This window comes from Notolepis coatsorum (genome assembly GCF_963971535.1).
Source record: "Notolepis coatsorum genome assembly, chromosome: 11".
NCBI lineage: Eukaryota > Metazoa > Chordata > Actinopteri > Aulopiformes > Paralepididae > Notolepis > Notolepis coatsorum.
This window is the reverse complement of record NC_140175.1, coordinates 6,594,130-6,666,218: the sequence shown is the minus strand read 5'-3', so window position 1 is coordinate 6,666,218 and position 72,089 is coordinate 6,594,130. Positions and strand designations below refer to the sequence as shown.

At 42.8% G+C, this 72,089-nt stretch overlaps 1 protein-coding gene and 1 long non-coding RNA gene across 2 annotated transcripts; both read right to left on the bottom strand.

Moving 5' to 3' along the window:
* Nucleotides 1-27,475: 27,475 nt before the first annotated feature.
* On the bottom strand, nt 27,476-40,381 carry LOC311236491 (uncharacterized protein; the record flags this gene model as incomplete). Its single annotated transcript, XM_084324169.1, has 4 exons — nt 39,124-40,381; nt 35,069-35,291; nt 27,694-27,787; nt 27,476-27,557 (listed from the first exon to the last, which is right to left on the bottom strand). Exons 1-4 carry the CDS (start codon nt 40,318-40,320, stop codon nt 27,476-27,478), a joined length of 1,596 nt encoding a protein of 531 aa, XP_084180295.1. The 5' UTR covers nt 40,321-40,381.
* Nucleotides 40,382-66,509: 26,128 nt separating this feature from the next.
* On the bottom strand, nt 66,510-70,179 carry LOC311236804. The gene is made up of 3 exons (XR_014620251.1): nt 69,859-70,179; nt 68,570-68,662; nt 66,510-66,622 (listed from the first exon to the last, which is right to left on the bottom strand). It is a non-coding gene; the product is annotated as an uncharacterized lncRNA (long non-coding RNA).
* Nucleotides 70,180-72,089: the final 1,910 nt, after the last annotated feature.

Below are 72,089 nucleotides of genomic sequence, written 5' to 3'. Positions count from 1 at the left end.
CTCGGAAGACTGTGAAGGAGTCCGAGGGAGAGACGCTGTGGTCCGGAGTCGCTGGTTTCAACCATGTCTCCGTAAAGCACAAGACGTTGCAGTCTCTCACTTCTCGTTCTCGTTGGAATCTGACCCGCACCCTTAAATCGTTTATCCTGGTCTCCAGCGAACGTGTATTTGACAGGAAGATGGATGGGATCGCCGGTCGGTAAGCAGATATTTTTAGCCTTAATCTGACTCCACTTCTCCTACCTCTATGCTTTCTCTTTGTCCTACCGCCGCCTTTGTCCCGCTTGATCTCCGATGGCCAATCTTGGCATAAAGTGTCTCTAAACTCCTCTTTAAGTCCGGAGTTTAGGTCAATAAGTGACTGGCGGTCGTATGACGTCCCCGCCAGTGTGGTTTCCATAAAAAACGTAGTAAAAATAAACATAATGACTAAAAATAAGCACTAAAAATAAGCACAATCGTTGCGGAGCTAAACCAACGGCGACTAACCTGGGCATTATATGTATCTACTATGTATGTATGTAAATAAAAACAAATAAAAAAAAGAAACGTAAGTCTTCAGGGGTAGGGCCCGACAAGCCTAGTGCTTCTCCCTAGCCCTTTTCGGACAATTGGACAATGCTGCAAAAGCAGCTGGTAAAACTTTGGTGTTTTATGGATATGAACTCTTAATTGGTGTACTTCTCTCTTCTCCAGGCACAATTGCTGCATAAAAGCAGAGATATAAATGAGTCAAGGCCTCACTGCTGTGACCAGTGTGGAAAGCGCTTCATCAAAAAGGCAGCTTTTCTAATACACCAGCGTATTCATACAGAGAAGCCCTACCACTGTGACCAGTGTGGGAAGAGCGTCAAGACCGCTGGAGAATTAAAGAGTCACCAGCGTATTCATACAGGAGAGAAGCCCTACCACTGTGACCAGTGTGGAACGCGCTTCCGTAACTCTGGAGACTTAAAGAGACACCAGCGCATTCATACAGGAGAGAAGCCCTACCACTGTGACCAGTGTGGAACGCGCTTCCGTAACTCTGGAGTCTTAAAGATTCACCAGCGCATTCATACAGGAGAGAAGCCCTACCACTGTGGCCAGTGTGAGAAGAGCTTCAGTACCTTTACACAATCAAAGATTCACCAGCGCATTCATACAGGAGAGAAGCCCTACCACTGTGGCCAGTGTGAGAAGAGCTTCAGTCAATCTGGATACTTAAAGACTCACCAGCGCATTCATACAGGAGAGAAGCCCTACCACTGTGACCAGTGTGAGAAGAGCTTCAGTACCTTTACACAATTAAAGATTCACCAGCGCATTCATACAGGAGAGAAGCCCTACCACTGTGGCCAGTGTGAGAAGAGCTTCAGTCAATCTGGATACTTAAAGACTCACCAGCGCATTCATACAGGAGAGAAGCCCTACCACTGTGACCAGTGTGGGAAGAGCGTCAAGTCCTCTGCAGAATTAAAGAGTCACCAGCACATTCATACAGGAGAGAAGCCCTACCACTGTGACCAGTGTGGAACGCGCTTCCGTAACTCTGGAGACTTAAAGATTCACCAGCGCATTCATACAGGAGAGAAGCCCTACCACTGTGACCTGTGTGAGAAGAGCTTCAGTCAATCTGGATACTTAAAGATTCACCAGCGGCGCATTCATACAGGAGAGAAGCCCTACCACTGTGACCTGTGTGAGAAGAGCTTCAGTCAATCTGGAGACTTAAAGATTCACCAGCGCATTCATACAGGAGAGAAGCCCTACCACTGTGACCAGTGTGAGAAGAGCTTCAGTCAATTTGGAAACTTACAGATTCACCAGCGCATTCATACAGGAGAGAAGCCCTACCACTGTGACCAGTGTGGGAAGAGCGTCAAGTCCTCTGGGGAATTAAAGAGTCACCAGCGCATTCATACAGGAGAGAAGCCCTACCACTGTGACCAGTGTGGGAAGAGCGTCAAGTCCTCTGGAGAATTAAAGCGTCACCAGCGCATTCATACAGGAGAGAAGCCCTAGCACTCTGACCAGTGTGAGAAGAACTTCAGTACCTCTGGAGAATTAAAGAGTCCAATCCGATCCAAAATGGCGGATATCCATTATAAGAATGGAACTCTACTTACAGTAAATTTCATTCTCAGTTCTTGCTGCACGCCTGGTGATACTAAATCCAGATTGAACTTTGCCACTGGAAAGAGATTTGGGCCAATCCATAGATGTGCGAATTGGCTATAATATGGTCATTTATAGGCCTGATATTCTATAATAATATTTCAAATTGCCTGTGTCCGGATGGCAGAATTCAGTACTGTATCTACAAAACCTTCTGTTTAATCATCTTCCTTTTATTCATTTCCCTAGATTTATTTGTACAGGTTATCTCAAGAAGGTGCTGAACGAGCTCAGTGGCCATTTTTCATGTCTGGTCATTTTTAGCATGGTGTTATTCACTGTCAAAGATGCTAAGAAAAATCATAATTTATATTGTCCTTTGTTGCATCACAATTTACTCAAGCCTAGTAACAGACACAATATACCTGAATACATTCCCTGAGATCCATAGATGTCCCTAGATATTAAAAATAAAAAGATAAATAAAATATGTCTAACCCTAACTAACCTTACTGTCATATCACGCAACACTTTGATGAACATTGTTACTCAGCTGATAGAGCTGTACCCTTCCTGATGACTTGTCGTACAGAACTTGTAAGTTGCTTTGGATAAAAGCGTCAGCTAAATGTAAATGTATGTATTTAACGTTAAAATATTTCTTCTTTTCTATACCTGACATCGCTGCAAATGAGGGCAATCTTAACTTTTTTCTAGTTAAAATAAAGGTGTGAAATTAAATGAATTAGGATCAATGGTATTCAATACAGTGAAATAAGCAACCAACAGTGCAAAAAAAAATTTTACATTGTGAAACTAAATCCAAAATGTTTATTTCTCATGAATGATTCATTTTGGATGACGAGCAAACAGTTCACATTTCTGATTACTGTGCAGGTTGTCGGGAGTCCAGTGCATGTGTGAAAGGGGCTTCAGTGTGTTTTGGGGGGACAAGCATTCTACAGATCTTTTCCCCTCAATGTACTGTGTATGTGTGTGTTCATGCGTGTATGTGTGTGTATATGTGTGCATGCATTTATGTGTGCATGCGTGTATCTAGTAATTCATGCATGAAAATAATCTCTTAGTTACATCAAGATTGTGCCATGAAGGCAGTGTTATGTTTATATGTGATGTATTTACAATGATTACATGTCTCTGCATTTATAGATTAATGGTGCAGTGGAATATATTGGAGCACATAATCCTCTCAAAGTAACTCTGAAGTAATATGTTTATGCATGTTTATGCATCTACAGGACATGATGAATAAGCTGAATGTTTATGCATCTACAGGACATGATGAATAAGCTGAATGTCGAATGCAAAAACTATGGAATGTCGCTAAACACAAAGAAAACTAAAGTAATGATCATTGAAAAAACACCAGGAACTGTTTGTAAAATACAGGTGGATGGAGAAAAACTTGAACAAGTGAAGGAGTACATGTACCTTGGAAGCTGGATCAGTGAAGGTGGAAGAGCTAACATGGACATTAAGAGAAGAACCGGAATTGCAAAGGGCGCATTCTGGAACCATAAAGAATTATTGAGAAGAAACATAAGTTGGAAAACGAAGACCAGGGCCCTCATTCATCAATGTGTTCTACGCACAGATCTGTGCTTACCCTGTGCGTACGATCATTTCTAAGCAGAGTGGGATTCATCAATTTCGATTTGAACTTGACTCCGTGCTTACATCTACGCACAGGTCAGACCAGGCGTACCTGGCGCCCAGTGGCAGAATATCGTTACTACGCATAAGCACTCCTCAGTCCTGCATTAGTTTCAAGGCGGAAATAAGCTTCCGTGCATTAGTGTTCAACTTCTGTATGACCCGTAATTCATTATAGTTCATTGTAAAATAGCGACAGTAGTGTAATTATAACGGGCTCACACGCGAACAAGAGGTTGGCCTGCTTGTTTGGCACGGGGGGGCAGACGCAAAACACCAACCTCCAAACGCGATTAGATATTGTTTCAAATAAAAAGCAAATTATTTTGTGTGTCATGTTTCCAAATAAGATTGGTCACGAAATGCTTTCTACTTCAATTTGTTGGTTAGAATAGATGACCTCCGTTGAAACTTCACTGAGACTAACAGTCTATTTGTGAGCTCCCGCACAGATGTGATGATAATAATAATAATAACAATAATAATAATAGCTTCATTTTATATAGCGCCTTTCAAGAGACCCAAGGTCGCTTTACATAGATAGGGGGGGGGAATAACAAAGTAACAAACATAGTGGACAGACACACAACATATATATATATGATGATGGAATTCATTCAAGATCCTCTCCACCCTCGGGTCTTTGCCACCGCGGCACGGTCCATCGTGATATTGGAGATGGATCGACCAATAGACTGTTACTGTAGCTGTCAAAGCTCCATCACAAATGCAGTTATGTGAATAGAAAGGGATTCCACTCAGTCAATGTTGCGATGCGCATTTGCCTGATACATGTTATTGCTGGATGCCGGGAGGAAGGCGATGCTGAATGTTTTCAATTCATTAAATAAAACGGATACTTTTTGCAAGGGTTTACTGACTGTCATACAAATGATCAACCAACTACATACTGTAACTTTTCAGTGCACGTTCTTATTTACATTGTGACAACAGCCTTGTGAGTTCCCGCAGTGACCCGCACACAGACATGATGGAATTCAAGTTCATGTTTGTATTGATCACATATAGGCAGGCTACACATGGCGTATCTGCTACATCATACATGGCAGTAAGATTCATTGTTCTTGTATAGCTCTCGTATTATTGTTTATGTAGGCTACCCAATACTGACATCAAAATGGATTGTAGTATGCCTCTAGAAATCATATGCAGTAGGTAGAAAATTCACGGGAGATCCATCGCGATTTGGAATCAAATTGAGGAGAACTTTAATCCCTGGGTATTAATCAAACAACACGGGAAAAGGCAGTCATATTCCAGCGCGGTCTTTATTAGCTGACAACAAAATAGATGCCTCTAAAAATCATATAGCCAATCGAACACAACTAATAAAGGCATTCATATTACAGCACGGTTATAATGACACACAACCAACGCCAAACAGTGGTCAACGAACGGTCTTTATTAGTATTTTGAGCTGTCCAGGCAGAATTGCAGCAATGGTCTTAGGGAGCCGTTGATATCTGACATCACCGTTTACAAATCCGCCTTTTATTTATCCCATAATACGCGATAGTGTCTTCTTGGTTCGACAGCAGTGAATTCTCCGTGGAGTTTCTCAGAGTTCCGCTCGGGTCAGTCCATTATTTCACATCCCATTGGGGGGTGTTTCCTCACTTTCATGACCATATATGGATAATCATGCACGAGCATTGACGGTAGAACAAAGTTCTACGGAGGAGCGTAGAGCCTGTGTACGCACCGTGTGATGAATCCCGACTTCCCTGTGCGTACACTAGTTCTACATTCCGTGCTTACGTGTGGAAATAGAACATATTCTACGTCCACGTTGATGAATGAGGGCCCAGGATTTTGGAAACTTATGTTATGTCAGTCTTTTCATACGGAGCAGAAGCATGGACGCTGAATGAAGAGGCAAAGAGGATGATAGACTCTTTTGAAATGTGGACGCTGAGGAAGATAACATGGAAGGATAAGATCAAGAATGAGGAGGTACTGAGAAGAGCGGATATGCAAGGAGGACAGCTGCTGGAGAGGTTGAAAAAGAGAAAGATGGAGTTGTGCGGGCATGTTCTGAGAGGATCCAGCTGGGAGATGTTCAAGAAGGTGGTGATGGGGGAGGTGGATGGAAAGAGAGGAAGTGGAAGACCAAGAAGAGGCTGGGTAGACAACGTCTGTGATTGGAGCGGAGTGAGAGGCGGAGTCACGGAGTTGGAGAGAAGAAGTGGGGACAGAATGGGTTGGAGAGTGATAGGCAACCTTCGGAACGATAAAGCCACCTAATGATGATGATGATTCAAGATATATCTCTTTTAATTGGTCTCTATGTTACCATACAGTGAATCTATTATATTACAATATATTTTTCACGTTTTGTTTAGACATTAAACAATATATAAATGTTTATACATTTTATTCTCATCATTGAGCAGTCCTTGAATATATGGGTACTAATCTTGTAGTTCCACTTAGATGGAAAGACATGCAGGACACAACTGCCATAGACAATATTGTGTTATGTGATTGAATGGAAGAAACGTCTTGATTTAAAACAATACAGCACTTTGGCAGAACATTTTCAATCTTTAGCAATCAAATGTACTGCAGTTCAGAAAGAGTCAACCATCAATATTGTCCGCTCTGGGAGTGGAGACCACTAGTCACCACCACTAGCTTGTGTTTCAGAAACCCTGTTTAAATATGCTGATACTAACGCATATACATGTGAAAAAGTAGAGCCAGGTACTAATATTGAATTGTCTGCCCAGGTAAACGAGAAGCCATTCTTCCTGTTTTCAATGATCAATATTAAGATCTGGGGGAAAGTCCAATGCCATGTATACGGATATCCAGGAGAGGTTATATTCCAGGTTGAGTTAACTCCTATCAAGCGGAGCATGTAACGCCTTACTTTTATAATAAACCTTGGACCTAAATGTTAACAAAGTATATTAAACTGGACTTTGAAGAAGTCTTTATTCATTGCACACATTGACATGCAGGGGACCAATCCAAGTGCTCCTGTCCGTCTTTGTCAAGGACGCGACAGCGATCTGTTCTGCATGTTTTTCCATTGGGTTTATCTTATCGGGAGGGGAAACCCTTGCGAGCGAGGTGAGAACATGCAAACTGGGTACCTGGCAACGCGGCAACCTGCTCCCCAAGCGGGAATCGAACCCTGGACCTTCTAGCTGTGAGGCAACAGTATTAACCACTACTACACAATGCCGCGATGGAACAAATATTCACCTGATGGTTTTCACTTTGAATTGGAGGTAAACAGATGGACAGGTCTTTACTGAATGTGTCATTAGGAAGTGGAAGGATTTCAGGTCATCAGGTCTGAGACTTGAGTAACGATAATCAATAGTTTAACATCAAATTACTCGATAGGTGCTTAACACATTGACCGCCAATCACGTTGTACAACGGGTTTCAAGGTCATGCTAATTCCGCCATTCCACGGCGTACGACGTTATTGAGATCATATTTCATTTTTTCGCCATGGTATTCATAATTCCCTCACCCAGCCTCGGCTGATACAGTGGGAGCCTGCACAACTCTGCAACGCTTCAATACTGCCGCCTGGTGGTGATCGGGCGAGTTACAACCGGAAATGGATCTCTGGTGATCTCCGTGCACCGGGGAAATGCGTCCGGCACTCACATATTGTTGCGGGACTCTAGACACACATCCATGTATATGGATCCCTGCCATAACTCAATAATCGATATGATTTGGGCGTTTATTATTATTATACAAACCGGAAATGGATCTAGTCGATCCACGTCAAATAAGTGGGATCTTTTTCCTCCAGTCTCATCGGCGAACGGTAAGAGGATGGTTTTCAGCGTGATTGTTTATTATTATTAATGCAAACTGCTCTGATCAATATATCACCCATACTACATAAAGCATTTTCTGACGATCACGGAATTATAAACGACCCCCCCCCCCCCGTTCATCCGCGCATGATGAGTCATAACGTTTAGGATCATGTACAGTTGAAATTTTTAATATAGCGTGTATCGGCAACAAACGGCAGTTGATAATCTATATATGCGTTTATGCCTATAACACACGTTCTAGGAATTACTGCAGAAAACGTTAAAAGCATATTTATATTCTAGACGGTATTTTCGTATGAATCTATGAATGAAAAAGTATAACGTTCCTACATCCTGAACGATAGATAATCGATGTTGAATGGGCCATAGTAATGTCAATTTAGCAATACAATTTAAAAAGTTATAGCCCTGCAAAGAAGGTGAACATCTCCATAGGCTTAGAGTGGTGGCAGAGAGTGGTATGAGACGGGCAAACTCTGTGGCAGTTAATGTGTTAATCATGATTATTATGCCCTCTAAAGTAATTGCTTAACATAGAAATATACAATCAATAAAATAAATGCAACACAATAATTGAAATAATAAAACAACAATAAATAACTAGTGGTAAGGAATTAGATCAAATGAGCATGGTGAGACAGACTAAAGCACCACAGTAAAAAGAGTAAAATTAAATGTATTATTATTATCATTTCAAATGAGCAACTGCTTGAACGGCTGATCTAATCCCAGCAACTGGTTGGGTTGATCTAATCCCAGCAACTGCAAATAGTCACCTAAAAGGTGAAAATCTTCTTTGTGATATCAACAACTTCCACATGCCCATCACCCAGCATCAGGAGACTAAATGCACCCATGGGGCCGGCAAGCCCAGTATATGTTTACATGTATTTAAACATGTTAGGGATGGGGTTATGAGAGTGGTTAAGGTTACTAGGTTAGGGCAGTGGTTCCCAAAGTCGGGGTCGCGACCCAAAGGTGGGCCGCGAGCAGCCACGGGTGGGCCGCGAGATGATTAAAAAATAATAAAAAAATAAATAAAAAAATTAAATAAAAATATTTATTTTTATTTTTAATTTTTTTAATTTTTAATTTTTTTTGTCAGGCCACTGAACTTAGAAGCAGGCCAGGACAGTGTTTCTAGTTGTATTCTAAAATTCTATTCTATTGTATTCTAAAATGTGACTATATGGTTTTATATTAACTTAATAAATAAACAAAAACGAAAAATCTACTTATTTCAACGAACATTTCAAACTAAATAACAGATTATGCACATAAAACGCTGAAAACAACCGAAGCAACAATAGGATTTTAATGAGGCTATGATTATTATCATTATTATTTTGCAACAAGTTAGCCCTCTCATAAATAGCACATATAAATGAATAACTAACTTGAACTAACTTAATAGGGTTGAAGTGATATTTGGCTTAAAAAATCGGTCGCCTGGCAAAAAAAAAAAAAAAAAAAGCCCGACGATGTGCATTGGGCCGCGGCTCTCTGACGCCTTATTTTCTGGGCCCTGGCCTGAAAAGTTTGGGAACCCCTGGGTTAGGGTACACTGTGTAGGAGGTCATGCAGCAGGTGATGGCTATTCACCAGCTGACAGGCAGAGGGCGCACATGATTAATTTACAGTACAGGGTGTCCCAGGTGGGAGGAAGTTTCCCTTTCTGTACCATTACATTACATAGGCCCAAGGGTAAAGAAAAACAACCCGGTCTATCTCAGGTTGTAAAACATGGGCATCCCTGATAAAAATCACAATTATAAAAATAGTGCAGCTATATAATTATATGTAGGGTAAAATAAGAGCAAAATGGATAACACTTCAGATATATCGCTAACATGTCGCCTAATAATCTATTATCCTCCTAATATATCACATTATGGTCATTTCTACTACTCAGCATTTTGGAGACAGGGTAAGGGAGAATTCTGCTATAGGATCTGATTCCAGACCAGAAGGGGTATGTGGCTCCAGAGAGTGGGGGCGCTTGAAGCCTTTCTCCAACGCGTTCGTGTTTCCGCGTCTCTGATTGGCCAGGTCATGTGACATGTACGCCCAATCGTGGGACCGCAAGTTTTTACATTGGTTAAGCTTAGGCGCTCTTTCGAAGTTGGTTAAGGTTAGAGTTTGTCTTAGAGCATGGCGATAGAACGCCTGCCCTGATTCCAAACTCTAACCTTAACCAACTTCGAAAGAGTCGCCTAAGCTTAACCAGTGATAAACTAGGCGTTAGGTAGTTTGCAGGCTGTTCGACCCGGAAATAGGCGCAGAACTTGCCGTCCCACGATTGGCGCACATGTCACATGACCTGGCCAATCAGAGCGCAAAACGGGAACCCGGAAACACGGACGCGTTGGAGAAAAGCTACACGCAGTGGGGGCACCACTCTGCATTTCACATCTAGATTCTAGACCATCTCTCATCTCATCTCTCATCAGTAACAAAAAGTCAAAACAGGTCAACACTGACATCCAGTGTTGCGTTGCTGATTTCAAAGCTGGTTGCACGATGTTTTAATGACGCCACGTGCCTGCGCTCCCGCTCATGCCCATAAATGTTCCCTCGCATAATCACAGACTAAAGACAATGCCTAATTGCCTATACGAATGGAATGTAACACATTTCATTTACAAGTTTTGTGTGAATGTATCTCAGAACGTATTTGAACACACCTGACGATCGGCGCTATTGTTATGCAAAGTAGTCAGGTGGGTACTTAACAAGTTGGCGCATCAGTCGAGTGCAGCACATTCCTGTGTGCACGTGTGTGCGCGTGCTTCTGCTCACAGAGCCGGTTGCACGGCGTGCAACCCCGTCCCATGAGCAATGCACCCCTGCTGACATCGTACATTTCTCACCACTAGAGGGCACAATCGCACACACTTTTCTTTTGTTATTGTACAGACTTTGAATCCAGTGAAAAAAAGTTAGATATAGAGACATTAAATATAGCCTCGTAAAGTCACATTTAAATAAATAAAAATGAGTCAATCAAGTGTTGCAGCGTCTGATGCAGAGTACAAAACACTGACATAGTTCTTGATGCAGAGTACAAAACACTGACATAGTTCTTGATGCAGAGGACAAAACACTGACATAGTTATTGATGCAGAGTACAAAACACTGACATAGTTCTTGATGCAGAATACAAAACACTGACAGATTTCTTGATGCAGAGGACAAAACACTGACAGATTTCTTGCAAACGTTTTTAGAATGGATGATCACACCCACAGAAAATCCTATTTCCTTAACCCTCTGTTAGGATTAGGGGAAGAACGGAACCCAATATGCAGAACGATGGAGGAGCCCCAGAACTACAGAATGACAGGATAACGGAGACGGTGGTGCAGAATGACAAGAGAACGGAGATGGTGGTTGCTCTTCACAAAAAGGTGGTGTTCTATTTATTTTAGAACCGAGGGAGCAAGGTTAAACTACAAATAACAAAAAGAACATAAACGGCGCAGCAGTGCTGGCACTAGTGAAACAGCGAACTTGAGAATAAGGAAAATAAACCGGAACAACAAAACTTACTTAGAATGAAAACACAGTGCAACATGACGTGGACAGGAACGGGGGGAAACTGGAGGTATGTCGCCACACAGAACAGAGGAAGGACACACACTTAAATACTAGACTAATTACAATTGACAACACCTGGCATGGCCAGTCCAAAAACATAGAAACAATTAAACACCAACTAGACACAAAAGCAATTCACAACAACAACCAAGGCAATATCACAAACAACAACCAGACAGGGGGATGACAATTAAACAAGGAAAGGAAAAGCCCAGGACAACATACATGAAGAAATTAACTCAACTATTTTAAAGAAACACAAAATGGTGGCTTGCATCATCTGGCCCATCTGATGGTGACCACTAGAGGGAGGTAGGAGACCACTGTTTCCATTGTGGTCAATGTTCACTTTGTGAGCAAAGTTCTCATTGTCCTCCCTGGAACCGTTACACCCTCATGTTGTGTTAGGAATTGGCACCACTGACCGTTGTTAGCGGGTCAATGTTGACCCGGGGTCTAAGGGCCCGGGTCCACCTGCCTCATATTTCTGGGCGCAAGCGTCTTTTTTCAATGTATTCCAATGGGGAGGGAGCGTATGCGGCCGATTGTGGCCGCATACAGGTAATGCGCTGCAGTCAGCTTCTTTTTTCAGCGCCTTTCAGCTTTTTTATGCGGCCGCACACAGCCTAGAGAGTTGAAACTTTCTGAACTTTCCAGAGCGGTGCGCCGAGCGCATATTCAGACAACCAATCACAGCAGTGGCGCTATCTGTAGGGCTCACGACACAATAGGTGTGTTCGAGATTGATTTTGGCTCGCCTCGAAAATAGACGAGAGTAGCCGCGTGCAGCCGGGGGAGGAGTCAGAACGTCGGACACTTCAAATTTCACGAGAGTGTAGCACTTGTGTCACCTACTTGTAACAGCTGTTCGCCACAGGCACAGTTCTAGGTACGAAACGAGGAGAGGAGCAATATACACAATATAAGAATAGTGGACCAGAGACAGAGTTATAACAATAACCGGTTTATTAATTAAATGCGCGCTAGCTAGACATACAGACATACAGACGTAAACGGTAGCAGTGGTTTGAAGTATCCTTTTTTGGTTCTTTCAATAACCTCCTTTAAGGAGGGTTAGTTCGATATCAAGTCCTAGATTGATTAGATCAACACATTAGGTTTGGTTCAGACGTCTCTGAGGTTATCTCTAGCTAAAAAAAGATTGGATATTAGACGTATCCTTTTATCATCAGTAAACTCTATTTCAGTTTATCATTTCACCAGGTAAATGTCTACATATTCATTTAAACCTTTAAATGTGCAGGGAACGCAAATACCTTAATAGGTGAAATGCTCCTTTAAACTCTTCCTTGGAAGGTGTAACACAATAAAAGTACCAATTGGAATATTCTAGGTTATGGGAATGCAAATACCTTTTAGGTGAAATTACCCTTTAAACCTTCTTTCTTTACAGAAGAACCATCAGTGATTCAACTATAATCAATGTCATCAATATTCTAGGTTATGGGAATGCAAATACCTTTTAGGTGAAATTACCCTTTAAACCTTCTTTCTTTACATGAGAACCATCAGTGGTTCGAGTAGCTTATCAGTGGTTCTCATAGCTTATCAGTGGCTCTAGTAGCTTACTGGGTGTAATTACCCTTTAAGTCTCCCTTCTTATAGGAGAAATATCAGTACCCATATATCAAATTAAATCAAATCAAATACAAAATACAATATCAAAATAACAAAAGGTGAACGGGGTCGAAGCCCTTGGAATGTCCTTGTGCTCTCGTTCAATCAGTTCAATCCGTGGAAGTTCCTATAATTCAAGTTCAATCAGTTCCATCCTACCGGACCGTTGAGGCAACAGGGGTTGAGCAACAGGAGTATTCAATTCAGGCTGGCATTAGCCTTGAGCTATATCAGGGGTTCAGTGGGTTGGCTCGCCATCTTGTATCATCCAGCACACCGCCTCGTCCCCTCGTGGGCACACGTGGTGATGGGTGGTCTGGAACTGCTCCCAGGGTAGAACGGAGTGCTGGGGTTACCTAAAAACCTGGCCTGCTTGTGAGCAGGCATTCAGAAAATAAAAGCTATTTACCATCTTTATCAAATCTTTTCATTGCTCTCAGAATGAATAATCAACCAGGCTGCTTTTAGTTATGCTAAGCTAAAGCAGGCTATCTTATCACTGCACGTGGGATCATATGGCACATGCTAATTTAGGCTAAAGTGCGCTAGCATGTGGAACATTCCTCACGTTCATATAAAACTCTCAAAACATTCAAAACGTATATAGACCATGTTCTTATCGTACAGAACATCAATACAATTATAAGTACTTCTGAAATGGTTCCTTCCCAGTTTCCATTTAACCAAATTGAGCTTGGGCAGTTCATGTATGACTCAGAATGAAACTACGTTTAACGTTATTAGCATGTAGCATGAAGCTAACCATTCTGTACACTCGACAATTGAATAGCACACAATATTGATTTAACTCACCAAAACCGCAGGCTACAGTTACTTTACTGCAACGCGTCTTCGGTTTTGCAACTGGGGGAATCTTTTATAACTGTTTGATAACTGTTTTTATCATACTATTATCTCGTTATCCAGCAACATTATCAGCTCTGTTCAAGTGTGGCTTATCCATGGAATGAGTGTCTGCATCTGCGCAGTAGCACGAGACTCTGTAACGTTGAGACATTGTAAGGCAAGGCGTGCGCCGTAAAGCAAAACGTGGCTGTCGCAACATCTATCTCACTCACGTCATGACGTGGATTAAAGGGCAATGTTGTAATTCAAAAGACTTGGTACCCAATAATATCACATATGTTCTTATATACTATACTTTAACTGCTTATGTTCTTATCCAATGGCATTAACTATTTATGTTCTTATAACTTAAATAGGTATGCATCTGAAACCTGGGTTACAAGAGCCTCTCGTCTAGTCTCGCATGGCAGATACGCGTCTCCACCTACCCGGAGCTGTATGATATGTCCGATAAAAATGATCATAACAAAGACAGGAAAGCCCGTTTGTGGGACCAGATTGGCAGGACCCTGAATGTTGCTGGTGAGTTATTTGTTTATATCATCCACTGTACAAAATGATATCGTCGTTATATTGTTAGCATAGTTATCATTAGCTAGCGATGTCAATCTGATACCTTTTACATAATCTCATTATTTAATAATAATAATTGTCTGCTATCTGATTATAGGTGATCGTTGCCATCAAAGTGGAAGTACTTGAGGGACAAATATAGGAAAGATAGAAAGGCTGACAAAGAGAAGAAGAGTGGAGCAGAAGCTGGAGAAAGAAAAAGATGGAAATATTTGAGCATTCTCATTTTTTTAGAGCCACACATGCAAGACAGGGAGACCAGCAGCAATTTCAGGGAAATGGAGAGCCGGCAGACTGTGGACTCCTTGCTCGCCTCCATGTCTCCATCATATATGTCAGAGGTAATAATTGACTTTAGGGCCTGATCACTTCAGTGCAAGCAGGGAGTAGGAGATGAAGGTTGTTGTGGAATATTCCAATGAGCCAAACAGTGAAGCTGTAGGAATTCAGATCGAGTCAATTTGTATAAAAATATAGAACATAGTTTATTTCTGTTTCCATGCCCACAGAAAAGTGCTCAGTTCATCATCAGAGACACACCAGCGTCTGACCAGAATGTCATATCTCCTCAACCTTGGCTGTTGTTTATAAGAGTTATATATTAACTAGTGTAAAAAGCTGTACAGAGATTTAACACAGATGGACATAGATAACATTTCCAGTCACAAGGTTTTTATTGTTAAACATTCTCAGAATGTGTGTGAGATACCACTGATGTAATCAGGTTTGTTTACATAATGGCAAACTATATATATATATATATATATATATAGCTTTGGCATTTTGTGGAAAACTGGAAAAAGTGGAAACTTAATTGAACTATTCTAGTCATTTATCTCCAAAACTGAAATATTCTGTCGTCTGTCACCCAGACGACCCAAGGTTTGAGCAGTGAGGAGGAGGAGGGTCCCGGTCCATCCACAACACTGCCCCGCTCTGCACCTCCACCACCTGCTGCACAGAGTGAGGTCCCTGGCACCTCCATCATTCGTCGGGGACATAACCGCAGGGCTCCTTTTCCACCACCACCACCTGCAGCCCCCCTGACTACCTACAAGCAGAAACTGATGGGGGTAATCAGGAAAGTCCCAGTCCCGGTCAACGGCAATGACAATTTTTTATTGAGCCTGCTGCCAGCTTTGGACACACTTGCCGGTGAAAAGAATTCACTTGTCAGAATGAAGATCCAGCAGGTTTTGCATGAGGCTCAGTTTCCAGTTTAGTTTTAGGTTTTCTTTGTTTTATTGTAATCAGTTCAATTGTTTTTAGGTTTACTTGTTTTTAATGATTTAATTTAATTGTAATCAGTTCAATTGTTTTTAGGTTTGCTTGTTTTTAATGATTTAATTTAATTGTAATCAGTTCAATTGTTTTTAGGTTTGCTTGTTTTTAATGATTTAATTTAATTGTAATCAGTTCAATGTACCTGTGCCTTTGATGATCTGTAAATAAATAAATATGTAACACACTGTTTAAATAATCAGTTCAATGTCTAAATGTACCTGTGCCCATATTGTAATCTGTATATATGCGTTGGTCAAAGTTTAATCTTGATTTGCATCGTAATAGCCAAAACATTATGCTAGTTATGAATAACATTTATACAAAATTGTTGGTAATAAATAGTTATTGTGGTCACCGTCCAAGCATGTTGGATACAAGGATGATCTTGGTTGAGCTGCATAGGAACAACTCTCTCAGAACAAAGTGGGGGGCTCTGAAAAGCAGGTGAATACAGGAGGTAGCAGTAGGAGCTCCTCAGATGATCCAGGTGAATATAGGAGGTAGGAGCTCCTCAGATGATCCAGGTGAATACAGGAGGTAGCAGTATAGGAGCTCCTCAGATGATCCAGGTGAATACAGGAGGTAGCAGTATAGGAGCTCCTCAGATGATCCAGGTGAATACAGGAAGTAGCAGTATAGGAGCTCCTCAGGTGATCCAGGTGAATACAGGAGGTAGCAGGAGGAGCTCCTCAGATGATCCAGGTGAATACAGGAAGTAGCAGGAGGAGCTCCTCAGATGATCCAGGTGAATACAGAAAGTAGCAGGAGGAGCTCCTCAGATGATCCAGGTGAATACAGGAGGTAGCAGTAGGAGCTCCTCAGATGATCCAGGTGAATACAGGAAGTAGCAGTAGGAGCTCCTCAGATGATCCAGGTGAATACAGAAAGTAGCAGGAGGAGCTCCTCAGATGATCCAGGTGAATACAGGAGGTAGCAGTATAGGAGCTCCTCAGATGATCCAGGTGAATACAGGAGGTAGCAGTAGGAGCTCCTCAGATGATCCATGGCACCTGTCCTGCAGCTGCTGCTGAGAAGTACCCAGTAAAGGTTTCCCTGACAGTTATGTTTACATCAGGGTCCCCCATTTTCAATTCATCAGGACATTTATGACATACAGATATGTATATATACCTCATGAAGTTGTGGAGCATGCATGTTGCTTTCACAACTTTCTCCGCAACCTCTGGAGACACACCCAGCACCCTCCTACACAGCCTCCACTGACACACCCAGCACCCTCCTACACAGCCTCCACTGACACACCGAGCACCCTCCTACACAGCCTCCACTGACACACCCAGCACCCTCCTACACAGCCTCCACTGACACACCCAGCACCCTCCTACACAGCCTCCACTGACACACCCAGCACCCTCCTACACAGCCTCCACTGACACACCCAGCACCCTCCTACACAGCCTCCACTGACACACCCAGCACCCTCCTACACAGCCTCCACTGACACACCCAGCACCCTCCTACACAGCCTCCACTGACACACCCAGCACCCTCCTACACAGCCTCCACTAACACACCCAGCACCCTCCTACACAGCCTCCACTGACACACCCAGCACCCTCCTACACAGCCTCCACTGACACACCCAGCACCCTCCTACACAGCCTCCACTGACACACCCAGCACCCTCCTACACAGCCTCCACTGACACACCCAGCACCCTCCTACACAGCCTCCACTGACACCCAGCACCCTCCTACACAGCCTCCACTGACACACCCAGCACCCTCCTACACAGCCTCCACTGAGCCGCCGTGATGCCGAAAGAGCACTCCACCATTCTTCTGGCGTGGGAGAGCCTGAATGAATGAATGAATGAATGAATGAATGAATGAATGAATGAATGAATGAAAACTTTATTTAACAGATTGCAGAATGGGTACAATACAGTACGGCTCAATACACACAATTGTTAACCCTTTTCACTGCCACACGACAGCAGGTTAACCCTTTCACTGCCACACTACAGAAGGTTAACCCTCGGTTGTGTGATAGTAAAGGGTTAACCTTCTGTAGTGTGGCAGTGAAAGGGTTAAGGGGATGCAGACCAGAGAAAGACGTTTGTCTTGTTTACATCAGTTTACATAGGTTTCAATATGTAAATATTAATAATACAGAATCACATCTTAGAAGAGTAACTTGTGGTGTTCCACAGGGTTCCATATTGGGACCAAAGGTATTTATACTTTATTTAAATGATATTTTTACAGTATTGAATATTTTGAAAATTGTTACGTTTGCTGATGATACTAATTTACTTTGTTCAGGGGAGGACATAAAAGAATTATTGAAAACAGTAGAAAGGGAATTGATAAAGTTAAAGAAATGGTTTGATAGGAATAAGTTGTCTCTTAATGAAAACAAAAAAAATGTATAGTATTTGGTGGTGTTCCTACCAACTGTGAAATTTAACTGAATTTAAATGGAACCGAAATTGAAAGAGTATATGAAACAAAATTCTTAGGTGTGATTATAGATCACAAACTCTGTTGGAAGCCACATATACAATATATCAAAGGTAAATTAGCCAAATCTGTTGGCATTCTGTACAAAACAAGGGAGCTGTTAAACCAGACATTTTTGCATATTATTGTATTTTTCACTTGTGGTGCCATACATGTCATATTGTGTTGAGGTCTGGGGGAATGTTTATAAAACAAATATAGATCCTATTATTAAACTACAGAAAAGAGCTATTAGAATAATAAATAAAGCTAGTTATCTTGAATCGACAAATCCATTATTCATAAAGTCCTGCACATTAAAATGTGTAGATATGGTTTACATAAAAACCTTGGAGATCATTTTTCGTGCTAAGAGTAAGAACCTACCAGCTTGTATTCAATGTCTCTTTCAACCAAGAGAAGGAAATGATAATTTAAGAGGGTTGTGTATTCTTAAAACATATAAAAAGGTAAGAACTAATGTAAAAGCTAGATGTGTTTAAATTTTGGGAGTTAAATTGTGGAATAGTCTTAGTGGCGGGTTGAAGTTGTGTACCTCTCGGGAGATTTAAAAAGGCCCTGAAGGATAAAATAATTCAGGAGTACAGTTTTGAGTAAAACATCAAACATTTATTTTCTCTTTTCTTTTTTCTCTTAACACTTTGATCGCCATGGTTAAATTCATAATTTACCATCCCTCGCCATCTCTATTTGTCTATGGAGAAGTTATCATTATCATGGCCCATTCAAGGTCCTATATATATTGTTCAGTGTGTAGCAACGTTATACTTTTTCATTCACATATTCATACTAAAATACGGTCTAAAGTATAAGTATATTTTTATCGTTTTCTGCAGCTTTCTTCAGAACGTGATTTATAGCCCCAAATGCATTATATGCATGATGAAATACAGTTTGATAGCGATCTGTGCCAGATAATAAATTTCAACTGGAGGTACTTCTAGAAGTTACTACGTATCATCTGATGATGACCGGATGGGCGGGGGGTCGTTTATAATTCCGTGGGCAGCATTAGATGATTCATCCAGTGTGGGTCATATGATCATCATAGCAGTTTATATGGAACACGTTAGAATATAACGCTGCAACTCACCGTGGCTTCCTCGCGCCGCTGGCAGATGAGCGTGGAACAGAATGTTTTCTATTATGGGATGGAGAAATGCCCGATCCATTTCCAGGTTGTATAATAGTATATACGTCCAAATCATGTTGTTTTTTCGAGTTATTTGCACCGATCGATGTTCACTGTGTCAAGACGGAGTCTCTCTAACGATAGCGAGTGCCCGGACGACATATGGATGAGCACTTCCGGTTTGACGAGTCGCTTCCTGTTGGCGATCTGCCGATCGGCCACCGGATGGCGCTCTTGAACCGCTAGAGAGTTGAGTGGAGCTTTGCAGTATATCCCAGGTCCCCGGAGGAGAAATATGATTTCGATCACAGATTTTTGAAATATTGATATCAAAGACGAGTTACGGCGTCTTCGGCAGAATGAGCATGGCTAGGAATGACGTCTAAACACGTCATCGGCGATTAAAGTGTTAAAGAAAAAGAAAAAAATGATATCTTGCAGCATATTTTAAATGTTCTTTCTTATATTAAAGTATATTTAGTTTTTAAGAATTGTAAAGGATAGGCAAAAATAAGCATGTGCTTCAGCCTATTCCTTTTTTCGGTCATTGAGTTTGGATTTCGTGTGTGAGCTTACTTTGAATATGTACATTTGTGATTTTTTCTTTTTTTCTTTTCCTTTTGAAAGTCCACACATGTGTGTTTTTGATTTATCTGTAAACAAAGACAGAAAATAAAACTATTCATCATCTTCATCATCATCAGGGTCCCCCATTTTCAATTCATCATGATATTTATGGCATAGGGACATACATGACATACAGGTATATAGTACCTGTAGTTAAAGACCCTCTTCTCTCCCTCTGTTCGCCCTGCGTAGGGCCTCGTCATGTGCCTTTGCAGAGGAAAGGCCTCATCTGCCACAAAGACATGGGGGACGGGGCCCAGGTCCTCTGCGCCTGGGAGAGGGGGGTCCTCTGGCAGGTCCAATGTCCCTTGGCGTAGGGCCCTGCCGAATGCAGAGGCAGACAGCGTTCCCCCATCGCTGCTTCTCCCATATGATCCCACATCGACCATGCGGAAGCGGTAGTGGGCATCCACTATGGCGAGGAGTACGATGGAGAAGGTTCCCTTATAGTTAAAATAAAGGGAACCGCTGCAAGGTGGGGCTTGAATTATGACGTGCTTCCCATCAACTGCACCTATAAAACAACACACAATAAAAAATTCGCAATTATGGCACAAAAATGTGGAACGCCCTACCCACAGCCGTAAAAAGATGTGAATCCCTGCCCATGTATGTCCCTATGCCATACATGTCATGTATGTTGTGTATGTCATAAATGTCACTATGAATTGAAAATGGGGGACCCTGATGTAAACAAGACGAAAGTCTTTCTCTGGTCTGCATCCCCTTATTAACAATTGTGTGTATTGAGCCGTACTGTATTGTACCCATTCTGCAATCTGTTAAATAAGGTTTTCATTCATTCATTCATTCATTCACCTAGGCAGTTTGGGAAAGCCCAGAGGGAACTGAAATCCTGAGCTATTTTCTGCCAGTCTTCTTTCTTGGGCACAGGCATGTAGTCCTGTAGAAGACAGCTCCAGATGGGGGCACACACGTCCCTGACGATATGTCCCACTGTACAGTTCCCCACTCTATAGCTGGACGCTATGGTCCTGTAGGAGTCACCAGTAGGTACAGTTCCCCACTCTATAGCAGAATGCTATGGTCCTGTAGGAGTCACCAGTAGGTACAGTTCCCCACTCTATAGCAGAACGCTATGGTCCTGTAGGAGTCACCAGTAGGTACAGTTCCCCACTCTATAGCTGAACGCTATGGTCCTGTAGGAGTCACCAGTAGGTACAGTTCCCCACTCTATAGCTGAATATTATTCAATATAGAATAAACATTTTAAGGTGTTAAAACACTTTATGCCCACGGTTGTGAAGTCTGATGGCTGCTGGCACGAAGGACTGGCCGAGGTGGTTAGGGGAGTGGTTTCCAGTCTCTCTCTCACATTCCATGCATGTGTGGAAACAGAATCCCCTCTCTACCCACCAACTACATAATAGTAACCCACCATAAAAAACCTCTGAGTCATTTTTGATTCCTCCCTCTCATTTAATGCACATATAAAAAATGTCACCAAAATTGCATTCTTCCATCTTCGTAATATCGCAAAAATACGCCCCATTTTAACTCTGGCTGATGCTGAAACCCTGATTCATGCTTTTGTCTCATCACGTCTGGACTACTGTAATGCACTTTTTTCAGGCCTACCTACAGTAATTCAAGCATCAAAAATCTTCAACTCGTGCAAAATGCGGCTGCACGGATACTAACTAGAACTAGAAAATTTGATCACATCACACCAGTTTTGTCCGCCCTACACTGGCTTCCTATCCAAGCCCGTTCTGACTTTAAAGTGCTACTCCTCACCTACAAAATTTTAAATGGGCTTGCACCGCTCTATCTATCCGATCTCATCTCCCGATACTCGCCCGCTCGTGCTCTGCGCTCACAAAATGCGGGGCTTCTATCGACCCCTAGGGTTAAAAAGAAATCCGCCGGCCACAGAGCCTTTGTCTACCGCGCTCCCTACCTGTGGAACAAATTACCTGCCGTCATCAGGGGCGCCTGCTCTGTCGAAGCTTTTAAATCCCTGCTTAAGACTCATCTTTTCTCTCTCTCCTTCAACCTACCCTGATCTCACCTGGTCGGGGACTGACCTTTAGATTAATCTGTGTAGTTTAGTTATGGTACAGGGTACTACATGGTACCACTGGGTAGCTTACTACAGGGTAGTTTAGTTAGGGTACATGGTACTACATGGTACTACATGGCTCTACATGGCTCTACGTGGCACTACAGGGTACCACAGGGCACTACAGGGTACTACATGACACTACAGGGTACTACAGAGTACTACAGGGTACTACAGGGTACTACATGGCACTACATGGCACTACAGGGTACTATAGGGTACTACATGGCACTACGGGGTACTACATGGTACTACATGGCACTACAGGGTACTACATGTCTGCTCCTTTGCAGCACCACAAACATGGGAACTCTCTAACTCTTCCCCCCCCCCCCTCTTCCCCCCCCCTCCCCCCCCCCCCTCTTCCCCCCCCCCCCCCTCCCCCCCCCCCCCCCCCCCCTTCTCTCTGAGTGCCCGTCTCCTGGCACTGACTAAGGTGATGGATGCCTCTGGGTCTTGGCCAAGATTGTAGTGACTGCTCTACATGCACCTCCGAGGCCTTGGATCAGTTATTCACCGCCGTCTGTCCGTGGTCCTGTCAACTGATTAACAGTATTAACAGACTGTTAACAGATTAACAGTCAATGCGGTTTCATTGCTGGGTTAAGTACTTCCATTTCTATTCACATAATACGCCTACTTCATATATCTACTCCATTCACATATATGCCTACCACTTGTATCTATTGCTATGTCCGCCTACTACAATCTCATGAGCTGTCTAACGCCTGTCCCGTCTCCCCGTCTCCCTACGACTTGCTGTCCTGGAGTGTTGACCGGAATGTTGGACGTCCCGTGACGAAGGCCGGGAGGTTGCGACCCCCTCTGCCTGCCCCCCTGTCTCCGGAGGTCTCGTAGTGGTGACCGGAGTGCCGGATGTCCCGCGATGATGTCGGGGAGTTCGTGACCCTCTCTGCGTCGCCCCCTATCTCCCTGTCTCCGGCTGTCCCTGAGCAACGACCGGAGTGTTAAATGTCCCTTGACTAAGACGGGGAGGACGTGACCCTCTTTGCGCCGCCCCTGTGCCTCAAATAGATTGCTATCAGCTCTATCTTTAATCTTTCAAAATGTTCAGTTGCTATCGCTATTAGCTCGATCTTTAATTTTTCAAAATGTACAGTTGCTATTGCACGCACTCATCTGTGTTCCACTACACACATGAGTGCATGCTTACCAACTGTCCGTCTGCAACACTACTATCACCAACATCTAAGAAGGGAGATCCCCCCTTGAATGGCCCTTCTAAGGTTTCTCTCCTCCACACTGCCTGTGGAGCTTTTTTCCCTATTGTTAGGTTTTAGTGAGTTTTTCCTTACCTTCGCGTGGGGTATGTCTGGGAGTGCTTGCATTCTTTCATTTATTTGCATCCATCTAAAAATGTTTGCACCTTATGGTGTTCTTGTTCTGTTCTTGACTTATTGTTATGTTTTCTTCTTGACTTGTTTAAAGAAGATCTGTACGGCCCATGGGGACATTAACGTGTGTTGTCGGGCCCTATAAATAAATTTGATTTGATTTTAATTTGATTTAGTTTCTCTCTCTACTCATCCTAGAGATCAGTTTCTCTCTACTCATAGATATCATAGTATCTCTCTGCTCACTCTAGAGATCATAGTATCTCTCTGCTCACTCTAGAGATCATAGTATCTCTCTCTACTCACTCTAGAGATCATAGTATCTCTCTGCTCACTCTAGAGATCATAGTATCTCTCTGCTCACTCTAGAGATCATAGTATCTCTCTGCTCACTCTAGAGATCATAGTATCTCTCTGCTCACTCTAGACATCATAGTATCTCTCAGCTCACTCTAGATCAGGGGTCACCAACCCGTCGATCTTGATCGACTGGTCGATCTTTGAGACTGTCCCTGTAGATCTTTCCATGAAAAAAAAAAATTATCGTACCCTGAGAGTCCACATTACAGTTCTACTTTTGTTTTGATGTAAAAAGTGATGCTGCACTTAGCACTGACTGAGAAAGTACACATACAGTTCTACTTTTGTTTTGATGTGAAAATGATGCTGCACTTAGCACTGACTGCACTTAGCACTGTCTGAGAAAGTACACATTACAGTTCTACTTTTGTTTTGATGTGAAAAGTGATGCTGCACTTAGCACTGACTGAGAAAGTACACATTACAGTTCTACTTTATAAAATGCTAATTGTAAATATGTTTGTCAATGTTAATAATATGAGAAAGTCCACATTACAGTTCTACTTTTGTTCTGATGTGAAAAGTGATGCTGCACTTAGCACTGACTGCACTTAGCACTGACTGAGAAAGTACACATTACAGTTCTACTTTATAAAATGCTAATTGTAAATATGTTTGTCAATGTTAATAATATGAGAAAGTCCACATTACAGTTCTACTTTTGTTTTGATGTGAAAAGTGATGCTGCATAAGATGACTGCACTTAGCACTGACTGAGAAAGTACATAATAGTTCTACTTTGACGTTTTAATGTTGGACCAAAGCATTGCATGTAATTAGAATACAGGCAAATAAAAGTCATTTAGTTTAAAGTACAATCTTGGCTGTCTTTTTCTCTCAACGCTTCAATAGGTAGATCTTGCCTTCACCCAAAAAAAGTGATCTTGGGCTTAAAAAGGTTGGTGACCACTGCTCTAGATCATAGTATCTCTCTGTTCACTCTAGATCATAGTATCTCTCTCTCCACACGTACCAAGTGTTATCACTTCATCCACTCCAATGCAGTGTTCCTCCCGTTAAGCTAGCACAGCACCTCTCTCTCTGAGCTTCCCCCCATTAACTCTGATGGTAGCCAGTTTAAAAAGAGCTATAAGGACATGATTGTCACCAGTAGGTACAAACATGAACCAGTTTAAAAAGAGCTGACGACATGATTCTCACCAGTAGGTACAAACATGAACCAGTTTAAAAAGAGCTGACAACATGATTGTCACCAGTAGGTACAAACATGAACCAGTTTAAAAAGAGCTGACGACATGATTCTCACCAGTAGGTACAAACATGAACCAGTTTAAAAAGAGCTGACAACATGATTGTCACCAGTAGGTACAAACATGAACCAGTTTAAAAAGAGCTATAAGGACAGGATTCTCACCAGGTACCAGGATGAAGAAGGGCTTCGACAATCACCAGGTGTTTACATAGATTATTATTTATTTATTGACTTTAATATTGTGGGTACATATATTTAAATGTATAAAGAACAGTACATGTATGTGTAGATATCTATCTATGTATGCATTTAGACTTAGAATGATGTATATCTACAATCACTTAGTAGTAGAGAAAGGGTAGGATTAAATATGTTTATACTTCTTCCTACTCCTTTTCAGGCATAAAGTTAACATATATATATATATATATATATATATATTGCTTTATATATTGCGGTGAGACAACACACTCAGAGCGTCCACAACAGTGATATTTTGATGATGATGATGATGATGATGATGATGATGATGATGATGATGATGATGATGATGATGATGATGATGATGATGATGATGATGATGATGATGATGATGATGATGATGATGATGATGATGATGATGATGATGATGATGATGATGATGAACCCGTCAGGGCGGCGGTGTTGAGGCGGCGGGCGGTGGAGCCGTGCTTTCTGGCCGCCTCCAGGTTTCCAGCCAACCTCCGGTCCCTAGACTGGGAAGATAAAGTGGATGGGAGTTAAAAACCAGCACTAACAGCACCCATCACTTGTTCCTATAGTTAAAAACTAAATGAAGGGCTACAGGTCAAATACATTATAATAATAAGAACATTGAAATATATATATAATACTACTACTACTAATAATGATAAAAACAGCACTAGTAATTTCCATCTTTAACAGGAAACTCTTAATAAAGTATTCTAGTCTTTAACTATAGGAGCGAGTGATGTGCTTCAGTTTTTCCTTCAGACAAGTCAAACCCCGTTTTTCCATCTCACTTCTTGTGGCACAGATCTGCATGATTATGTTTACATGAGTAATGGGATTTCAATTCCATGCTGTCCCACATTTTGCCAGGACCATATCTGTGGAGGAAAAAACAAAAAAAAAACTTTGAGGAGACAGGACAGTAGACCATGTCACACCAATAGGCTGATGCATACAAATCTATGCCCCTCCTCCACCTGGGACCATCTGACCACCTCTCTTTGTTGATGCTCCCAAAGTACACCCCACTCATCAAACGTGTGAAGCCCTCAGTCAGAACAGTCATAATATGGCCTGAGAGGACAGACTGAGCTGCAGCAGCTGTTCCAACACACGGACTGGAGTATGTTTGCCACTCAGGCCGCCCGGGACTCCCACATGGACTGGAGTATGTTTGACACTCAGGCCACCCTGGACTCCCACACGGACTGGAGTATGTTTGCCACTCAGGACACCCTGGACTCCCACAGGGACTGGAGTATGTTTGCCACTCAGGACACCCTGGACTCCCACAGGGACTGGAGTATGTTTGCCACTCAGGGCACCCTGGACTCCCACACAGACTGGAGTATGTTTGTCACTCAGGCCCCCCTGGACTCCCACACAGACTGGAGTATGTTTGCCACTCAGGACACCCTGGACTCCCACAGGGACTGGAGTATGTTTGACACTCAGGGCACCCTGGACTCCCACACAGACTGGAGTATGTTTGTCACTCAGGCCCCCCTGGACTCCCACACAGACTGGAGTATGTTTGACACTCAGGACACCCTGGACTCCCACACGGACTGGAGTATGTTTGACACTCAGGCCACCCTGGACTCCCACACAGCTGGCCCTGAAGTGTGCTGAGCAACTGACACTATTCAACCTGTCACTATCCCAGGCAGTTGTCCCAGCATGTTTTAAAACCACCTCCATTGTGCCAGTGCCGAAACACATCTCTGCCTTGAGCCTTAATGACTTCCGCCCCGTTGCACTCACCCCCCATCATCAAGAAGTGCTTTGAGAGGCTGGTCCTGGCTCACCTCAAATCTGGCCTCTCACCCTCACTGGACAGTCACCAATCTGCCTACCGTGAGAACAGGAGCACGAAGGACGCCATCTCCTCAGCGCTACACTCCGCCCTCTCCCACCTGGATGAGAGCAATACCCATGTGAGAATGTTGTTCATAGACCTCAGCATTCAACACCATGGATACTAGACTTCCTAACGAACAGACCTCAGTTTGTTAGGTTAATCGCACCTACTCCACCCTCACCCTGAACACCGGCGTGCCACAAGGCTGTGTGCCGAGTCCACTCCCTGTACTCTCTCTTCACCCACGACTGCACTCCTATACATGGTACCAACCCCATAATTAAGTTTGCAGATGACACAACAGTGGTGGGCCTCATCAAAAACAACGACCTATAGGGAGGAGGTCCAGCACCTGGTGGCGTGGTGCGCCGACAACCATCTGGCTCTCAACACCAAGAAGACCAAGGAGCTCATGGTGGACTTCAGGAAGACCAGACCCAGCGTCCACATCTCCGAGGACCTCTCTTGGAACCTCAACACCTCAGCACTGGTCAAGAAGGCTCACCAGCGCCTCTTCTTCCTGAGGAGACTGAGGAAAGCCCACCTGTCCGCTCAGATCCTGGTGAACCTTTACCAGTGTGCCATTGAAAGCATCCTCACCAACTGCATCACAGTCTGGTACGTCTTTTGCACGGCCTCTGACCAGAAGGCACTGCAGAGGGTGGTGAGAACAAAGCATCACCGGTACACCACTCCCTGCTATTGAGTCTATCCACCACAAGCGGTGTCTGAGGAAGGCACGCAGCATTGTCAAGGACACCTCTCACCCCAATCATGGACTGTTTGACGTTCTCCCCTCCGGGAGACGCTCCAGGAACCTCCGCTCCAGGTCAAGCAGACTGAGGAACAGCTTCTTTCCCTCAGCGGTCATCTCTCTGAACTCTGAACCACGTTCACAGCAGACTCAGGAACAGCTTATTTCCCTCAGCGGTCATCTCTCTGTATGATAGCATGTACTATAATTCTGTATATACCGTATATATATATTTATTCTCACCGCATATATACCTACCCTGTCTGTACTTACCTGCACAGTCCCTTACTATATCTATATATATGCTACTCTTGACTTACTAGTTACGCTGCTGGCCAGTAGTAGTCATACGGTCTCTCTCATATATATATAATATAACTCTGTACATACATTTGATTAGCACTACACTCAGTACTACTAATATGTATATTGTGTACCCAGTTAACCACCTGTACATTGTATATTGCCGTTGCACTTTACTGCTACATTTGCACTCTGGTTGGATGCCAAACTTCTTTTTGTTGTACTGTACTTGTGCTGTATAATGACAATACATTTGAATCAAATCTAATCTAAAACATGTTACTGATCAAAACACAGTGATGGCTAGATGTACGATAATTATGGTACAGGGTCACGCACCACTGCTAGATGTACGATAATTATGGTACAGGGTCACACACCACTGCTAGATGTATGATAATTATGGTACAGGGTCACGCACCACTGCTAGATGTACGATAATTATGGTACAGGGTCACGCACCACTGCTAGATGTACGATAATTATGGTAAAGGTTCACGCACCACTGCTAGATGTACGATAATTATGGTACAGGGTCACGCACCACTGCTAGATGTACGATAATTATGGTACAGGGTCACGCACCACTGCTAGATGTATGATAATTATGGTACAGGGTCACGCACCACTGCTACATGTATGATAATTATTGTATTTGTACAATAAAAGCAGCTCGCTCGTTACAGGCACAGAAACAGCCCGTTGAGAACAGGACTGAAACAGAGAGGTATAGATATGCTGCTAGAATGCTTTTTCTTCAGCAAAAACACCTCTTTCTTCACCTCAAAGAACTACGTACAGAATATTAACTTGTTGAAAAGAACAAAAATATGTCCACTTTGAATAAAACAGGTCTCTTATACCATCTTTTAATACCACATTGGCTATTGCATGTACATATTTGTGTTTTATTACATACATACCAACTGTTTCACCCGTTTTATTCTCCACCCATTGATACTACTATCACCAACATCTTCTAAGGTTCCTCTCCTCCACGTTGCCTGTGGTGCTTTTTTCCTATTGCTAGGTTTTTAGTGAGTTTTTCCGTACCTTCGCGTGGGGCATGTCTGGGAGTGTTACATTTATTTATTTTACATTATATTTTGGATTTCATGGTGTTTTTTGTTTTGTTTTTGATTAATTGTGATGTTTCTTCTTGACCTGTTTAAAGAAGACGTGTCCGGCCCATGGGGACATTAATGTGTGTTGTCGGGCCTTACAAATAAATTAGATTTTCACTGTAGAAAGGGGCTTTTTGTTAAACCCAGACACAAAACAAATAAACACAAACGCCAAATGTATTGCATTAGAATGCTGAATGTGACGTATCCTTCCCTGTCCAATCACATACCAAGGGTCTCAATTAAGGAAGAAAATATATAAATGATGTAAAACCTACTGAGCAGGGTGTCATTGTAGGTAATACAGCATCTGCCTCTCATGTAATGCTTCTTTCGGTGACCCGACTGGACATTTCTTGGAGCATTGCGGGCAGGAGTGTGTGTACATGTGTCTTTTCAAATGATTCTAGAAAGCCTTTCCCACAGTACGAACACCTCTTCTTCTCTCAGGTGTACATTGACACATTGGCGGTGTGAGTGGCGCGAGGGCTGTTCGTGTTTTTCTTCGGTCATGGCGTGCTATTGGGGTGTGTGTCTTGGATGGGGATGTGGTAGGGATTTATGTGTGGGGTCATATTTAGCTAATAACACTTAAAATCATTGCTAAACAAACATAGTGCTGAAAATATACACCTTGACTGCCGTTTTGATAGGGTTAGGGTCTTTACTCTTGGCTACATTTGAAAAAGAAATGCAACATTACTTAATACGGACTGTATTGATCCATTTGTGACGTGAAATTAACCTCGGCCTGATCAGGGCCGATCAGGCTTAAGACGTTAATAACATGAAGTCCCCAGCAGTGGTTAGCAGTGTTGTCTCACAGCAATAAGGGCCTGGGTTCAAACCCCAGCAGTGGTTAGCAGTGTTGACTCACAGCAAGAAGGGCCTGGGTTCAAACCCCAGCAGTGGTTAGCAGTGTTGACTCGCAACAAGAAGGTCCTTGGTTCAAACCCCAGCAGGGGGCCTTTCTGTGTGGAGTTTGCATGTTCTCCCCATGTCCTCCTGAGCAACGTCAGAAGGATCCTGACAAAAAAAGCCACCCAACTCCTCGTCCAATCAACAGTCATCTCCCGCCTCGACTACTGCAACGCACTGCTAGCTGGCCTCCCGGCCACTGCCACCAAGCCTCTTCAACTCATTCAGAACGCAGCGGCCCGCCTGATCTCAAACCTACCGAAGGCGGCCCATGTCACCCCACTTCTTAGGGACCTGCACTGGCTCCCCATTGCTGCACGTATCCGCTTCAAGGCCCTCGACCTAGCATACCGTGCGGCAAAGGGAACCGTTCCCGTCTACCTCCGGTCAATGTCTCTAACTACACACCCTCAAGACCCCTACGCTCTGCATCTTCTGGCCGCCTCAGACCTACTCCTATCCAAGCTCCGGGAGGGTCATCAAAGAGAAGCCGCCTATTCTCAGTCCTTGCCCCACAATGGTGGAATGAACTACCCACCCGTTAGGACAGCCGAAACCCGTCCAATCTTCCGCCGTCAACTTAAGACGCACTTCTTCAACCATTATCTGAAATAATAATATAAAAAAAATAAAAATAATAAAACTCTAACCCTAACTAACCTTACCGTCATGCACTTGTCCTAATAAACTAACCTATACTGTAACACGCAACACTTTGATGAACATTGTTACTCAGCTGATAGAGTTGTACCCTTCCTGATGACTTGTCGTACAGAACTTGTAAGTCGCTTTGGATAAAAGCGTCAGCTAAATGACTAAATGTAATGTTTACATGGCCCTGGCCTAATAATAGGTAATAGCGATCTTTAAATACTTAACCTGCAAACACAGACTTCTTTCTCTCTCTTTCTCTCAGTCTTGGTGAATATGATGACTTAAGTTTATTGTGAGCTTGATTGTATTTGTTCAGGTAATGTAACTATAAGATTTATTCTTCTTCCTGCTCCTTTTGTCCATGGTATGGTATTTATGATTTAGTATGAAGAACTCTGATTGTATTGTTTCCATGTGGCAAATAAAACTCTGAATCTGAATCTAAATCTATATGTATATTTAATAGATATATTTATAAATATACTATTTATATTATATATTTAAAGCCACAGAAAATCTGTTGGAGTTGGGAGTTATCTACCTGAAAGTGTGCTTGTTATTGTTGCGACTACGTTCAAATTTGTTCCATTGTGGTCTAGCCCCCACTTTCCGATTCTTTTCACTCTGAGCAGCAGGTTCACCAGAACTGTTGTACCGGATGACTTGGCTGTTCCACTAAGGAAAAGCACATTTAGCCAATCAGCCCTCTCCGTGAGAGCTGCTAAGACCTGGAACTCCATACCAATTTACATCCGCCATATTGAAACACACAGATCATTCAAGCACAATCTCAAAACATGGTTAAGAAATAACTAAACATGTGAACACAACAGCCCTTCAGAACCCTAACACTGTCTGCTTGCCTACGTGTACATGTATGATCATATGTACCTAATATGTCGTATTATTGTTTGTACATACATTGTCTGTACATGTCTGCTGTACATATCTTGCCTCAGCATGATGTGTTTTTAAACTGTTCTTAATTAACTGTATGCCATATATGTTATGCTGTCTTTTTAGCTGCTCTTTAACACCAGGACCAGGGACAACAGTTGAAAATTTGCTTTGGCTAACACTGTCTCACACATTTACATTTATGTTCATTAATGTGTGCTGTCCCTGTTCAAATGAAGTATAAACTGAAACTGAATTGCGGTGAAGTAATGTGTATGATTAGAGCAAGGAAGGAACCCTATCAAGCAAAATGGCAGGTGTAACTGAGGGGTACAATTCCCTGACTGTATTGATAAGTATGGTATCATTAAACCACTACCGCTTTATGTACTTTAACTACTGGCCATACAGTACACAATATCTAAATATGATGAACACTTTCCCACAATGAAACCGGTTCCAGACAAAGGTAATAATCAAATATCTAATGCAGCAAAAGGTACATAGGATATTTATCTCTTACATTTATCAATTGAATGCACTTGTAAGGCAAATGAGTACTCGAAGGCAAATCAACACTGAATGTCCAATCTCTGGTTACGCAGGAAGCAAGTATACAACCTGGCTCTTAGGGAATTATATCGATGGTACACTTAATGATTATAGCGGGATATACTGTAGGGGTCCTCCCGGTTGTAAGCCGGTAGGGGGGGTAGGAGAGCCGTCGGTAGTATCCCGTCTGGTCAACGATGTCTAGGGAGAATTCAAGTACAGAAGACAGTGCAGTAGAATCTTGATCCGCAGATGAATACACCTTGGCTCTCTTGTAGGCTGTAGCTGTAGCTCCACAATGAAGAAGAAGCGAGGCGACCTCAGTCTCTCTGAGCGCCGTCTCACCTTGACTCCTCTCGGGGTAAATCCAACACTCACCGGTGTTGGCGATTATCCGCTCCACAAATCACAGTACCAAAGCAAATATATATTCCATGCCGCATAGGGCTCAGCAGTCGTCGGGTAGGTAATCCAATGTACAGGTCCACTCGGTCCTCGCCTAGAACTCCTCGGATGAAAGCGCCATGTGTGGTCGGCCCAGCCTGGATAAGACTCTAGATAACACGAGGAAGCGATGGGGATGCTGCTCACTTTAGAACTCTAACCGCACGATGCACCATACATAATAGACTATTATTAACCTAATAGAAATACGTCGCACTCGACGGTACAGTGCCAAACTCTGACAATTCAGTTATTAATTCGCACGAGGTCTCAATGCTATTCTGGGGCCAAATAGGCCATACTTCACCGCACGTTGTATCGTGGGTGAGGCTGCACGTCTTGTTACTAAGTTGGAGGGTAAGGGACTAAGGGAACAAGGGACTTCTACATTTACTTGCGCCATATTTATATGCACGGTGAACAAATAGTGCCACTCTCATTTCGGTAGCCGTATTCCTGCGCAGAGCCGGGGCTAGTAGGGACATGTTTCGTCAGTACCATTGAACTTGGCTCCAAGGGGCTTGTCTCCTGGCGCCAGGTCCTTGTCCAATAAGAGAATTAACTATTATGGGCTATAGTAAGCTAAAGGGATATTCCGTGTATATGTACAAGGAATATACAAGGGATATCAAACGATATACAAATACTATTCAATATATATCCATAAATAAATATATATATATTCGGTTTAATCTGATCCTTCGTAACAGCAGGTCTTACCTTTTGTTTCACATGACTGTCTCCCATCTTTCCACTTGTAACCTTCACTCAGTGTCCTATGAAAAGAAACAAAGGTCCTGAACAAGAATTCAAATTAGATCAATCAAATATGATGAATTATTTACATTTGAATTGTCACTCATATATTTCCTAGGACTATCAAAATTAACACATACATTTTTTATTATTTTGTAAACCTTTAAGATGCAGTAACTATTTTCAGACCACTACAGTCTCCATGATAAACAAACTCTGTTTACCCAAAATGAAAGCCTTGTCACGTATAAACTATAAAATGCATTTTATTAAGAGATTACCTGGGGGGGAAATGAATTATGTATTGTGCATGGATTACAACATACACTTTCTCTTTGGCATTTCCTGGTTGAAGCACCTGGCTGGTGTTATAGATAACATTCAGCCACAAGGTGTCGCACTACAGCACCAGCATGTCATTTATCAGGTGTATTCCATGTGGAGAATATTTTTTCAATTCAACCTTTATTTAAAATCGTAAGCATCTGAGGTTTCCGGGCGGCTACGTGGCGTAGTGGGCAAGGCACTCGCCACGAAATGCTGGAGACGCTGGGCTCGTCAGTTCGAGCCCAGCGCTCCACATTTGCTTTCAGTTTAGCTGGTCGTCCGTACTAATACACATTGGCCGTATTAGGGGGTGGGAAACTGATGGGTGGGGATCGGGCGTTGTGGACAGCGACTCCTACAGGTCGGTTGGTGCGCCTGCGCAGTAGAATCAGGAAGTGTCGGGGGCAGCGTGAGCCTCCCACGCGTTACTCCTCGCCACTGAGAGATCGAGCTGCGCAGGTGAAAAGATGCGACTGCTGTTACCTCAAGTACCGGAGGGGACTTGTGCTATGTATGACTTAGTCCACATTGCAGCCGGCTTGTGGGAGGCAAGAAACAGCGTCCGTGACAGGGGAGGGTTGAATTGGATGATACGAAATTGGGATGGGAGAAAAATATATAAAAATGGGAGAAAAAGTGTATAAAAAAAAAAAGCATCTGAGGTTTCCCTCATTTACAGAAACGACGATTGTACAGTACATAATAAAAACAATATTCACAGAAATTTAAACACCAGAGTAAAAAAATTTAAAACGTTTAAAAATCATTTAAAAATATATAAAACAGTTACAGGTAGTCACACAATGGTCTGAAATCATACATTTAAACATTCCAAGGGATGTTTAAATGGGAAGTCGGGAGGGGATACATGCCTGCTGCAACATTCATTTTGTACCCACAATTAGTTTTTAATGATAAATCCATTAACCAATACTTTTTTGGGGGAAAAGCAATACATTTATTCTGCACCTTTCTAAAGTGGATGTAGCCTATATATTTGTAATGATTACTCTACATAATGATTATCTATAGCACCTTTAAACAAGGTAAATACTTCACCTACAAACATATTACTGTTCTGACAATATTGATAACAGTAACAAACAGTCGCTGAAAAGAATACTTTCTTTCAACCTTGATCATGTGTGGAGTCAGACTCGGGTAACGGATGACTCTGCGATACGTCTGACTTGTCCTCGCCTTCTTCCTCCTTACAATCGGACTTGGAGGGAGCTCTTCGGAAGCTTTTCGGAAGCTTTTTGGAAAACCTTTTGGACAGCGTTAAATAGTGATATTTTGATGAAGATGTTGAGTAATCAGAACTGTGTTCAGTTTCAGAGGTACTTAGCTCCCCATCATGTTCAGGCTCAGACTCAGTTTCACATGAAGGTGTCACCTGTGGCCTCGGGTTCTGATCCCCGGTCTGAATGTCGCCGTCCTCCTCCTCTGGGCCAGAGAAAATGGGACAGTGCGCATAATTGATGTTCTTGGCCTTTAGGAACCCGTCTAGAGAGTCGAACACCTCTATGTCAGTGGAGGGAGACGCCGCTGCTAGTTTTGAGGTGGAGTCTTGATCTATGGATTGTTCCCGTTGCAAATCTTCATGGTCCAACCCTTGCTCTTTAAGTGAAGCTTCAGTCTTGACCACACTTTCACACTGTGAAGAGTTAAAGAGTGCATGTTTAGAAGATTCAGTACGTTATAGGCTCATATCTCTGATTCATGTGTCCCATGCATACTGATGTGGATATACACAGATACTGATGCCAGTACTGAGCGTGATACCAGGCTAAAATACTGCAGGTACTGAGGGTGATACCAGGCTAAAATACTGCAGGTACTGAAGGTGATACCAGGCTAAAATACTGCAGGTACTGAGGATGATACCAGGCTAAAATACTGCAGGTACTGAGGGTGATACCAGGCTAAAATACTGCAGGTAGTGAGGGTGATACCAGGCTAAAATACTGCAGGTACTGAGGGTGATACCAGGCTAAAATACTGCAGGTACTGAGGGTGATACCAGGCTAAAATACTGCAGGTACTGAGGGTGATACCAGGCTAAAATACTGCAGGTACTGAGGGTGATACCAGGCTAAAATACTGCAGGTACTGAGGGTGATACCAGGCTAAAATACTGCAGGTACTGAGGGTGATACCAGGCTAAAATACTGCAGGTACTGAGGATGATACCAGGCTAAAATACTGCAGGTAGGGTATATTTGCAGTTGTTAATGGCTGCATTTATATAGCGCTTTTATCCAAAGCGCTTTACAATTTGTTCCTCACATTTTTACCCATTCATTCACACACCGATGACAGAGGCAACCATGCAAGGTGCCAACCTGCTCATCGGAAGCAGTTAGGGGTTAAGTGTCTTGCTCAAGGACACTTCGACACGCTGCCCGGGACGAGTGGGAATCGAACCGGGAACCTCTGGATTACCAGACGACTGCTCTACCTCCTGGGCCACTGTCGCCACTGTGAAGTTAATCTAACTCACTTGGAGTGTGAATGTGATATATCATAGGAGACTACTCAACCTCTATATATACTAGAGAATAGTCAGATATAACTTCAGTTAGTAAATATAGAGAATATTCAGATTTAACCTCAGTTAGTAAATATAGAGAATAGTCAGATATAATTTCAGTTACTAATATAAAGAATAGTCATATTTAACTTGTTAGTAAATATAGAGAATAGCTACTGATGTTTATATGATACTGTATGACTCCTACAATGTGAATGTAAGGAGATCAAATGATTCACACATCCTTACATGAACATATTCTGTACACTATGTTCTCAGTCACTCTATAGCTCCCGTCTCTGCTCAGTATCTGCTTCTGACACTATAATGTAAACGGCCTATGATATATAATCAGCAAAGGGAGATGTACCTTATGGACTAATATTAGGGATGGGAATTGATAGGGTTTTATCGATACGATTCCATTATCGATTCTGCTTATCGATTCGATTCTTTATCGATTCCCTTATCGATACCTGATCAATTTATAATTTAAATAAATAAATTGGAAATGCAACAGAACTACATTTAGTCATTTAGCTGACGCTTTTATCCAAAGCGACTTACAAGTTCTGTACGACAAGCCATCAGGAAGGGCACAACTCTATCAGCTGAGCAACAATGTTCATCAAAGTGTTGAGTGCTACAGAATTGAAAATGGGGGACCCTGATGGAAACAAGACGAAAGTCTTTCTCAGGTCTGCATCCTCTTAACAATTGTATGTATTGAGCTGTACTGTACTGTACCCATTCTGCAATCTTTTAATAAACTTTTCAATCAATCAATCAAAACAGTGTAGGTTAGTTTATTAGGACAAGTGCATGACAGTACGGTTAGTTAGGGTTAGATATATATTTTTTTATTCAGATAATGGTTGAAGAAGTGCGTCTTTAGTCGACGGCGAAAGATTGGACGTGATTCGGCTGTCCTAACTGGGGTGGGTAGTTCATTCCACCATTGTGGGGCAAGGACTGAGAATAGGCGACTTCTCTTTGATGACCCTCCCGGAGTTCGGATAGGAGTAGGTCTGAGGCGGCCAGAAGATGCAGAGCGTAGGGGTCTAAGCTGGTTAGAATAACAACATGCAACTTGACATTTCTGATTGTCATTTATTGTTGAGCCCCCATGTCAGAAAAATACAAAAACTGTAAAAAATAAAACATTAACTATAGCCTACACTTAAATAAAATAATGTATTTGAGATTCTCTTAAAATGTATTTATTTTTTTTATTCTTAAACTAATTTAATCTATTAAGTTTAAGTTTAAGTTTAAGTTTCTTTAATAGTTGTCATACAGAAGTACAGAATACTTTTGTACAAAATGCTTCTTACTGTTGCGCTCCAGAGACTGTGCATGACAAGATAAGTATGAAATAAAAACATAGTAAAAATTAGAAGAAAAAAAAAAGAGGTCACAGTGTTCAGTTTAGACATATGTACAATGTTCGTAGACGTAGTTACCATACAATATACAATACTGTGCAGTGTACTAATATACAATACTATATAGTGCAAGGCATAAATGGACGAGGTGCAGTTTAGGTACAATTCACAGTAGGTGTACGAGTTGTAGTGCAAATCCTTTATCAATAAATATAAAGTGTAAGTGTGTTTGTGTGATCTAAAGTGTGGAGAGTGGGTGCTGCAGTGTGTTGTTTGTTTGAGTGAGTGTGTGTGTGCGTGTGGGTGTGTGTGCTGTGTGCATTTGATGGTTGTTGCATAGTGATTATTGTTCGTTTAGCGATTATTGTTCGTTTAGCAGCCTGATGGCCTGGGGATAGAAGCTCCTTCTGAGTCTTTCTGTGCTCGCCATAAGACTCCGGTATCGCTTGCCTGACGGCAGCAGTTCAAAGAGGCAGTTGTTCGGGTGGCTCGAGTCCTTAATAATTCTCTTAGCCTTCCCCTTGCACCGCTTGTTGTAAATGTTCTGGAGGGTGGGTCGTTATTCCTCTGACTTCTGTCTCTTACTCACACTCTCTCACACTCTTTCTCACACACACACACACACACAGAGAGAGAGCTCCCTCCCCGGGCCCCTGTCCTATAATGTATTGGCTTGTGTTGCTACACGGACACATTTGTATGTTGCACCACTGTACTTCCTGGCTTACAGACTTGTAAACAAACATTCCGTCTCTCATTATATGTAAACTAAAGAGTACAAGGTTTACACAACAGCCCCCACCTGCTGTTTTATTGTATTTGTACCTGTACTATCCGCTGTCAGCTGTTTATCTCTCTTTGTGAGCTTGATTAAATAGCGTTAGCTCACGTTAGCTCCGCGGCTCATTTTAGCTCACCCTGATCTAAATCAATGACTAGGTTCTAAAGCATTCAAGTAGTTTTCACTGCACATATAAGTAGCCAAACAGCGGGAGCATTTCGGGAGCATATTACCAAAACCCAGGCAATTTCGAGCCCTTAAGGAATCAAATAGAGTCTGCCATGGCTACATGCTAACGCTAACATTGCGCAACTGTAGGCAGCAATAAGGGAATCGAAAGTCACGGGAGCCACACGGTTCCAGGCATCGGCCAATTAGGAACCGGGAACCGGTTTTCGATTCCCATCCCTAAATAATATGGACATAATCGAAACACAGTAGATGCATCATGAGAACATACACATCAGAATTTACATGTTAAATATGTATCAAGTAATATGACTTTGTCTGTGAGAGATATAAAACATGTATACTGTGTTACTGTCTCTTATATCCTCTGCTCTTTATCCTCTCCTCTTCGCCACCCTTCTTCCCCACTCTTTTACTAACGAAAGAGCATTTTTATTTCACAAACTGTATTGATCCATATTATAATAGACAACCTTATTGAACTTTAGGAATTGTCTCATTCGGATATTAATTTCAATTAGTATTCCGATTTCTATTCTTAATACCTCGGACCACGGATCTTGATTTAGATCAAAATACATCATTACAGTGATATAATCACCTGCATAAACAGTGGCTCAGGAGGTAGAGCGGTCGTCTGGTAATCAGAAGCTTCCTGGTTCGATTCCAGCTCGTCCCGGGCAGTGTGTCGAAGTGCCCTTGAGCAACCCCTAACTGCTCCCGTTAAGCAGGTTGGCACCTTGCATGGCTGTCTCCGCCGTCTGTGGTGTTTAAGTTCTGCCTTTGTCTTGAAGCTCTTCCCACACTGGTAAGGTTTCTCTCCTGTGTGTACCATGTGGTGAGTTTTAAGCTGCGACTTTCTCTTGAAGCTCTCCCCACACTGGTCACAGCAGTAAGGTTTCTCTCCTGTGTGTACCATGTGGTGTTGTTGAAGCTCTGCCTTTCTCTTGAAGCTCATGTCACACTGGTCACAGCAGTAAGGTTTCTCTCCTGTGTGTACCATGTGGTGACTTTTATACTCAAACTCTGTCTTGAAGCTCTTCCCACACTGGCCACAGCAGTAAGGTTTCTCTCCTGTGTGTACCATGTGGTGACGTTTAAGCTCTGCCCTTCTCTTGAAGCTCATGTCACACTGGTCACAGAAGTAAGGTCTCTCTCCTGTGTGTACCACATGGTGACGTTTAAGATATTTCTTTGTCTGGAAGCTCTTCCCACACTGGGCACAGCCATAAGGTTTCTCTCCTGTGTGTACCATGTGGTGACTTTTAAATTGTGTCTTTGTCTTGAAGCTCATGTCACACTGGTCACAGCAGTAAGGTGTCTCTCCTGTGTGTATCATGTGGTGTATTTTAAGATCCGACGTTGTCTTAAAGCTCTTCCCACACTGGTCACAGCAGTAAGGTCTCTCTCCTGTGTGTACCATGTGGTGTTGTTTAAGATGTGTCTTTGTCTTGAAGGTCTTCCCACACTGGTCACAGCAGTAAGGTCTCTCTCCTGTGTGTACCATGTGGTGACGTTTAAGATGTGTCTTTGTCTTGAAGCTCTCCCCACACTGGTCACAGCAGTAAGGTTTCTCTTCTGTGTGTACCACGTGGTGTATTTCAAACCCCGCCTTTGTCTTGAAACTCTTCCCACACTGGCCACAGCAGTAAGGTTTCTCTCCTGTGTGTACCATGTGGTGTCTTTTTAGGTTTTCCTGTCTCTTGAAGCTCTTCTCACACTGGTCACAGCAGTAAGGTTTCTCTCCTGTGTGTACCATGTGGTGTCTTTTTAGGCTTTTCTGTCTCTTGAAGCTCATGTCACACTGGTCACAGCAGTAAGATTTCTCTCCTGTGTGTACCTTGTGGTGACTTTTAAGTTCTGCCTTTCTCTTGAAGCTCTCCCCACACTGGTCACAGCAGTAAGGTTTCTCTCCTGTGTGTACCTTGTGGTGACTTTTAAGTTCTGCCTTTCTCTTAAAGCTCTCCCCACACTGGTCACAGCAGTAAGGTTTCTCTTCTGTGTGTACCATGTGGTGTTGTTTAAGCTCTGCCTTTCTCTTGAAGGTCTTCCCACACTGGTCACAACAGTAAGGTCTCTCTCCTGTGTGTACCATGTGGTGACATTTAAGCTCTGCCTTTGTCTTGAAGCTCTCCCCACACTGGTCACAGCAGTAAGGTTTCTCTCCTGTGTGTACGATGTGGTGACTTTTAAGCTCTGCCCTTCTCTTGAAGCTCTCCCCACACTGGTCACAGAAGTAAGGTCTCTCTCCTGTGTGTACCATGTGGTGCATTTGTAGGTTTTCCTTTCTCTTGAAGCTCATGTCACACTGGTCACAGCAGTAAGGTTTCTCTCCTGTGTGTACCACGTGGTGCATTTTAAGATCTGACTTTGTCTTGAAGCTCTTCCCACACTGGTCACAGGAATGACGTCTCAATTCCTCCATGTCTCTATTGGTTGCCGGGCAGCAGGACAGGGGATGGATCTGGGGAACAGAGAGAGACAGAAACATTCAAATAAAGAGGTTTATAAACTGGCAGTCTAAGGCCATGTATAGATTTATGCTTTAAGACCTGAGGAACCGTGCCTTACAGTGAAATTACAGAGGCTCATTCTCCACTGGACACATAAGTAAGTAAGATGTAAGATGGCGCCACGGACGGCTGCTGTGTTGTGCGCTCCTCATAGACCTAGCAACTCTTAGTTATTATGTTGTTTTTTTAGTAATGTTTTTACACAAAAAGGTGACCAGCATTCATAGATATGACAGAGAGGCACTACTGGACATACAAGTTTTGACGATCACTCCAAAACTGGAGTTTTTACACAAAGATCCGTTGTTCATACGAACTGCAGCAGACCCGTTCAACGCAGTGCTGCCGAGGTCAAAGAGATGCAGAAAGCGGGGATGCAGAGCCGGCCTCCTGGTGAGACTGAGAAAGCGAGCCAATAGCCCCCCGCCTCCCAGCATTCTGCTTGCCAATGTACACTCTCTGGATAATAAACTGTGCGAGCTAAGAGCAAGGATATCATTCCAACAAGAAACGAGGGACTGCAACAGCATATGTTTGACGGAGACATGGCTGGGCGAGGAGACTCCAGAACAATCAGCAACAAAGAAGGTAAACACCCAGAGGCTGCTTTCATCGTGGTTGGAGATAAAAAAAAATAAAAAATTAAGCCCAACCCAGCCAAGAACAAGACTAGGCAAGCCTAGTTAACCTCTTAAGCCCTAGCCATATCTTCAGAAAATTTGCCTAAAAGTACATGCCCAAGTAAATGGAAGATTGCGCCACTTCTACAAGGCCATTTGCATGTTCTTGGTATCTAGGGGCATCTATGGGACTCAGGGAATGTATTCCCAGTGTCAGACATATTGTGTCCGTTACTAGTCTTGAGTAAATTGTAATGAACTAAAAGGAGAATATCAATTATGATTTTTTTTTTATCTTTGACGGTGAATAAAACCATGCTAACATTGACCAGATGTGAAGCTCATTCAGCACATTCTTGAGATCAAGTGTAAAAGAAATCTAAGCAAATGAATAAAGGGCAGATGATTTACAGGGTTTTTTGTAGATACAGTACTGAATTTTGCCATCCGGACACATGCAATTTTAAATATGAATATCATGCCCTGCCATTTTTCATCAGATTGAGATGCGTTTTTTTCTAGACGTTAACAGAAAGGTAAAGAAACAAACTATGTTCTATTTTATGCCAATAACGTTCAGGTTTGTGCCTGTGAGACATAATCACGAAAATAATGTTCAAAGATAATTTCACGCCAGACGGCTCAATGTTTGACGGGGGCTGGCGTGAGCTGGGTAGTGTAGTTTTATGAAAGCCCTGGGTATCCTCTCTCTTAGGACTACAAACATGAATGACAGCGTAATTTACTCGCACCTATATCCGCCGGTTTCTGATACAATGCACAGAGATGTTTGTAAACTCATATTTCGCCAATAACACTTACAATTATTGGTAAACATAGTGCTGAAAAATATACACTTTGACTGCTGTTTTGATAGGGTTAGGGTCTTTACTCTTAGCTACATTTGAGAAAAACCACAACATTAATTAATATGGACTGTATTGATCTATTTATGACGTGAAATTAATCTCAGACCTGACCACTATAGAAGTGGTCAGGTCATGGCATGTGGGGAAATGTGCCCTGGGATGGAGCGACAAAACATTCAACATAAGACAAAGAAGATACAAGAATCCACAAATCTACAATATCTTAACATCTTTTTTGGACATGTGTTGGGGAGCAGGCCCTGCATGCCCAAAATGGAGCTTGCAGCGGAGGTTTCTTCAATCATAAATAACTTTTCTTTTTTCCTAAAGTGACAGATTAAAATTTTTCTACTGAAGAAAGTGAGAGTAGTGATCTTTCTGAGAATGAAAATTCACTAGTTGAGAATAGTTGTAATGTGAATAAATTGTTTCTTAATTTGACTGAGCATAGACCATTTAGTTTTGAAAATGACATTGATCGGCGGTCAGGTGGCGTAACAGAGATTGCGTTCGTCACCAACCCCGAGCGGCTGATTCGCCTGTTCGAATCCAGCTCACAGCTCCGGGGTTGTCACCAGCTTGGCTGGCCGTTCACACTAATACAATTGGCAGTATTAGAGAGTGGGAGAAGCTGGCGGGGTGGGTCTGGTCGTTGTAAACAGCGACTCCTACAGTTCGGTCGGGGCGCCTGCTAAGCGCGGATAGGACCTGAGTGGGATAGTGTGATCCTTCCACACGCTACGCCCTCTCAGTGAGAATCCGCGCTGCCAGGTGAAAAGAAGCGGTTGATTGGCTGGACGTGTGTCGGAGGAAGCACGTGGTAGCCTCCACTCTCCCAGACCGACTGTGGGGGGTAAGTGTGCAGCGACCAGGAAGGGGATTGGGAATTGGCATAACGACTAACATTGGGATGGGAGAAAATCGGAGGAAAAAGGAGGGGAAAAAAGATCAATAAAAAAATTTATAAAATGACATTGATCCTGAGGCAAATCTTTATAACGATTACAGATCAAATTGTGAATATTATTCTGAGAATCTGTTCAATAATCTTAATTGAGGGTTTTTCAATCATACACTTCAATAGCAGAAGCCTATATACAAACTTTGTCCAAATTAAAGACTACCTAAACTCATTAAACCATACATTTCAAGTCATTGCAATAAGTGAGACGTGGCTAACAAATGAAAAGGATGCTGATTTTATGTTAGAAGGTTATGATCATTTCTGTGTAAACCGGATAAACAAAAGGGGTGGTGGTGTTGCATTTTATGTACAGAATGATTTTCAATGTAGAGTCATTGATATACAATTGTTAATGATATCATGGAGAGTTTGACAATTGAAATTCACTCTGCTAAAGTTAAGACAGAGTATATTTTTTAGTTGCATATATAGAACGCCTGGTTCTTGCATTGATCAATTTATGAATACCGTGATATCTTTGAGAAGGTATGTGATAAAAAATCTTTTTTTGTTTGTGGTGACTTTAATATTGATCTCTTAAAATGTAATGAACATAAACTAACAACAGACTTCTGTAATGCAATGTTTAGTTTTGGTCTCTGGCCCCTTATAAGCAAACCCAGTAGGATAACTAAAGATAGTGCCACACTTATTGATAACATATTTACGAATGTTCATGGCCAAGCAACAAGTGGTTTGTTCTTAAGTGATATCAGTGATCATCTTCCTATTTTTGTGATTTTGCATAATTTAAAGGTAAAATGTTCAGTTGATGTAAGTGAACCTTCTTGTAAATTTGTAAGAATTAGGACACCAGAAAGAATGGAGGCCTTAAAGATGGACCTTACAAACTACAACTGGGATGAGGTGTATGTTGATGATCCAAATCAGGCATATGATGCATTTTTGTTGACGTTCACAGAGCTATACAACAAACACTGTCCTATTAGAAAGAGCTGGCTGAAGGATAAATATAAAGGAAAGCCATGGATGACTAAAGCTATGCAAAGGGTGTGCAAAAAGAAAAACTTACTTTACAAGAAATATTTACAACTGAGAACCAGTAAAAGCGAAGAAAAATATAAGCTGTATAAGAACAAACTGACTTCCATTATGAGAGTACAGAAGAAGGAATACTACAATAAAATATTAGAGGACAGTGCAAATAATATACAAAAGACCTGGAAAATAATCAATCATATTATTCAGAATAGAGGTTATAAATCTGAATTTCCAAGTTATTTTCTAAATAGCTCAGATGCTAAAGTGGACAATGTAAAAAGCATCGTTGAAGATTTCAATGACTACTTTGTGGGTGTTGGAACTACTTTGGCCAGCAAAATTGTTGTGCCCGAGGATAAAAAAGATATGTTTAATAATCTTATTAATGGTAATATCAGTTCTATGTTCCTTTGTGGGGTAAATTAACTTGATTGAAATTGTAAGTAAATTCAAAAACAAAACATCAACTGATAAACTCCATTGACATGGTAATTATTAAAGAAGTAATTGAGTCTATTGTAAAACCTTTGACCTATATATGCAATCTGTCTTTTCAAATAGGTGTTTTTCCTAATAATATGAAATCAGCAAAGGTAATACCAATATTTAAAAATAGAGATAAACATCAAATGGACAATTATAGACCAGTGTCTCTACTTCCTCAATTTTCAAAAATATTAGAGAAATTATTTGTGAAACAACTGGATCTTTTCATTGGCAAATGAAATGAAAACAAAATACTGAGTGAACACCAGTATGGGTTTAGGGGAAATAGAACTATCGGTACTACATATGCAGTGATGGAGATGGTGGAAGAAATAACTAAAGCAGTTGACAATGACAAGTGTTCTATTGGTATTTATATTGACCTACAGAAGGCTTTTGATACAATAGATCACAGCATATTAGTGAGAAAACTGGAGAAGTATGGGATACGAGGTATAGCTAACTCTTGGCTGAAGAGCTACTTGGAAAACAGACAGCAATGTGTGCAAATTAATGACACTGTGTCAGGATTTAGGAAGGTCACCTGTGGAGTACCCCAGGGTCCTCATTTATCAACAATGCGTAGAAAGTGTTCTATTTCCGTTCCTACGCATGGAATTTAGAATGTGTGTACGCACAGAAAAATCGGGATTTATCAACCATGCGTACACGGGTCCTACGCTTCTCCGTGTTGATAAATACCATTTGTTCTTACCGTCAATGCTCGTGCATGATTATCCATATTTGGTAATGAAACACCCCCATGGGATGTGAAATAATGGTCTAACCCGAGTGAACTCTGAGAAACTTCATTGAGAGGAAGATTGTTCACAGATGTCTAAGCAAATAATTTAACGCGCTGTCGAACCAAGAAGACACAACGCGTGTTATGGGAGAAATACGCAACAGGCTGTCGGACTTGTACATGGTGATGTCACATATCAACGACTCCCTAAGACCATTGCTGCAATTCTGCCTGGACAGCTCAAAATACTAATAAAGACCGTTAACCACTGTTTGGCGTTGGTGTCAAACTGTCAATGTCATTATAACCATGCTGGAATATGAATGCCTTTATTCGTTTCGTTCGATTGGCTACCGGTTATAATATGATTTGTAGAGGCATACAATCTATTTTGTTGTCGGTATTAGGTATAGCTTATATAAATTATATATGCATAGCCTACATTATGCAACAGTAATTTGCACATAACGCAGCATGGCACAGACATGTCACACAGAGCCCCGCAAAGCCTGCATACAGTAAACTAACTTGATCGTTAATATAACTGTTGTCATTGTATCTTTACGCTTATGAAAACATTTAATAATATTTATAGGCTATAGGCCAGGGGTCTCAAACTCAATTTACCTGGGGGCCGCTGGAGGTGGAGTCTGGGTGAGGCTGGGCCGCATCAAATATTCCACAAAAAAAGGGTTTCAAGTATTCAAAAAAAAGTACAACTGATCCAATCTTCTCAATCTTATCTTCAGGCTTCTTAGTGGTGTCAGTAGACTTATCCACAGCTGTGTCAGTAGACTTATCCACAGCTATGGAAATGCACTGTGCCAGTATTTCAGTTATTCTGGTTGCTGTGCGATCTGAGGGGGATTTGTTTTTGTTTGCCTTCAAACATGGTCTCCATCACTTCAGTCATACATTATTTTCAAATAGCTACCGTTTCTTGGCATATAGTCACATAATTGGTTTGGTGCTGGGAGTGGGACTCAGCATGAACGGATTATTTCCCCGTCCATTCACCTTTGAATGCAGTCGACATTTCTTTTACTGACCATCTTTGAAAATGCCATATTTTTCTGCTGCCTGCCTGCTGGCGAAAATAGGCTAATAGCTACATTTATCTCAGAGATAAAACTGGGAGCGAGTTTACTGTAGAATAGATGCGCTGTCAACTCTGCTCCGATTTGAACTGAAAGAGAGAGACGACATGCAGTCCGTGAAGACCCGCCCTACTCCCCTACTCTGCATCTGATTCGCAGACTGTGGGTGAGGGGGGAAAACGCTGACGGGACGCGTATGTGATTGGACCAGACCCATACACAGACGCACAGTGGCAGTGCTGCGGGACATGCAGAGCACTGCTCGCAGAGGAGAGAGAGAGCGAGGATGCATTTGCTTCCACTTTACTTGATATCACTCCGGAATCACGTTTCAACCAAGTCACTAACATAACGTTGCTGTCATGAGCCTGCGCTATGGTAGCCTACAAGTGATAAAATAAATAAAACTTCCAACTCTCGCGCAACGACTCGGCAAACAGTTGCGCGCGGGCCGCACTAACACTAAACGTTGACGTCCAGTAGGGGGCCGCAAAATATCATCCCGCGGGCCGCAATTGGCCCGCGAGTTTGAGACCCCTGCTATAGGCCCTCGTTTGGCCATAATAGCCTATTCTCAAATGGCTAAATCTCCTCGCTGACGGACCCATGTATAGCCTATATATCATATCATATTCCTATATGTCTCCAGGGAATCGTGGGGCTCGGGGAAGAAAGGGAACCCCTGCTATAGCCTATCCTTTATAATGTTATGCTATTTTATTTACAGTAGTCTATTTATGATTTGTTTCCATAGCCGGTCTCAGTTATGCTGTGGTTGAGATGGGTCGGGATTAATGAAGCCGATAGGAGACTGCTTCTCGGCTATATGAATTAAAGGAAAGCCAGGATTGAAAATAATGTACTTCCTTCTTGACAATAGCATATACTATAACAATAATACGAGAGTACAAGAACAATGAATCTCACTGCCATGTAGCCTATATGTATAGCATGCCTATGTGATCAATAAAAACGCGAACTTGAATTCCATCATCATATTTATGTTGCGTCTGTCCACTATGTTTGTTACTTTGTTATTTACCCCCCCATCTATGTAAAGCGACCTTGGGTCTCTTGAAAGGCGCTATATAAAATGAAGCTATTATTATTATTATTATTATTATTATTATTATTATTATTATTATTATTATTATCACGTCTGTGCGGGAGCTCACAAATAGACTGTCTTAGTCTCAGTGAAGTTTCAACGGAGGTCATCTATTCTAACCAACAAATTGACGTAGAAAGCATTTCGTTGTGACCAATCTTATTTGGAAACATGACACAACATAATAGTATTTAGCTTTTTATTTGAAACAATATTTAATCGCGTTTGGAGGTGGGTGTTCTGCGTCTGCCCCCCCCCCCCCGTGCCAAACAAGCAGGCCAACCTCTTGTACTGTCGCTATTTTACAATGAACTATAATGAATTACGGTTCATACAGAACGCCAGTGTTGAAACTAATGCACGGAAGCTTATTTCCGCATTGAAACTAATGCATGAAACTGATGAAAGCATAATGCCGTCCGTCTGCAGTCTCCATATTCTACCGCCGGGCGCCAGGTACGCATGGTCTGAGCTGAGCGTAGATATACGCACAAAGTCAAGCACACGTTCAAATTGATAAGTCCCACACTTTGCTTAGAAATTATCGTATGCACGGGTTACGCACATATCTGTGCGTACGCAACATTGATAAATGAGGGCCCTGGGATCTGTGATAGGTCCAAAACTTTTTATACTTTATATTAATGATATGTGCAATGTTGCTGAACTGTTAAAGTTTGTTATTTTTGCAGATGATACAAATTTATATTGATCAGGAAGTAATTGAAAGGAACTTTTGTTTGATATTGAAAGAGAGCTTGAAATTCTCAAAACTTGGTTTGATGTTAATAAATTGTCTCTCAATATTAAGAAAACAAAATGTATGGTTTTTGGTAATCGAAAAGAAATAGAGGGGGATATAGAGTTTAAAATATGTGATGTAAAAATAGAAAGAGTTTCTGAGATAAAATTTCTAGGGGTAGTTATTGACCAGAAATTAACATGGAAACAACATGTTAACTATATACAAGGATAAAAATAGGGAAACAATGTCCAGGCACGGACTCCAGGTTTTTCCAAATGTATTGGCAGCCTGTAATCATGACGTTTCGGTGTGAACACACCTTCTTCAGAATGGCTTGCATGAAGCATGAAGGGTAAGTGTTATGGTTTGTAACCGACCCCAAACGCAACGGCACAGAGAGAGTTGTTTTCAGAGTTAGCCAAAAACAAGGGCGTGTTTATTCTCAGAGTCACAAGATTGAATTAGGTGGAAAACAGAACAAACAGGGAATCTGGCATGTGAAGAATGTCTTGCGGCTCTGCAGATTCTCCCAGACGGTGTTGGTGAGGAATTTGCTTGTGACGTCTGAGCCGCTCTGCAGATCCCCCCAGCATACACTCCAGATGGAACACGGAGGGAGAGAGAGAATCCCAGTTAGCTCAGCGCACAACAGATAACAGAGAGGTGACTGATCCAAATTAATATCCAAGTGACTTGATCTTCGGTGTGATACACACAGTTAGCAGAGTCCAGAGAAAAAACAATACGATAATCCAAAGAGTAATTCCAACAACAAAAAATAGGTGAGAACAGTATAACAAAAATGGGATCTCTTCGGTGTTTCACAAACACACAAAAAACTGGTGATCCAAAAAGACTGTTTCAAAAACTCACCAAAGCGCAACGCGTAAAGCGGGCAGATAAACGAGGCGTAGCTTCGTACGGGAAATCAGGTTCTCCAAGGGATACTTCACGAGAGTCCTGGAGAGCAACAGACAGCGAACGGGAAAGAAAGGCAGATGCAGGGAATATTCAAAACGATCCAACATCGGTATTAGGGAGATCAGGGTATTTAAAGCCACGGGGCGCTAAATGACAAGCTGTGACAGCTGCGGGATGAAATTGATCATTGCTCCAGAAGCGTGTGGTTGGGAGAGCACCAATCAAACGGCATCTTACAGGAAAGAAGCGTGAGGCGCGGAATGCAATTAATTAATAAAATACCTTAAAGGAACGGAGCGAGTGGGTGGGCAGCGGACAAAACCTCACAGTAAGTGACCCTAGTATATACAAGTCAAACAGGAAGTGACAACATAGGAAGTGACAACACATTCCCACAAGAGATCTGCAAAAAAGTACAAAATACCACTTACAAGCACAACCTTTTCAGAATTATGTAAATCAAAAAGAAGCATGTAAATAAAAAAGAAACAGTAAATCACAAAGAGATATCTATATATAGTTATATATATTTTATACAGAGTAGGCCTACATCTTAAACTCTAAACATAAACACTCATGACCCATATAAGCCATCTTTCAATTATAAATATAAAGAATGATAAATGAAAATAGTAAACAATCGAAATGAAATGAAATAATCAAATGAAACAGGTCAAAACATTTTCCTCATTGAGGCCTCTAGGCTCTAGACAATCCAGTTATATTATCGTACTTGGCCATCGCATCCCGCTCTTAAGCCTATCGAGATATACCTCATCTCATGTACCTACTGTACTCCACTAACGAAAAACAAATACGCCCACACCTGCCGGGTCCCGCCCCTATGGAGGCGTAGCCTATAAGACACTAGGCATGGTCACCAAACACTCTTCCTCTATTTCGTTTCCATCATAACGGTCGCAGTGCGCCTTATGTAACTAGTTGTTATGAAAAGATTAGAGAAATTGTGCAATGTTGAAAGTTTACCGGAGGTTTGCTTACCCCTGGAATCTTCGGGGCATGTTTCAGCGACACGTCGGGCCTATTCTGATGTTTCCTCGTCTGGTGACAACAGATCCAGGAGCAGCGTGCAAGGTTGGCTATCGAGCCGACTTGTACACAGGTAGGCCCTGTGTCATCAGGCATTGGTGTTAGTGTTAGTAATGCTGGTTTGTTTTGTTACACAACCATGTTGTGTGTCGGCGCCAGGGGCAGGATGGTTTGGTGAACGGTTCACTGCAGTGGACGGGTTCCAAACGATCCTGGAAGCGTGCTGCTAAACAACTAATGCTAACGCTACATGCTAATGCTAATGCTATATGCTAACACTACTGCTACGCTGTTCTAATGTCTCCGCCGTGGGATTTTGCCGCTTTTCCCTCCTCTTGCCCGATTCTTCAATGAAGGTCAGTCGGTAGCTAATGTGGGGGTTTTGCTGAGTCCTATTTTACCCTTTTTACGGGTAAATGGGTTGACAACAGGGTGTGCCGTGACTAGGTAGCCTAGCCAGGTAGCGTTAATCCTGTGCCCCGGCGGGGTTTTGAACGGTGTTTCCACCCGGAAGCCGATGCTTGAGGCTCGGCGGGTGGCAGTAGAGCTATACTACTGCAGGATGGGACTTAGCGGCGGCCCGTGTTGTGGCTCAGCTGACTGTTTTCTGTCCATAGTAGCGTTGAACGCTATGCTATAGTAGTGTAGTGGGCTACTGTTTTGTTCTGTCTCTCCGCTACGAGAATGTCTGTCTATGCTACAGCTTTCTCTCCTCTCAACCATTCATGCTGACGGTCAATCGGTGTCTATTGGGGGAGTAGTGCGGGTGTAACGGGGAAGCCTGTGGGTATGTCCACAGTCACGGAAACAGGTGTGTTGACGAGTGACTGTGGCAGTGCGGGCTGGTAAATTAAACTCACTTCCCCATAACAGGGTTAACAGACGCATAGGTACGGTAGTTAGGAGTGAATTCACTTCTTAGTGCAGCGGCCTGTGTCGTCGCCCGCGGACGCGGGAGCCCCCTGTTCGACTCCCCCTCGGGACATTCTCATTTAACATCAAACACAACACAGACCAATATGATCTGTCACAGTGGTGCCCAGTGACCCGGATGTCCTGAGGGGCGTGAGTTTAGGGAGGTGAGTGTAACGGGGAAGCCCGTGGGTATGTCCACAGTCATGGAAACAGGTGTGTTGACGAGTGACTGTGGCAGTGCGGGCTGGTAAATTAAACTCACTTCCCCATAACAGGGTTAACAGACGCATAGGTACGGTAGTTAGGAGTGAATTCACTTCTTAGTGCAGCGGCCTGTGTCGTCGCCCACGGACGCGGGAGCCCCCTGTTCGACTCCCCCTCGGGACATTCTCATTTAACATCAAACACAACGCAGACTAGTATGATACGTCACACGCGGGGGGGTTTTGTTTACCTTTTTGGGTAAATGGGCTAAGCTAGGGCTGGTGTGCTGTTGTGAATATTATGAATGAATGAATGCGGGACTGGTTCTCTCTGGCTGTTTGCAACCACCAATGGTGCTCCGTGTTAACATCAGTCCTTTGCTTTTGACATATTGAAACAGTGCCCCGCCCGGCCGACGCCATGAGGTGGGTCGGCCTGGCGAGTGGCTGGTGGGCTGCTAAAGCCTGTACCGCCACGGTATGGAATTGGCAGCGATTAGTAACTGTTCGAATTGCTGGTTTTTCTATCAAAAAATGGTGTCTGGTGGCGGGGCCTTGAGGGCCAGCCGACGTCGACACATCGCGCGAGGTTGTTGACGTTATTAGCTTTGACCTAACCGCAAGCTATAACCGCTCAGGGTTCCCCTCTCCGCAGGGGATTTTGGTCTTCTGCTGGAGCGCGGGCGGTATTGTCCTAGGCCCCACACCGCCTCACACCGCGCAGCCAGAAGAAGAGAGAGCACGGCCTCGTCAGCGGCGATGACGAGGCCCTTGACAGGCGGCCATGTTTTCCCCCGCCAGAGGTATCCTGGGCGTTGAATCGACAGGTGTCCACAAGGCCGACAGCCTTGGCGGCCGAGGGATCGGCCATGTTGGATGGGCTCGGCTTGAACAACAAGCCGTCGACGTCCTGCCGCGAGCAGCCCGCTCTCCGATCACTCCCTCCCCCAACACCAGCGGAAAAAGGGGGTTCTGATTGTTTCCTTTGGCTGCGGGCTGCGTGCCTTCGTTGAAGCACAGGGCGGCCACACTTTTCGCTTCTCATGGGGACAGGGGCCGACACCCAGTTGATGGCTGAGCCTGGGTCTGTCCGTGAGAATGTTGTGCTGTCAAGCGGCTCCCACACCATAACCTGTGTTGGTTGAGCCTGGTGTTACGTCTGTCAACTATAAGTGTTGTTAGCAGGGGGGCTCGAAACCTTTTGAGGCACACAGTGCGGGCTTCCCCGGCCTCACCTTCGCCAGGCCAGGTATGTTGGTGCCTCCCACTCCTGAAAGATTGGCAGTGGTTTCGCAGGTGCGCGTGATTTGGGTGGTAGTAATATCACTGCAGGGCTACGGTGTGTGGAACCCATGGGGTCCTCACGCCTTGCATGTCCGGCTGCAGAACAACTCCTCAGCATGTTCTGGAGGGGTGTTCAGTGGGGGGGCTTTTGTCACCTAGATTGATGTCAGCTTCCCCCGTATCAAACCGGCCCTTTCTGTCGGGGTCCCCCCTTGGGTGCGATTGCCTCGTGGGTAGTGTCAGGTTCCGACCCGACTCCACGGAACGCTCTGCTCGCAAGGGTCCAGGGTTGGCTACGCACAGCGGGTGGGACCGGGCCGACTATCTACAGTTCCTGGCGGACCTGCGCCACATGGCGGCGGGTGCGTTGGGAGTGTCATCACATATGACTACGGCAGTACCATATGTCGAGGTGGATGGAGAGAACGCTGAGGCGGGGACTTGTGTTTACACAACCCCACCCGTTGTCGGGTTTGGTACAGACCCTATTGTCAGGGTCACCAGCAGTGACAGCTCTGGTCAACGAGATCCAATCTCTGTGGACGAAGCAAGCCATCGTTGTGGCGTTCTCCTCCCGGTGTTCTCTGGTGCCTGAGAAATCGGGAGGGGGGGGGTGTCAGACCCATGCTGGACCTGTCCCATGGGAAGGTTCAGCATTTTAGGACTCCCTGGAAGAAGAGATCTTGTATCTCAATGGGACATTCCTGGATAAATAAAGGAAAAAAAAAAAATTTGGATCGTCTCCTACCTGTTGAACACTGTCAGGTGGGGGTCTGGTTCTCCTCCATAGACCTGTAGGATGCGTATTCGCATCTCCGATCTTCCATCCTAGGGCTTACCTACGCTTCCCTTGCAGGGTTAGCGTATGAGTACCAGAGGCTGCCGTTCGGTTTTCTCTGGCTCCCCGCATCTTCACCAAGTGCGTGGAGGCCGCACTGGGGCCTCTGCGTCGTCAGGGGTTACGAAGTGTATTCTGCCCTGACGACGTTCTGGTCCTTCGCGGTCAAGGTGGATCGTCGGGTCTCGTACCAGGCAGGTCCCTACCAGCCTGGGGTTTGCTGTAGACTGGAAGTAGAGTACTCCTCTTCCCAGTCAACGGTTGGAGTGCTATGGGCATCCCTCTCAGAGCGTGTTGTCGACACTAGGATGGTTACGGCGCTGTCTCACGTCACGTTTTTCACCGACGCCTCCCTCGCTGGTGACGCGTCGGGCCAACGAAGTAGGGGGCAGCTGGAGATGGAGATGATTGTGGACTTCAGGAGGTCGGGGGTCAAGGACTACAGCCCCCTCAGCATCGACGGGGCACCGGTTGAGAGAGTCAACAGCTTTAAGTACCTCGGAGCCTACATATCCGAGGACTTGACATGGACCACACACATTAACAGTGTTGTGAAGAAGGCACGACAACGCCTCTACTTCCTCAGGCGCCTAAGGAAGTTCCAAGTCAGCCAGAAGATCCTTAAGAACTTCTACTCATGTACAATAGAGAGCATCTTGACCGGCAACATCACCTCCTGGTTTGGGAATAGCACTGCACAAGACCAAAGCAGACTACAAAGAGTGACACGTTCAGCCGAACGCACAATTGGAGGGGGGCTCCCCACCCTCCAGAACATTTACTACAAGCGTTGCAAGGGCAAGGCTAAGAGAATCATTAAAGACTCCAGTCACCCGAACAACTGCCTCTTTGAACTGCTGCGGTCAGGCAAGCGATACAGGAGTCTCAAGGCGAGCACAGAAAGACTCAGAAGAAGCTTCTATCCCCAGGCCATCAGGCTGCTAAACGAACAATGAATGAACACTACACAACAACAACCACCAAACGCACATAGCACACACATCCACACGCACACACTCACTTTAAACAAACACACTGTAGCACCCACTCCACACACTTATAGCACACACCCACTTTAAACAAACACACTGTAGCACCCACTCCCCACACTTTATATTTATGGATGAAGGATTGCACTACAACTCGTACACCTTACTGTAAATTGTACCTAAAATTGTACCTCATCCCATTTCTGCTTTGCACTAGATAGTACTGTACATTAGTACACTGCATAGTATTGTGTATTGTATATTATATGGTAACTCAGAACATTGTACATATGTCTATACCGAACACTGTGACCTCATTTTCTTCTTCTAAATTCATGCTATATTATGTTATTATGTTATTTGATACTATCTTGTCTAGCACAGTCTCTGGAGCGTAACAGTAAGAAGCATTTTGTATGAAAGTATTCTGTACTTCTGTATGACAACTATTAAAGAACTTGAACTTGAGCTGGCAAACCATGCTGCCCGGTCTGCGCTACGTTCAATGTGTTGGTATTGAAAGCGGTCCTTCTGGTCCTCAAACGGTGTTGATCAGTGTCGTATATCGACAGACAGGGAGGAGTACGCTCCCCCCGTCTGCACCAGGCGGCGGGCGGCTGGCTATGGGCGTCCTCCATCTGCGCGGCCTGAGGGCTCCCCACATCCCCGGCAGGGTGAATGTGGGTACAGGTGTACTGTCGCGGGGCGGTCCTCATCCTGACGGGTGGGGATTACGTCCGAACATAGCCAGGCAGGTCTGGGACCGATGCCGTGCCGCCTGGGATTCTTCACCATACATCTGTTAGGCAGTTGTTGGGACGGGTACGTTGAGGGGCGCAGGTTCTTGATCCTGATGGCGCCGGACCGGGGCGCAACTGTGTGGTTCCCGGTCCTGATCCAGCTACTGGTAGTCTGGAGAGGATGGACCCTGGAGAGGCCGGGACCCAGTCTCCTGCCCCCTGGATGCTGTCCTTAAGTTACCTCCAGTCTCTCCTTGATAGACTGTCGGCTTCGACGGTGAGGGTATATGCAGCAGCTATATCCTCCTATCATGAGGGATTTGAGGGGTATGTCTTGTTCAGCCACCCTCTTGTGAAGCGTTTCCTGCTTGGCGCTCGACGCGTTAAGCCGGTGCAACGCTCTTTGGCTCCGAGTTGGGATCTTCAATTGGTCCTCGGTCGGTTGTCCTTGGCCCCGTTGAGCCTCTTGAGCAAGCGCCGTTGGAACAGCTGTCGTTCAAGACCGCGTTCTTGCTGGCCGTCACACGCGTGGGTGTGCTTTGTGCTCTCTCGGTACGACCAGAGTGCCTGTCTTTCGTTCCGATTGCGGTGCCACTCTGCGGCCTAATCCTGCCTTCGTGCCTAAAAATATCCGGAGTTCTTCCGCTTCAGGGATATTGTGGTTCAGGTGTTTCATCCGCCTCCTCACGCTAGTGAGTTAGATGCGGGCCTTCACCTGTCATGTCCGGTCCGTGCTTTGGGAATTTACCTCAGCCGTACTCAGGACCTCAGGGTCACCGATCAGCTTTTTGTCTGTCACGGTGGTTCTCATGCCGGTAAGGCACTATCGAACAACGCCTGTCCCATTGGTTGTGCGAGGGTATTGCCCTCTGCTACACGTTGGCCGGGCTGGATCCCCCTGGGGGCGTCAGGGCGCACTCCACTCGTGGGGTGGCAGCCTCTGCCGCTCTGCTGGGTGGGGCCTCGGTGGAGGACATCTGTGCTGCAGCTTCATGGTCCTCCCCGGGCCGCTTTGTAAGGTTTTACCTCATGGACATGACCGGGGGTTCTGTCTCCCAGGCGGTTCTGGGGTCTGTGGCCTTTCCTGCTTCCCGTCCCTTGGTAGGGTAGCAGGAGTGTGTGGGTATGGGCCACAGTGTGTTAGGTCACACATGGTTCTGCCTGTGCTGTGTGTTCAAGGGGTTCTAGTTCCCTCTTGCTCGCACTCAGGTGGAGTTGACTGCGCCCCCCCCTTCATTAGGAAGGATGGGGTGACGGGACTCCCCAACCCCTTGATGTGGGCTTACGGGTCCTCAGGGGGTACATTTGTCGGGCCTCGCGTCCGCTCTACCCCATATCTCGATAGGCTTAAGAGCGGGACGCGATGGCCAAGTACGATAATATAACAAAAGGCTATGTATATAACCTAGTTATATGAGTACTGGCTAAGCGTCCCGCTCTTAACGGCCCTGAGTCCCCTTTTGAGGAATCTTTTCCTGGAAACTGGTTTTTTGGCGAGGAAGAGTGTTTGGTGACCATGCCTAGTGTCTTATAGGCTACGCCTCCATAGGGGCGGGACCCGGCATGTGTGGGCGTATTTGTTTTTCGTTAGTGGAGTACAGTAGGTACATGAGATGAGGTATATCTCGATAGGCTTAAGAGCGGGACTCTTAGCCAGTACTCATATAACTAGGTTATATACATAACCTTTCTAAAATGAATATAAAAGCATTCCCTTTGTAGCAAGAGCCTGTCTCTGTCGCCGCCTCTTGGTGGTCTCAAGACCTGCTCTATACCCATGTATTTTAAGCCAGAAATATCATGTCCTAACTTATTAAAGTGCCTTGCAACTGAAGACTTCTCGTCATTTCTTCTTATAGAACATTTGTGCTCCGAAATTCGATTTTTAAAACGTCTTCTTGTTTTTCCAACATAGTAAAGGTTGCAAGGACATTTAAGCAAGTAAACAACAAAATCAGAATTACAGGTAATCCGGCCTCTAACAGCGATACTCCTACCTGTACTTAGTTGTAAATAAAATTTCTCTTTAATCATGACATGACATTGGGTACAAGATAAACATGGAAAATTGCCATTTGGAATATTAGCCATAAAATGGGTAAATTTTTTGGGAAAATCTGTTTTAACTAACTGGTCCCTTAAGTTAGGTTGCCGTTTGTAGAAGTATTTGGGTGGTTCCTGGAACACACCTCCGATCTTAGGATCTGACTTTAAAATGTACCAGTATTTGTTCACAATATCACGCATATCTGGTCAGGCACTAAAGAGGCTCTGGAAGAGTTCCACTTGTTTCTCAACTCTCAGAGAGAGACTATTAAGTTTACTATGAATTATGATTCACATTCATAGCATTCCTCGATGTATTGGTGAAAAAGAGAGACAATATTGTCCATACCGAAGTTTTCAAAAAAGAGACTGATCGAAATTCGTTTCTCCATTATAGCAGTTATTACCCGCCGGAGCTCAAGAGGAGCCTTCCATTTAGTCAGATTTTGAGATATAAACGTATCTATAATACAGATGAAATTTTTGATACACAAGCCAAGGAGCTTTGTCAGAACTTTAGATCTAAAGGATATAGTGAGGCCCTTATTGAGAATTCTCTTAATAAAACTAAACAGATAAACAGACAATCCCTTTTTACACATAAAGACAAAGTAAAAAGCAACTCAGTAGCATTGGTGTCCACTAGGGCTGGGCGATATGGAAAAAAATCATATCGCGATAACGATATGATAATGTTATCATATTTCTCGATATCGATAATTATCGAATTGTTATAAGTATTAAATTTTTTTTTTTTTTTTTTTTTTTTAACAACAGATGTATGTTTATTTTGCAGCAATCATTTGTCATTGCCGCCATCTTTAGTGTTACATCCCCTCACACTCCAGTTCTCAGGCTGCAGCTGGTTTAAAAGCGAAAGTAAACCGGCTTCTCTGCTGGCTGTGGCTCCAGGGGAGTTGAACAGTTCTGGCTCTGCTAGTTTATTTTCGATCTTTTGGCGCTTTTTTGGTGGACAAACCACCGCACATGTGCACCGTGACTCATGACTGGAGTCTAGTTCTGCTAGCACACATAGCCTACTGTGTACAGACGGTTTCAAACTATTTTAAATTAGAAAGCAAACAAAATAAATGTACGAGAAAAATAAATCTCAATTTGGTCAGTATTGTCATTTGGACAAGCAAAGCCATTACTTTAAGTTGCAGGCAAGAAAGACAAGTCTGTCCACTGTCTCTGGTTTTAAAACTGCCCTGTTGCAGGTAAAAAAAAAAAAAAAAAAAAAAAAAAAAATTATTTCGATATTCGATATCGATTATTAAAATATATCGCGATATTTATCGTTATCGTTATATCGCCCAGCCCTAGTGTCCACCTTCAGCCCTATTTCTAGAGATATGCGTGATATTGTGAACAAATACTGGTACATTTTAAAGTCAGATCCTAAGATCGGAGGTGTGTTCCAGGAACCACCCAAATACTTCTACAAACGGCAACCTAACTTAAGGGACCAGTTAGTTAAAACAGATTTTCCCAAAGAATTTACCCATTTTACGGCTAATATTCCAAATGGCAATTTTCCATGTTTATCTTGTACCCAATGTCATGGCATGATTAAAGAGACATTTTATTTACAACCAAGTACAGGTAGGAGTATCGCTGTTAGAGGCCGGATTACCTGTAATTCTGATTTTGTTGTTTACTTGCTTAAATGTCCTTGCAACCTTTACTATTTTGGAAAAACAAGAAGACGTTTTAAAAATCGAATTTCGGAGCACAAATGTTCTATAAGAAGAAATGACGAGAAGTCTTCAGTTGCAAGGCACTTTAATAAGTTAGGACATGATATTTCTGGCTTAAAATACATGGGTATAGAGCAAGTCTTGAGACCACCAAGAGGCGGCGACAGAGACAGGCTCTTGCTACAAAGGGAATGCTTTTATATTCATTTTCTGGATTGTCTAGAGCCTAGAGGCCTCAATGAGGAAAATGTTTTGACCCGTTTCATTTGATTATTTCATTTCATTCGATTGTTTACTATTTTCATTTATCATTCTTTATATTTATAATTGAAAGATGGCTTATATGGGTCATGAGTGTTTATGTTTAGAGTTTAAGATGTAGGCCTACTCTGTATAAAATATATATAACTATATATAGATATCTCTTTGTGATTTACTGTTTCTTTTTTATTTACATGCTTCTTTTTGATTTACATAATTCTGAAAAGGTTGTGCTTGTAAGTGGTATTTTGTACTTTTTTGCAGATCTCTTGTGGGAATGTGTCGTCACTTCCTGTTTGACTTGTATATACTAGGGTCACTTACCCTTCATGCAAGCCATTCTGAAGAAGGTGTGTTCACACCGAAACGTCATGATTACAGGCTGCCAATACATTTGGAAAAACCTGGAGTGCGTGCCTGGACATTGTTTCCCTATTTTTATGTATGATATCAGAGGTTACAGCACCCAGTGTCAAGTCTAGTGAGGTGAGCGCGTTCTACTACTTTTTTCAACTATATACAAGGAAAAATATCATAATAAGTCAGTAGCAATATTGTTAACAGAACCGGACGGTCACTAAAGCAAATATAATGACTTCCTTTCTGGGGGGTTTCAAAATAAAAGAGCGACATCTATAGCAGCGGAATACGTTTTTTTTGTACATTATCTAACGTTAACACGAACCTAAACTAACTTTAGGTTAGTTGTAACGTTAGTTTAGGTTCGTGTTAACGTTAGATAATGTACAAAATAAACGTATTCCGCTGCTATAGACGTCGCTCTTTTATTTTGAAACCCCCCAGAAAGGAAGTCATTATATTTGCTTTAGTGACCGTCTGGTTCTGTGTTAGCTCCGGTTAGCTCCGAGCGTGCAGTAGTTAGTAGTATATTATCAATACCAGCCATTGGATTACTGTTTTCTAAATTGGGGAGGCTTTTAATCGTCAAGGTAAGAGGATTTTAAGTCATGGTATCCATAAACTTCAATCGGTTCGGATCCTTTGAATGAATGAGAAAGAATGTAAACAAACACGGCTTCCACGTAGAAATCAATGACTGTGCTCAGAGAGGAGTCGTTCGGCAAAAAATAGTTCAGAGTATATCTGCTTAGAAAACTTAATTGTCTAATTCAATTATTTCTCCACGTGGCAAATACACAGGTCACAACATGTTTACAGGAACGTTTGAGTTGTATTTGGAGTGTATTTGGTGACTGTAGGGCACTGTAGGGAACGTCAGGCTATTAAACCCCCCCACTTCCAGTGATGAAGCTAAGCTACGCTAACGGAGCAACTGTTCCCTAAGCTAAATGCACGCACAGAGACAAAAAAGGTATGTATCTTCTTGTCTAACTCCAGGGAAGATGTTAAATAAGCTAATTTCCCAAAATGTTGGAGTTTTCCTTTAAAGGAAAACGCCAACATTTTGGGAAATTAGCTTATTTGCCATCTTCCCTGGAGTTAGACAAGAAGATACATACCCTTTTCTTCTGTGCGTTCCAGTAGGCTTAGGGAACAGCCGCTCCGTTAGCTTAGCTTCATCACTGGAAGTGGGGCAGTCCTTGATTGATTGATTGAAAAGTTTATTAACAGATTGCAGAATGGGTACAGTACAGTACAGCTCAATACATACAATTGTTAAGAGGATGCAGACCTGAGAAAGACTTTCGTCTTGTTTCCATCAGGGTCCTCCATTTTCAATTCATCATATGACACACACGACATACAGATAGACAGTACTGCTACATCTATACATTTATGACATACCAGATTTTCAAATACAGTACTGTTTGTGATACTAAAAAAATCCAGAAAAAGTGTATATACATTTGACATAGAAACTGTGCATTGGGGGAGGTTGGGTAGGTGGGGTGGGGCTGTACATTGGAGGTGTGGGGGGGGGGGGGGTTGGGTAGGGGGGGGACACACTGTACATTGGAATACTGACCTACATTTGACATAGAAACTGTACATTGGAGGAGGTTGGGTAGGTGGGGTGGGGTTGGGTGGGGCTGTACATTGGAGGTGGGGGGGGGGGGGGTTGGGTACATTGGAATACTGACAAAGCCATGCTTGGTCTTTATTGTACAACTGGGTTAGGACATTTGTAGGGGCCAGTTTTGAATTGCAGTCTCCCGTAGGTGTTCTTTGAGTGTTTTTGAAGGTGGGTAGTGATTCACATTCCTTTACAGCTTTGGGTAGGGCGTTTACCTTTACCCTGAAGTTCCCTACAGTCACGAAATACACTCCAAATACAACTCCAAAACGTTCCTGTAAACATGTTGTGACCTGTGTATTTACCACGTGGAGAAATAAAAAATAATTGAATTCGACAATTACGTTTTCTAAGCAAATAATTATACTCTGAACTATTTTTTGCCGAACCACTCCTCTCGGGGCGCAGTCAGTGATTTCACGCAACGCAGTGATACTTACTAACGTGACGCCAGTGTTTGTTTACATTCTCATTTGATTCAAAGGATCCAAACCAATTGAAGTTTATGGATACCATGCCTTCAAATCCTCTTACATTGACTATTAAAAGCCTCCCCAATTTAGAAAACAGTATTCCCATGGCTGGTGTTGATATGCTGCTAGCTAACGAAAACCAACAACCGGACACTAAAGCAAATAACGAGGCTACATTTTTACTTCCGGTCGGGGGGTTCCAAAATAAAAGAGCGACGTCTATATAGCACCGGAAATACGTTTATTTTGTACATTATCTAACGTTAACACGAACCTAAACTAACTTTAGGTTAGTTGTAATGTTAGTTTAGGTTCGTGTTAACGTTAGATAATGTACAAAATAAACGTATTTCCGGTGCTATAGACGTCGCTCTTTTATTTTGGAACCCCCCGACCGGAAGTAAAGCTTAATGGTACGCCTTGCCAATTTAAAGAAAAAACAAGAGCTTGAGAAACAACAAAGAGATTTGAAATATGAAACTGCCCTTGCCAATTTAAAGAAACAAGAGCTTGAGAAACAACAAAGAGATTTGAAATATGAATTGGAAACCAGGCTTGAGAAACAACAAAGTGATTTGAAATATGAATTGGAAAACAGACAAAGAATAAATAACAAAATGTCTGAAACCAAGATGAGAAAGAGGCAAACCAGTCATGGAGGTATGAAGACAGCCTTGTCTATGCTAAGAGAGGCTGAAGCTGAAAAGGCAAGCTTAATGGTACGCTTTGCCAATTTAAAGAAAAAACAAGAGCTTGAGAAACAACAAAGAGATTTGAAATATGAAACATTGGAATTGAAAAACAGACAAGCCAAGCAAGCAGCCAAGCAAGCATCATCGATAAGAGTCTTGACTGAGAGGCGCAGCTTTGAACCAGCCAATGAATATCATAATAATGATGCTGATAATGTTTTTATTAATCACTGTGTTGATTTCAGCTCCAAGGAGTGCGAGTACAAATTACGTAAACTCCCCCTTGAACTTCGCAAGATGAAGGAGAGGACAGCGATGAAGGAGAGGACAGCGATGAAGAAGAGGACAGCAATGAAGAAGAGGGCAGCGAGGATGAAGACGATGATGACGTCGATGATGAGGAAGAGGACGACAAAGCGATCGTGCCTCATGTTCCCTCCAAGGAGTGGATTGGGTGGGTTGAAGGTGACCTGCTGGGTCCTTCCCAGACAGTTCCTCAGAATGAACCAGACGACGATGATGATGATGGGGACGGTGAGGAGGAGGACAACAATGATGAAGAAGAGGACGACGATGATGAAAACAAAGAGAAGGACGGTGTTGAGGAAAATAAGGAAATGTCTGTTTAAGACAAAAGGTTTGTGGAGATTATGTCGAACTATGCTGTGAAAGAGATGGACATTATCAACTTGCACTTTCATTCAAGCAAAGGGATACCAGTTATGCCCTACTGAAGTCTGCAGAGGACAACACAGAAGCATTCTCAGCTGAGGCAGTTGACACTGTTCGAAGCAATGTAGATGATTGTTTAAAGTCTGTTTCCACAGAAGAAGAGGCAGTGACAGAGGAAATCACTGTGTCAGACATTGAAAAGGAGAAATACAGTGTGGCAGCTGTGGAAGAGAGTGCTGCAAATGAAATGCAAGAAGAACCTGAAACAGCACCAGCAAAACCAACCATTAAGTCTGTTACATGTACACCTGATGAAGACGAGGAGGAAAATGATGATGAGAGAGAGGCATCAGATGATTCCACAGATGAAGAGTGTACCAGATGTGCCCGACTGCAGCTCCTCAGAGAATGAAGCAGAGGAAGAGGAAGATGCACATAACTAAATCACTGTTGAACTTCCAGTGTTTGAAGCAAGAGCTCTAAGAAGCAGGACAACAGCAGTCGCAGCCAGTCCAAAAAGGCTAACCAAGCGGCACCGTCCTGAAGAGGAGAAAGACGGCAGCATAGAAGTGCATCTCCCAAAACGTAGCTCTACTCTGCAAAGACCTACTGAGGATAAGAGTGTTGGAGAAGATGACATGAAATACACCATAAAAAAACAAAATAACCAAGTTTCCAAGAGAAGGAACTACAAGAGGAAACGGCTTAAAGAAACCTGGGAAAGAATGGCAGAGACCTCCTGACCGACTTACCACAGACAGTCCTGATTAACCCTGATGGAGTCACAACCAATGAACATTGAATAGACATTGGCTATATGCCTACCTAGTGCTATGAAATACTTTGAATGTTATTGAGCTACCTTGACTGTTATTTGAATCACTAACTAATTTGTTCTTCCCATGCACAGGGACAAGTGGAAACGAGGACCCAGTCAAGCTTATTTGTGTTTAGAACTATGATTTGAAATTGGTTATGTCGGTAGCTTCTTTAATACATATATATATATTTTTTTGTAATTGTGTTTTAATGCAAATTAACACATCCACCGCCATTCACGTTGTACGACGGGTTTGCTGGTCATGCGAATTCCGCCAAATCACGGCGTACGACGTTATTGACATCATATTTAATTTTTTTTTTCGCCATGGCATTCATAATTCCGCCACCCATCCTCTGCTGATATAGTGGGAGCTTGCACAACAGTGCAACGCTTCAATACCGCCGCCTGGTGGATGATCGGGCCGGAAATGGATCTTGTGATCTGTGCATCTGGAAACTCCGTCCGGCAGTCACATAATGTTGCGGGACTACAGACACACACTGGCGTGCATGGATCGCTGCAATAACTCAATAATCGATATGATTTGGGCGTTTATTGCGCCATACAAACCGGAAATGGATCTAGTCGATCTGCATCAAATAAGTGGGATCTTTTTCCTCCAGTCTCATCGGTGAACGGTAAGAGGACAGTAACGTTATTTTCAAGGCGATTGTACATTTCTTTATTTACAAACCATCTGATCAATAAATCAACCCATACTACATAAAGCATTTACTGACGATCACGGCATTATAAACGACCCCCCCCCCCGTTCATCCGCACATGACGAGTCATAACGTTTAGGATCATGTACAGTTGAAATTTTTAATATAGCGTGTATCGCCAATAAACGGCAGTTGATAATCTATATATGCGTTTATGCCTATAACTCACGTTCTAGGAATTACTGCAGAAAACGATAAAAACATACTTATATTCTAGACTGTATTTTTGGAAGAATATATGAATGAAAAAGTATATCGTTCCCACATCCTGAACGATAGATAATCGATGTTGAATGGGCCATAGTAATGTCAATTTAGCAATACAATTTAAAAAGTTATAGCCCTGCAAAGAAGGTGAACATCTCCATAGGCTTAGAGTGGTGGCAGTGAGCCTACATTGATGGATATAAGCGTGGCAGTCAATGTGTTAAGGGGCCGCCCGGTGTGTAGAAGCAGAAACCGACTTCTAGTATTTATATTATTGTTTAGTGTCTTATTTATGTTTGAACTCTAGGGGGCTCCCCACCTACTATAAGTAACCTAGCTAATCACTGTAATTCATGCACCTGTTATGGAGATTCATTTTTCCTACCTGTTTCACTGTTTGGAACTGATAGACAGAGCAACTGACAACTGCTCTAATTGAACCATTTATTCATTCTTCTTTGGACAATAAAACCCTGTAAACCGTACCAGCCGCAACTTGGACATTCTTCTATATTTACATCACAAACTGTGTTACCGAGTAGAGAACTAATTATGGGTGCATCGTGACGCCTGTCAGCACTATCGGGGAGTGACAGTCGGCCACTACACAGACCGATAGAAGTTATTAATCTAGTTTCTTCACCTTTTAAAGACTTTCAATTGGTTTTGTTTTGTACGAGACCTTATGTTTATGAAAATAAACATAACCATCAAGGAAGAGATCACGTTTCCAGCGTAATTCTTCTGTTTACGGATGCGTCGACAGGGTGACACAGTGTGTGACAGCCAGTAAGATTGCCATCAACCAACAAATAGCAAACACAACGCAGACTTCACGCAACGCCAGATGACGGGTTGATAAGGCTGGAAACACCCTAATCCTACACTAGGCAAGCAATTATTAAAAATATTATGTAATACACTATCTATATTTGTATCATGTAAAAGTTTATATAAAATGTGCAAATGGATTATGCAAAACACCCAATGTAATATGTTTTCCCCCATCTTACCGCTGACAATCTCTTCAGTGGGATTTCCAAGAGTCTTGTCTGTAGTTTAGCTCCACTTTTCTCTCCAAGCTCCTCATAACCTTGGATTACAAACCAGTCTGTGTCCTTTTCTGAAACTGAGAGAACCGTCATAATGCCACACTTTTGAAACTAAATATTTAAAAGCTTGATTAACTATCCAAGATTCAAATGTTTTAATATAATTTAGACTTAATAATGTATTCCCATCCCACGTCATTCTCACCTTCCTCTTTTTCACTTTCTGCCTCACCTTCCTCTTCTTTACCCCTTTCATCTTCTGAGTTCGCCCCCCCTCCCTTCTCTTCCTCTGCTGCAAGTCCACTATGTGAGTTCCAGTCTTCATCGCTCTCATCGTCTTCTTCCTCATCCTCCTCCGACGACTCTGGACAATACAAATATATACAGCCAATGTCTGCATCAAGCAAGAACACTGCAACAAGCCAGCAAAATACTATATCTGTGTTGGGGGAAATAATATATCTATGTTGGGGAAAATACTATATCTATGTTGGGGGAGATACTATGTCTATGTTGGGGAAAATACTATATCTATGTTGGGGGAGATACTATGTCTATGTTGGGGAAAATAATATATCTATGTTGGGGGAAATACTATGTCAATGTTTGGGAAGATACACTATGTTGGGGGAAATACTGATGTCCTTATTATCTCAGTTAGTTTAGTACAGTATGTGTACAGATGTAGTGAATATATCTGTTTTCTCAGTTAATTTAATGTGTACAGATGTAGTGAAGGTGTCTGTTCTCAGTTAGTTTACTATGTGTACAGATGTAGTGGATAATAGATGTCTCTGTTCTCTCAGTTAGTTTACCATGTGTACAGATGTAGTGGATAATAGATGTCTCTGTTCTCTCAGTTAGTTTACTATGTGTACAGATGTAGTGAGATGTCTCTGTTCTCTCAGTTAGTTTACTATGTGAACAGATGTAGTGAAGATGTCTCTGTTCTCTCAGTTAGTTTACTATGTGTACAGATGTAGTGAGATGTCTCTGTTCTCTCAGTTAGTTTACTATGTGAACAGATGTAGTGAAGATGTCTCTGTTCTCTCAGTTAGTTTACTATGTGAACAGATGTAGTGAAGATGTCTCTGTTCTCTCAGTTAGTTTACTATGTGAACAGATGTAGTGAAGATGTCTCTGTTCTCTCAGTTAGTTTACTATGTGAACAGATGTAGTGAAGATGTCTCTGTTCTCTCAGTTAGTTTACTATGTGAACAGATGTAGTGAAGATGTCTCTGTTTTCTCAGTTAGTTTACTATGTGAACAGATGTAGTGAAGATGTCTCTGTTCTCTCAGTTAGTTTACTATGTGTACAGATGTAGTGAAGATGTCTCTGTTCTCTCAGTTAGTTTACTATGTGAACAGATGTAGTGAAGATGTCTCTGTTCGCTCAGTTAGTTTACTATGTGTACAGATGTAGTGAGATGTCTCTGTTCTCTCAGTTAGTTTACTATGTGTACAGATGTAGTGAAGATGTCTCTGTTCTCTCAGTTAGTTTACTATGTGTACAGATGTAGTGAAGATGTCTCTGTTCTCTCAGTTAGTTTACTATGTGTACAGATGTAGTGAAGATGTCTCTGTTCTCTCAGTTAGTTTACTATGTGTACAGATGTAGTGAAGATGTCTCTGTTTTCTCAGTTAGTTTACTATGTGAACAGATGTAGTGAAGATGTCTCTGTTTTCTCAGTTGGTTTACTATGTGTACAGATGTAGTGAAGATGTCTCTGTTCTCTCAGTTAGTTTACTATGTGTACAGATGTAGTGAAGATGTCTCTGTTCTCTCAGTTAGTTTACTATGTGTACAGATGTAGTGAAGATGTCTCTGTCCAGAGCATATTGTACACCACTCTATACTGCACTCAAACTACAAAAAAGCAAGCTTAGAGAAACAAGTAGCTTATAATGATGTCATGGTAATATTACTTAAGAGGGTCAGATGGTGTAGTGCAAGTAGGATGTTTGTGGCTGCAGGACTTCCTCCCCAAGCTGCCTTAAGAAATCGTATACATGTGTTTGTCTGGTAAATTACTCTGTAAATGAGCTCATCTTGGTTTTGTCCTTCAATCACAGCAGTGGAAACAAAGACAGTTGTCTCTATGCAAGACATTAATCTGTATTTTATTTTAAACTGTGATTTTTTTATTGTGCTTTTATATGTAATTTATTCTATGTATTGTCCTGTCTTTTATATGGACCCTGGGTCTGTAATAAAATGTAGATTGATTGACATCCATGAGGTGTTTAGGAATGATAGAAATTAAGAACAAAATTACTTTAGAGAATGTAAATTAAGAGGTAAAATGATCACCTCTGGCAAGCTTGTCTATGTCCAGAAGACCATCCTTGTTGTCACGGGTGATGGGAAGCGTGTGGACGTCTGGACAATCCATTAGGGTTTTCTCTAGACGTTGACACAAAGATCACAAATCCATCATGGTGGACGCAGTGGATTATTTGCCAAAAAACTGAAGGCTAAATTACAGCAGGTGAAGAGAAAAAGATACGTTCATGTCATGGTTCATGTACAGAAAAAATTGCCTAAATCTGCCAAACTTCTTTTTGTTGTAGTGTACTTGTGCTGTATAATGACAGCTAATCTAATCTAAATGAGGGAAGCCTCCACTTCCTAACAAGTTGAATTAACGGTTTGCGACGGGGGAAAAGGAAATGTTTACTTTAGTCTGTCTTACTCTCACTTTTACACTGAACTCCGAGTCTCTTCTAAGGAAGCCTCCTAGCTCTCCAAACCATGCAACATAAAATATGATTGTTCTAACAGAACAGAACAATCACAAACTGAGAAGGTTTAGTCAAGGTTTAGCAAACCACACATTGGATATGGGACATGTTACAATATGACTTACCAAGAGCAGATCACTTTGTGTCGTTAAGGTGTGAAAAAGTGTACTGATCCCAGATATGTAGGATAGTGTTATGTATTGATCCCAGACATGTAGGATAGTTCTAGTATGATCATGTAGGATAGTTCTAGTATTGATCACAGACATGTAGGATAGTTCTAGTATTGATCACAGACATGTAGGATAGTTCTATGTACTGATCCCAGACATGTAGGATAGTTCTAGTATGATCACTCACAGACATGTAGGATAGTTCCATGTACTGATCATGTAGGATAGTTCTAGTATTGATCACAGACATGTAGGATAGTTCTATGTACTGATCAGACATGTAGGATAGTTCGTATGTTAGGATAGTTCAGGACTCCCTGGAAGAAGAGATCTTGTATCTCAATGGGACATTCCTGGATAAATAAAAAAAAATAAAAAAAATGTATGTACTGATCACAGACACAAGTGTTAATTTACGTATTATGGTGTCCATCGGCACTTACTTTATCAATTTTGAAGATGGAATTGATTGATTGATGTAAACAAGACGAAAGTCTTTCTCTGGTCTGCATCCCCTTAACAATTGTGTGTATTGAGCCGTACTGTATTGTACCCATTCTGCAATCTGTTCATACAATTTTCAATCATTCAATCAATCAACATGTAGCCGCAACAGTTCCGTTCGAGCCGCTGCTGCAAGGAAGGAGCAATACGAGGAAAACAATGTGAACATAATTGTACTTACAGATGTTGTGGTTCCAGATGTGAAGTCTTGGTCCAGTACAGTTCTCCACAGAGACGTTAGCAAGAGACTCGTTTCATTGTCTCCAACGTGGATGTCTCTGGTCCGACTCACAACAAAGGCAACTTGATCTGGTTCACAATCGGGTTCAAAGTCAGTCGTGTTTGCACGGAGGAGTTGACGGTGGCCGATCGATCACAAATGTGTTGTGTTTAACTTGTCCTTTGATAACGCTTTTGAACCAGAGAAGCGAGTTAAAAGCTCCTCAATGTAAACAGTATGGCTGTAGAAACGTTAGCTGCTAGTTTTAACAGCGACGCGCGGCCATCTTCTCTTGCCAAACCACTCGTATTTCCGCGTTCCCGTTTTGCGCTCTGATTGGCCACGCACGTTTCTGGTCATGTGACATGTGCGCCAATCGTGGGACGGCAGCTTGATTACATATGCACGCCGCATTTCTCGGAGACGCTCTCTGATTGGCCGACGCCTGTTTCTACACTGGTTAAGCTTAGGCACTCTTTCGAAGTTGGTTAAGGTTAGAGTTTGTCTTAGAGCATGGCGATAGAACGCCAGGTAGTTTGCAGGCTGTTTGACGTGGAAATGGGCAAAGACACAGCTCGTCACGGTTTGGGCAAACGCGTCAGTGGCCAATCAGAGAGTGTCAGTCAGTGCCAATCAGAGAGCGTCTCAGAGAAATGCGGCTAGGTTTCGTAATCACGCAACTGGTTTTAGGCGCCCGCGTGCCTCTATCCCTTCTACAACGGTGCTCAGGTTCCGGGTTCCTCTGATTGGCCACGACGCCCACGTGACCCTACGCTAGCCCGCCCCCTTCCTGCCGCGCGGCGCTTCCTCAGCTTCCGCGCTCCCTCAGCTTCCTCAATTTATAACGAATCATTAAAAAAAAATACCGTTAACTGGGATATTGTAGTGACTACATTATTGGTTCGTGTTCTCCTCTGACTGTGTTGTGTAGTGGGAGGGAACTACTAATCTGGCACCGCGGCCAGAGGGGACATCTATTGCGGTGGCACTCGCTGTTGTCATTCATTACTGTGCTGGCGATTACATGTACTGTTGTTCTGTGTTGACTGACGTGGCTTTGTACATTAAACAAGCATTCCGTTACCTCCGTTTATTCCTCTTTCATCCGGCACTACACTGGTGACCCCAACGTGGATTTTTGTTACGGCGAATTGTGTACAATAATCAGCGAACGAACATTCTTACAAAATGTCCGGACGAGGAAGACGTTCTGGCCATCGGCAGCCATCACCATCCCCCGTCAGGGAAGCATGTGGTGCACACACGCCCACGCTCAAGCTACCCGAGTTCTGGGAGTCGACTCCGGCTGCATGGTTTGCTATTGTGGAGGCGAACTTCAACAAGAGCAACGTGGATGACGACGACGACCGGTACAACCACACGGTGGCAGTGTTGGGCAGCTCCACCGCAGCTCGAGTGGTAGGTTTTTTGACTGATCCCCCGGCGACGAACAAATATGAGCGCCTCAAGACTCTACTGCTAGATACATTTGAACTAGGGCTGGGCGATATGGCCTAAATATGATATCACGATATTTTCTGACCTTTCGGCGATACACGATACGCATCACGATGTTTTTCTTTTTTTCCCCAAACAATTCATTATGAGGCTTACCAAGACAGTATTTGAGTTTGCAAGCTAACATTAAAGACAAAATAAAATACCCATGCATTTAGCATTTTTATATTATATATTAGATTTAGATTATTGGATTATTAGATTATATATTGCATATATTTAGCAATGAGATATTATATGATTTAGATATGAAATATGATGAATTGAAAATGGGGGACCCTGATGTAAACAAGACGAAAGTCTTTCTCTGGTCTGCATCCCCTTAACAATTGTATGTATTGAGCTGTACTGTACCCATTCTGCAATATGTTAATAAAGTTTTAAATCAATCAATCTGTAACTGAGGGGTACAATTCCCTGACTGTATTGATAAGTATGGTATCATTAAACCACTACCGCTTTATGTACTTTAATTACTGGCCATACAGTACATGATATCTAAATATGATGAACACTTCCCACAATGAATCGGTTCCACACAAAGTGATAATTAAGTATTTATTGCAGCAAAAGGTACATAATATACTTTCTATTATACTTTGGATGCGCTTATAAGGCAAGGAATGTGCGTAGGCAAATCAATAATGAATGTCCATTCTCTGGTTACGCAGGAG